Source organism: Nuphar pumila, chromosome 11 (genome assembly GCF_984573655.1).
Source record: "Nuphar pumila chromosome 11, dmNupPumi1.hap1.1, whole genome shotgun sequence".
NCBI classification, from domain to species: Eukaryota; Viridiplantae; Streptophyta; class Magnoliopsida; order Nymphaeales; family Nymphaeaceae; genus Nuphar; species Nuphar pumila.
The window spans coordinates 36,487,574-36,559,662 of record NC_143259.1 but is presented as its reverse complement, the minus strand read 5'-3'; the positions used below and the strand labels follow the sequence as shown (position 1 = coordinate 36,559,662).

Genomic DNA, 72,089 nt, shown 5'->3' with positions numbered 1-72,089 from the left:
ACCCTTTTGTATCAACCAAGAACTTTCAAAATTCATATACTTATATTCAAAGCTTTTATAGATCAGATCTCACCATTGTCAGACCTCCATACACAAGAAGTTGTATCAACTCAACGGTTTACATATGTCACAAGAAATTAAAAGAAGCACAATCAAAATCTGAGTTGAGTGCAAGTCTTCTCCAACCCAGGGAGAATGATGCAGGGGCAAAGTTGGATCCTGATTGATCCAAAAAGAAGAAGAAAGGCATGAAAAAACTGGAAGACTACTAGTTTTATGATGTATTTGGATCCAGTTTAGGTTTATTTGTTTTTGGGTTTTGTTTGAATTTTGGATCTATCCAAGATTCAATGTAGGGCTAGGGTTTGCTTTTTTAAGTATAAATACATTATTTTGAGGGCTTTGTAATTAGATTGGTTGATTAATCATTCTAAACTTGGCTTCTCCTTTCCCTTCTTTCTCTTAACCCTATTCCCTACCCTCTTTTTCGTAGTTGATAGTGTAGATCATAGATCATAGCATAGTTCTTCGTGAATCCGGTAGTTGATTTGCATTAAAATTGTATCAGTGCCAGGTTTGTCCAGTCAAGAATCATGATGACACATGTTTTAGTGAGTGATCTCATGGAATTGGTAGATGCATGTGTTTATCGCCTCAATCAAAATGTGCAGGAGCTACAAGAAAGCTTTGAAGAAAAAAGTTTGATTACTGATTAGAAAATATATGGATTGATGCATATATTCAATACGATGGATCAAAATTTTGCAGCAATGTTGGAGATATTCAGGGAACAATTCAAGTATTTAGAGCGACAAACAAGCGGTTTAGTTCAAGTGTCAGTGAACCTATCCTCTACTCAAACGACTGTAATGGTGGAGGGAGCCAATGATGTGGTCGAGCGACTGATCGGGTCCCTTAGGGATTCTTTAGCCCAAACCAATGAACCCCAACACCATACTACCCTAAACATAGTTGGAAGCAAGGGCGTGGTGGTTTCAAAGGTGTTATCAATGGAACTAGGACCGACCAGAGGAGAAAAGATCATCAAAAAACCGATTTTTGACCATGGAGGTGCATTAGTTCAATACTATCACACGCAACCTATGGGAGCCAGAGCAAGCCCTGGGATCAGCTTGGTCCAACCATCACCAATCGAACAAAGCATGACTGGCATGGCCCAATAACTGGAAGGTTGCCGATGATCGGCGAAACCGTCTACAATTATGTCATTTTTCCACTTCTTTATGAACCAAACTAGCGACCTTGCACCAGCAGAATGCATCTAGGCAATCTCCTACCGGTCGACAAGAGGCGCCCCTGACCCACCACCATGGCAGGAGGTGGGTTGGGCCCTCACGCCCTAGGGTCAGTAGGCTTTCCTTTCGTAAGAACCGGTTCTTGGCATAATCAATTCTCAACTATACCAATTCAGCCAAGAACCAATTTAGGGACCCATGTCCTTTCTTTAACGAGTTTGGACATATTTTAGCTCCAAAAATGGCTGAATCCTGACCAGTTTGGCGCCAATTGGATTTTTAGTATTTGGAGTTGGATTCTAAACCCGTCCTATTACCCCTACCCATCTAAGCAACCCATTTATACCCAAATATCCTTTCAAATTTATCTGGATCCATTGAGAACCTAATTTATAATTCTACACTACCAACCCAGATTTTAAATCTTGTTTCTACATAATTTTGTGGTTTAGGGTAAACCCAAAATAAAATATGAAATGTATGAAAAATATGGCGCATTTTCTGAATTGCTTTAAAATTTTTGCTATTCTCCCCATGTCCAAAATCGCAAATACCCAACTTTATTATGACCTTTTTAACCCTCATATGTGCAGAACTGACAAAGTTCACGCGCTATATTGCTCTACTCCTCGATTAACACAAACTCTCACTTAAGAAGAGTTTCACACATTTTTTCTTATGGACATCATGAAGGTCACATAAAATTATGTGTGAACTTCGTGTTAATCTCAAACTTCAGAACATGTCACATATGTCATGAAGTCTGCACATAATTTTATGTGAACCTCATTTTTCTCTCAAACTTAGGAATATCGCACAAACTTGATAAAGTTCACACATATGTCATAATGTTCGCACATATGTCACAAAGTTTGCATAAAATTATGAGTGAACTTTGTGAGTATAAAAACCAAAATATTGCAACCCAAGGATCTTTTCACATAATTTTTTAGTGTTTTTTGTGGTCCCCAACATGCTTTCCAGTGGCTACTTTTTCGGCAACTATTTTAGCAGGACTTCATCCTCAAGTATTCTGAAATCTTCAACTTTGATTTTTTCTGGTAAGCACATATTTAACGACCAAACCATTTTTTTTTAAATAATTTTTTTCTATCTGTTTCAACGATTCATATGCTTCTATTCTATCCTCTAGTTTTGTTGTTTATATTTTGCAAATTGTGTATAATAAACATGGTATGTTTGATGTTATGTTTGATTTTTTGTTGTTGTTTATTTAATGATTTTGATTTTTTTCTTGTGTCATTGTTGCCCGCCTATTTACCTATATTTCATGTCTTGGTATTGTAGAAAATTCTTAATTTGTTTAATACAATATGCAAACTGAAAAGACTATGTCAGAGGGGTCTACACCCGGATCATCTTCTATTATTGGAGCACAACAGAAAAAGCCAAGGAAAAAAATTATGAACTGGGTGATGATTGGTACTATAAAACAAGGAGTTTGCTTAACACATGGATAGAGAGGGAGCCACATCCAATGCCAAGAGTTTGGGTGTCCGACATTTTATACAGAAAAGGCACCCTTCACAAACTCAAAAAATTGTGCTCAAACACTCAACAAGAAATGCAAAGCAAGTTGACCAAACAATAGCTAGTCATTTCACTGTGGTCCATTCTAAAAAAGAATATGTAGAAAAAGTTGAAGGGTTTGTGGCCACAATCTTGTTTCCCATCCCGGAAGTGTCTAAAGAGCGGAGTGGTGACTCGGTGGTAAAGAAGAGTGGTCCATTAGCTCACTCTGATGTTGTTCCGGACCTAAATGCCCAAATAGATAAGGTTGGAGATGAGGTCAACTGCAGCGTCAGTGGCGAGATGCGGATGAAGGTACCTCACCAAGAGGATGATAAGAAACCTAAGGTTGAGGTTAATGTAGACCATCCTCAGAAAGTGGATGTATCCTAGGGTCCTGTGGCTAGATCAAATGTTGAGGATGATTTTCAGGTTGAGCTGGAGAGTACACTGAACAATCATAGGGGGGATCATCCTTATGAGTCAGAGCATCCGATCTTGAAGGAGAAAGTGCAAACTTTGAAGAAGATGTTGCAGTGGGAAACAAGGTATGGTGCTCCTGAATTGGTATCAATTATTATATATTTATCTTCTAGCTTGATTGAATGTTCAAATATATATATATATATATATATATATATATATATATATATATATATATATATATATATGTGTGTGTGTGTGTGTGTGTGTGTGTGTGTGAGAGAGAGAGAGAGAGAGAGAGAGAGAGAGATGAACTATTATTTTCTTGTCAGTGTCATGTATGTGTGAAACATATTAGGATAACTACTTTGATTCTTGCAATACATGTTAGGATATATGTGTGAAGCATGAACTATTAAAATGAATCATTTGACTGATTCTAATAAAATTAATTATAATTGCAGTATCCGCAACCAAAAGATTCAAAAGATTCATCATCCAACATGCACTAGTTCTACTAACTTCAAGCACACTAGTGGTTTATAAGACTAATGGAGGAAGCAACGGAGTTGCTGCATGGGATATATTTCCAACAATTCTTTGAGGTCACATCATGGAACATCGGTTGACCCCTCTTAGAGGTCGTTGTATAGTTCTGAAATCCGACAACCAAGACATTCTATTTCAAAGATCAACATTTTAACTGTGAGATCGATCACGTGCTTCGTACCGCTTTCGGTGGCAATGCATTACTTGTACACATACTTGTGCCTTCCTAGAGAGTTCTTGTAGCTTTTCTTTTACCTTCAACACCACAACACCTCCATATGTTCTACAACATTATTTCTTTTCTCAAAAAAACATCATCAGCATGAGACAAAAATTTTCAATAAGAGGAATTACAGATTTGTCACGTATGACAAGAATCCATGCATTGAAGCTCTTTGTCATATTAGACCTTAAACATTCATATCTTTTTGTTGGGAAGTGACTGTTAGCCCAATATTTTGGTTTCACGTCAGTGACAACATATTTGTATGCGGCTTCGTCTTGCTCCTAATTTTTTTGAATAAAATAAGTGCATAGTGGTCTCGTGGTTGCTCGAGTTATACTCTACCAAAATGCATTTAGTGGTGAACCAAATTTCTTAGAAAAGTTATTTGTTAAATGCTTCATGCAATATCCAACATAACATGAAGGCCATGTGTTGGAGTGTGATCATCGCAAATTTTTTTCCTCTCTTTGTGGTTTCTCTCTCTCTTCCTTCTCTTTTCCTTTTCTAGCCTCTATTTTCCTTCTTTTTGAAGGGAGAATAATAAAAAGAGAGAAAAAGAAGAGAGAAAAGAAAGAAGAGATAAGAGAGAGGAATTCTTTTGCAGGTTTTCACTTGACCTTAATTTGAAAATATTTAGAAAATTTAACTCACCTCCGTTTTGAAAATTTGCGGGAAAAATGGAGAGACGGGATTCACTCGTCGGTACGAGATTCGACCGTTCCTGGTGCCTTTATCAGGGGTAATCAAACCAAGGATCGAATCTATGCCTTTTGCTTTGCCTAAATATTATCTAAGGATTTATTCTAAATCTAGATGCACAAAGAATCATGCTTGTGCAATGCAAAGATGTATGCTCTTTTTGAAAAGATGTTTTGAAAATTTCCAAGTTATTCTGAAATGAACTTAGTAAGAGGGTGAAGAAATGATTGAATTTAACTTAGAGCTTGAGATAGATCAGAGAAATTCTAAGTCTTTGAAGTAAATCAAAGTTGGGAAAATGAATCTTGATTTTGAGAAAGAATGATTTGAAGCTTTGAAATGAAAGGAAATGAAGTTTCAAAGTCAGAAATGGACTTTGAATTTAATCATGGATTTTAAGAGAAGAAGAAGATGAAATTTTGAAGTGATATTGAATTTGAATCTCAAAATGGATCTGAGAAAATCAAATGGTATTTAAAAATAGAAATGGGTGAGATCTGAAAATGAACTTAGATTTGAAATCTAGATTTTGAAATGGAATTGGATCTAAAAATGGATTTAAGATCTGAGATCTGAGATCCAATGTAGAATTGGGTTCTGGATCCTAAAATGGATTTTGGATCTGAAGTCTGAGATCCAAGGTGAAATTGGATTCTGGTCCCTAAAATGGATTTGGATCTGAAGTCTGAGATCCAAGATGGAAGTTGAGTTCTGGATCCTAAAATGGATTTTGGATCTGAAGTCTAAGATCCAATGTGAAGTTAGATTATGGATTCTAGAATCCTAAATGGAGATCCAAAATCTGGAATCCGAGATATAATTTGGATCTAACTTTGGAGTTTGGAATTCCAGACTTGATTTGAGAATAAATGAATTTCAAAGTCAAATTGGACTTTGATTTTGGAGCTTTGAATTTGGAATTTAGAAAATGAATCAAGAATCTCAAAGTTAGATTGAACTTTGAATTTGATTGGAGTTTTGAAATGAATTTGGAATTTCAAAGTCAAATTTGAATTTTGAAATCTGGTTTGAATTTGAATATAAAATGAATTTGAAATCTCAAAGTTAAATTGAACATTGAGATTGAAAATGAAATAGAATATGAAAAATGAAAGGATGAATCGGATTTGATAAGGATTGAAGATAGATTGAGGAAGATATTAACATTACTTGGAGTTTTTGAAAAAGGAATTTTGAAAATATGATGCAGTTCTATCCTAAATGATGAATGAATTTAAAGAATTGGTTTTTAAAAATCATATTTCATTTTTTACATGAATTGAAATAAGATGGAAAATATAATACATCCTTGATTATGGTCCTTGAATGTATTATATGATGATCTATATTTAAATTCAGGCGAAGAATAAAACATATTTTGTGCTTTTATAGAGTTTAAAATGAAATTAACTCTCAATATACCTTGACTATGGCCATTGGTATATATTTTGAGCCAATTTTAAATTAAACTCTAATAAAAGAAGGAAGTATTTTGAAAATATGATGATTTTTGAAGAGGATCCAGTGTGGATCCAATGTTATTTTATAAAAGATAAAAATCCTAAGTTTTGTTTACATCCTGACTATGGCCATTGATGTAAATCATCAACTTAGGATTAATTTACCTCTTACGAAATGATGCGCGTGCCATTCGTATTGCCATTTGTGAGAATTTGAGAAATAAAGGAAAAATGCATGAAAATAAGCAATTTATGATATTTACAATGCTCATTCATTCTATCTAAAAGCTATAAGTATAAGCATTCTCATTTAACATCTATCTATTACAATCTTTGAACAGAACTTGAATTTGAAATTAACACTCCTAAGTTAAGAGAATACCATTTGCCACCTATTCCCTGCAAAATCTAAGCTAATACAGGATGGAAGATACATAGAGAAAGCAATTTACAAAAAGACACCACGTTGAGCTTAAAAGGCAATTGATGAAATATTCATGCTTGTATTTCATACTAATGAGAAATGTAATGTAGATGACAAATTTCATACTGGAATCCTATATTTAAATGAGTATATACATGTAGTATCTGGAATAATGATGAACCTAAAGTAAGTTTGTTATGACTGACCTGTTTTGGAATACCTTTTAAGTGTAAATGAAATGCTGGAATGATGCCCCTATGCTAACAGAAAATTTTATGCCTAATGGGTGGTATGTATTAGCGGTGCTTATACAAAAATGATGTATATACAACAGGGAGCACACAGATTGCAACTTGAGTGTTGCAACAATGAAAACAGGATTGTGGAAATGCAAGTGATGTGGACATGGGCTGTGAAGAGGTGTAGCTGTGGCAACAGGTGGTTGAGGTTATGTAAAAGAGGCAGCTAACATATGAATGTACAGATGTGAAGCATGCGGGTGGGTGCATTGGTGAAGGTGCAAATTAAGGAGTGGTTTAATACAGTGATATGTAAATGCTGATAATAATATACAGGGAATGACTAGAGATTGAATGCCAGACACCCATATGCCATGATAAGCATATAGTGTATGAATGAGGGGGATGAAATGTAAATATCGACATGGATGCAATATACATACAGGTAATGCTGATGGATGACACGATATTTATAATATGCCAAACATATCCAAAATAGACAGGATCAGAAGGTGACATGGTAAAAAAAAAGGGTTACATATTAGGCATCAAAATTGCAGAGCATATATCAATGACATGATGAAGTGCAGTGAGGTGGGAGAAGGAATGTTATATACAACCGAAAAGCTTCAGCTAAAAAAAAAAAGGTGTTCTAACAGGTGGTTGGGCTACGAGTATTAAACAGTGGGTAGTGAACTGTTGACAGCAGTGGGATGGTGGAATGTGAGTGATAAGTGTTATATATTGGTGATACAGAAAATCACAGCAGAGATGGAATCAGGCATGTAATATATATATTTTCCACTTTTACACGATTATGGAAGTTTGAAACTTAATCAGAATTCTGTCTTCTATATGACAACCTCTTTTAGACCTCTGGAAGGACATTGTTTCCACGAATAAATCAGAGACAAGCTATTACAGCTGGAAGAAAAGTTGGATCCGATAATTATGGAGATGAGCAAAACCTTGCAATATTGGATGTCTTGGGAACAGTTCAGAGTCTCCATCCTGAGGTTCAGGTTCCTATTCAAACGACCGTACTGTAGGGTGCCTGGCTCATTATATTTATGCACAGATTACAACACCTCTAAAGGACATGAATACAATTGTCAAAAGACATTTGCTCCTTAGACTTACTTCTGTTATGGGCTTCAAGAAGGAGATTGTTCTGTCAGCTTCCTCAATGTTGGCTGGTGACTCTGACAACAGCGAATTGATTACAGCAAATCAACTTTGCAACAAACTAACGACTACTAACAGTCACTGCTGCGATTAGAAACATGCTAGAACATGTAGGGATTGATGGCATGTAAATAGTACATTTAGCAGGATAAGGTTAACGCAATTACAACAAATATAGTGAAGATGAAGTATAGTGTTTTTAACAGGTGGTTGTTCTTAGGAACTTGCTTCGACAAGAGACTTAGCAAAAGCCCAATCTTCTATCTAAAGGTTAATTAGAAACAAAATTAGTAGGAGGAGCTGCAGAAGTCCACCTAATCTCTTCCATGCCATTAACACAACATATCACAAAGTTCCAGTGCACCATATTGAACAAAGGCATTATGCAGGAACAACTTTATCAGATTGCTGGCTCTTAACATCCTCTTCAGATTCCGATTCTTTGCAGAGCCATTTACCTCTTGGAACTTTATCCAGCGTTACTTGCATATAATAAGCATGCTCTGCACCATCATTACGACAGTTACAAACCGTGAATGCCTCTTCACAACCATTATTGCCATAATTTTTCCCAATCTCTATAACATCCTCAATCAAATCGGATTCAGAACATTCACTCACAAATGGGGTGTTGCAGTGACTGCGACTTTTCTTTCTTTTCAGATGCACTGAATGAGATATATATCTATTTTAAAAAAAAAAACTGGTTATTGGCAACTAAAGATTCCTATACTTATTGAGATGGTGAGATAATAATATTGTTTCCATCAAATCAATAATAGAAATGCCCATGGATTTTGGAGCTCTGTCCATGTTTAACTTCTGCACAGGGACAGGTCTTTGTTACTGTACCGAGAAACAGGGATATGGGTGCATGTACTAGGGACCACGATGACAATGCTAGATCATATATCAAGCCAATGTGCTGAATAGATGTAAGATGACATGCAAGGATGTATTGATGCAAATAGTCAAATGTAAGCTAGCCAATGAACATAAATAACTATATACCGAGAAGAGGAACAGGGTGAAGTGAAAGAAACATGACAATGCACTTATGATTAAATGAAATTTATATTACCTTGCTTGGGCCTGTCAGTGAAGAAACTGCAGAATGAAGTTAGAAATGGAGGGGAAAGAAGACTCTAATAATTCTTCTATTTCACATCATAACCTAATGATCTCTTGTCTCAAAATTCCAAGGGACACTCATTATTCCTGAATGATAGGCTCATGTATGGTACTGTCAATGGGAAGAAAACAAAGAATGGATCTGATGAATATAGAGAGGATTTAACCTATGGTGATCACCATTGATGCTAATTTCCCGAGGAGTGATATTTACAGCAAATAATTGTAACAAAATTTTTAGAAAAGGATGAGCATACATATGGGCTAAAACAAAGAATAAATAATGGAATCAACAACAATTCAAAAGAATCTACAAAAGTAAACAACAAATGGAAGATCATGAAAGCAACACACGATAAAGAAAGATATGAGACCAGATATGTCATGCGATGTGGCCTCCATGGTAGAACTTGCTGAAATAGAGGCAGTGATGTTATTGCATTATGTAGTATCAAGGCTGCTATTTAAGCAGATCGACACTACGAGCATGCTCTTATGGATAGAAAATGGAGGAAAGGGAAAACAAGATCACGATGGAATAAAACCAGAATGAATAAGGTGGGAATGGGATATGGGGAATGAACATAAGAAAAACCCATAGTAGCGATGTTGTGTCATGCAAATATATATTTATAAACACATCGAACATTAGTACTACGCCCCCAGCTAACAAACCGATATAGCCATTGATTCAAAATTGAATTGGCTGGTGTTTTACTGTAAGGGGTAACCGGATTAGATGATGTGCATATACTATTTTTTATAGATAAATAGCATCAAACGCACGATGGAGGTGGAATACGTAAATAAAATGCAGAATAGGTAACATCACAGATGCTAAAGATGAAGGCAATGAGGAAAATATACATAATCTAAAAGATATCTGACTTATATCAGATTGTGTAAATTGCATGAAATTGCAGAGACAACAAAGGAATGTTGGAATTTGAGAGTTCCATCGATTTTGCACATGAGTGGGTCGATTTTGCTATAAGCAAATCGACCCTACGCGGGTGCTTAAGATAAAAGAAATAGAGAAAAGAACCAGAAGAAAAGAAAAAAAAATAAAAATAACAATAAAAATAAAATGGAAAGGAACGAGAGGTGAGGACAGGCACTTACCTGGTTTATTGATCTTCAGTTCATAATGGAATTACGATGCCTTGTATGTGATTATAATATGATGCTCCTTCTCAATGAAGTTGTGCAGAAGAGGAGTCTTTCCTCCGAGCACCCGGTGAATTCGACTTCTTCAGACAGAAAAAATGAAAGAGAAAAGGAGGGGAGAGGAAAAGGATCGAGAGAAGGTGAAGAGGATGCTGGCGTTAATGGCTTCTTCCCAAGAGATTCCCCCCCCCCCTTCAGAGGCTCGGATGCCTCTTCTTTAAAGAGAATCGCTGGCCCCGTTTGTTGAAGATGGAAGGCTGACAGAAGAATAAACTGTTGAAGATGGAGGGTAGGAGTGAAAGGGAGGAGTGCGCGGGAGATGGCTGTTAAGAAAAATTTCCAAATTTCCCAATAGAGGTTCCCTTTGCAGGCTTTTTCTAAAAAGTGGCTTTTGGTTTTTCAAAAAGAGGTTTTAAGAGAGGTTTTTAGCAAAGTTCAACTTTTTCAAAATTTTAAAACCATTTGTTTTCCTTATATTTTTCCCATTTTGTGATTTTTGTGTCGTTTTTCCAATTTTTGTATTTTTGTAATAGAAAACTAAGATTTTATGAAAACAAAGTTTAAACACTAAATTTTTTTGCATTTTTCTGAGAAATATAAAAAAAAAATGTTTTCCCGAGAATTTCAGGCCATTTTGGGGAAAATTCTTCAGAAGAATGAGTTCGGACCTAAGTTTTGAGAAAATGTTCGAGTTTTGAAACTCGAATCGAGAAATACAACGTGATGGATCCGAACGGATGTTGGAGGGACTGTCCGATCTATTTTAAAAAAAACTATTTTTGGTATCTTCTATAAATTTAATTTTAAAATTTGGACAATGAGACTCAGATTTGGATCCGAAATCAATTTAAACATATAGAATGAATTTAATTTCAGTAAAACTTGAGAAATGAACTGGAATTTAGATTTAAAAGTGGTTCAATTGCTCAGAAAATGATATCAGGGGCAAAAGGGGAATATTTAAAAGATTTTAAAAAATGTGGGGTGTTCACAGATACCCCTCTTTGTTACTAAGCCGGTTGAAAGCCGAGCTTAGTGGCAAAGAAAACACTCCAAATTTTGAAAATGCCCCAGTCAGCAGATCTGAACTGGGTGTGGAAGAATTTATTTGAAAGACATGTTTGTTCAGGTTTAAAACTTTATCCTTGAATGGCTTAGGGGAGACGAAATCCTCGAAAATGATATGACTGAATTATGTAAATGAGGAAATCGTGATGGGACTTTGGGTGAAGATCCCGAAATGATGAAAGATAAGAATTTTGATCAAGTCTCGTGGGTGATACAAGATCAGCCTTGTGGAATGACTCAGGTTTAGCCCTTACCCTGGATGGGACAAAGATATATCAAAATGAATTGAATGAGGAAAGCAATACAAGAGGACCTTGATGGGACATTTTTTGGGAAAACGCCTCGTGAGAGGAAGCTCAAGTAGAAGCCTATTCTGGATGGATATATGAAGCATGGATTCCTTTGATGGGGAAAAACCATGATGGGAATGGAAGAAAACACCTCGTCGAAATGAGGAAAACTCGTTGGAACGAGATTCAGGTTTAACCAAAACCTGAAAAAGGAAGATACCTCGAGGGGCGAGGTTTAAGCTTAACCCTTAACCTGAAGGGGACGACAAAATAAAATCTTCGAGTGAAGAGACCATGATGGGACATTCAAAGTTTGGACGAACAAATCCGAAAGGAGTTTGCGAAAGGAGGAAGATGAAATTCCCTGAAGTTCTTGAAAAGGAATGGTCTTGGGCGTCTCATTGTTGAGACTGAAATAGCTTTTGAGTTTAATGACCTCTCGCAGACAGTACAGGTTTTGACCCTTATCCTGAGTGGGAACAACCGTACAAATTTCTCAAAACCGTGATGGGACAAGAGAGATACTTCAGCTGAATGAGGCAACTCTTCTGGGAATGGGAAATGAGGAAATGTGAGACAAAATGAACGATGAATAAGGTGACAGGAGGCAAATCTTTTGATGGGGTGAAGAATGAATAAGGCGAACCTTTTATCGAGGAGACGAATCTCTTGACAAGGCGAAAGATGGAAGAGGGAAAATCCTTTGGAGAGGAGAGGGTGAAAGTGAAATATGAAGATGGCGATGAAGATGGCAATCCTTTTAGCAAGGAGAAGGTAAAACATGAAGGTATGAAGATGGCAATTATTTTAGCAAGGAGAAGGTAAAATATGAAATATGATGAAGGCAATCCTTTTGGTAAGGAGAAGGCAAAATGTGAAATATGAAGAAGGCAATCCTTTTAGCAAGGAGAAGGCAAGTTTCTCGGTCAAGGCAAAAAAGATGAATAGAGCAATCCTTCTATCAAGGAGAAGGCGAGTCTTTCGATAAAGCGAAAGACGGAGAGGGCAATCCTTTTGACAGGAGAAGGCAAGTCTTTTGATAAAAGTGAAAGATAAAAAAGGCGATCATTTAATCATGGAGAAGGCGAGTCTCTCGACCAAGCGAAAGACGGAGAAGGCGAGTCTCTCGACAAAGCGAAAGATAAGGAAGACAATCCTTTTATCAAGGAGAAGGCAAGTCTCTCGACAAAGCGAAAGACGAGGAAGGCAATCCTTTTATCAAGGAGAAGGCGAGTCTTTCGATAAAGCGAAAGACGAGGAAGACAATCCTTTTATCAAGGAGAAGGCGAGTCTCTCGACAAAGCAAAAGACGAAGAAGGCAATCATTTAATCAAGGAGAAGGCGAGTTTCTCGACAAAGCGAAAGACGAGGAAGGCAATCCTTTTATCAAGGAGAAGGCGAGTCTTTCGATAAAGCGAAAGACGAGGAAGGCAATCCTTTTATCAAGGAGAAGGCGAGTCTCTCGACAAAGCGAAAGACGAAGAAGGCAATCATTTAATCAAGGAGAAGGCGAGTCTCTCGACAAAGCAAAAGACGAGGAAGACAATCCTTTTATCAAGGAGAAGGCGAGTCTTTCGATAAAGCGAAAGACAGAGAGGGCAATCCTTTTATCAAAGAGAAGGCAAGTCTCTCGACAAAGCGAAAGACGGGGAAGGCACCCCTTTCATCAAGGAGAAGGCGAGTCTCTCGACAAAGCGAAAGACGGAGAAGGCAATCCTTTTAGAAAGGAGAAGGCGAGTCTCTCGACAAAGCGAAAGACGGGGAAGGCAATCCTTTCATCAAGGAGAAGGCGAGTCTCTCAACAAAGCGAAAGACGGGGAAGGCAATCCTTTCATCAAGAAGAAGGCGAGTCTCTCGACAAAGCGAAAGACGGGGAAGGCAATCCTTTCATCAAGGAGAAGGCGAGTCTCTTGACAAAGCGAAAGACGGAGAAGGCAACACCAAGATGTATCAAAAACAGATGTCAAGTTCTTATTTCTTTATCAGAAAAGCTGAAATTTTTTGCCAAAATGATAAAATTTATAGTTGTTTCAAGGTAATTGAAGGTAAGCACTTTCGAAAGATGTTCCCTCTTCCACCTAGAGTATTACCCCCAACTAAGTTAACTCTATAGAATCCAGAATCAAAAGTCAAATTTAGTTGTTGGTTTACTTCAAGGATGCTATCAATTTCCTTGATATGAAAGAAGAGGAAATATTCTTAGCTTCATAAAAGAAATTGAATGAAAAGACATTGATAGAAGAATTTCACATAGATAAAGAAGATTCTTTGTAGTTTGGGCAGTTTGATATCCTGTGCATTTTCCCATGATGATCTTTTTGCACTCTTTTGAGTCATAGGGCTTTCTTGGGCTTTTTACATCATCCTTCATTTTGGAGATGTTTTGACTTTTCTCTATTTTTTCGGGGAAGGGTACGTCACAAACTCCTTCATCTTAGAGATGCTTCGATCCTTCATTTTCTCAGGGATTATACGTGATATTGGCTCAAAGGTCTTTAGATGATAGCTGGAATCAAATATCTTTTAGGGTTTGTCGGTAGGTCCATCACATCCGCCTTCATCTCGACGATGATCCGAACTTTCCCTGGAAGGATCTGTCACAAACTCCATCATCTTGGAGATGTTTCGAATCTTCTTTGGCCCCGGGGGTCTACTCACTTAATTCGCCTTCATCTTGACGACAATTGAGAGATCCCTTTTGCGGATATTTGATTTGCAGCTTAGCTGACTTGAGGAGACATGAACTGGGTAGGTTCTTTTCTGACTGCCCAGGATATTTCCATTGTCTTACTGCCAAAGAATAATCTTTAAGAATGTGCCATAGCTATGATAAATATCAGCTCATTTATGGCTCTTCAGCATCATTGAATATTTCCTTTACCGGTCATGTCGAAGATTTTTTCTTCATACTCTTGGTTGACCAACAGAAAATTTGGAGTTCGAGCCTTTCTTCACAGAAGCTTCACCCTTTTGGAAGAAATACTTAAGGAGATTTGAGAAAATTCTTTATATAATTTTGAGATTAACAACTACTTTATGGCAATTTGGCAAGATATTCCTGAAATCCTTGATGACGAAACCTTTGCTTAACATCGAACTTTGACATATCGGTGGGATTCTGGGGAAGAATCCAACATGAGGCTGAATTCTGAAGGTAAATGTGAATTTAAAGTTCTGAAGGTAAGCTTGACATAAAACTGGATTTTGAATGTAAGCCTAACTCGAAAGTTGGTTTTGAAAAACCAACCGAATTAGGACTCAAGTTTTTACAAGGAAAACAAGAAAATTCGAGTCGAAATTCGAGTCTTCAAAGGAAAACTGGAAGGTTCGAGTCGGGGCTCGAATTTCAAAGGAAAACTTGAAAATTCATTTATTGAAGGCAAGAAAACTCGAGATAAAACTCAAATCTTCGAAGGAAAGCAGGAAAGTTCGAGTCAGGGCTCAAATCAAAATTTTGAAGGTTCATTTACTGAAGGCAAGAAAACTTGAGATGAAACCCAAATTTTTGAAGGAAAAGTAGGAAAATTCGAGTCAGGGCTCAAAAAACTTGAAAGTTCATTTATTGAAGGCAAGAAAACTCAAGATAAAACCCAAATTTTCGAAGGAAAGCAGGAAAGTTCGAGTTAGGGCTCGAATCAAAATTTTGAAGGTTTATTTATTGAAGGCAAGAAAACTCGAGATAAAACCCAAATTTTTGAATGAAAAGTAGGAAAAATCGAGTCAGGGCTCGAAAAACTTGAAAGTTCATTTATTGAAGGCAAGAAAACTCGAGATAAAACCCAAATTTTTTGAAGGAAAAGTAGGAAAGTTCGAGTCAGGGCTCGAATCTTGAAGGAAAACTTGGAAAGTTCTTTTAGAAAACTCGAGATAAAACTCAAATTTTCGAAGGGAAGCAAAAAAATTCGAGTCAGGGCTCGAATCAAAACTTGAAGGTTCATTTATTGAAGGCAAGAAAACTCGAGATAAAACCCAAATTTTCGAAGGAAAGCAGGAAAGTTCGAGTCAGGGCTCGAATCTCAAAGGAACACTTGAAAATTCTTTTATTGAAGGCAAGAAAACTTTAAACTTAAATCTTTGAAGGAAAGCTGGAAAGTTTAGGCCAGGGCTCGAATTTCAAAGGAAAACTGGAAAGGTTCAGATTTGTGAAGGAACAGAAGACTTGAGTTAAAACTTAAACCTTCGAAGGAGAGCTGAAAAATTCAAGTCAAGGCTCGAATCTCAAAGGGAAGAGTTGGAAGTTCGAGTCGAAAAACTCGAATCTCAAAGAAGAGTTGATGAGAAGGTATTGATGAAAGATTGACAGAATTTAGGGAAAATTGAGGAAAGATTGCGACCTGAAGGCTTGAAATTAAGATTTGAATGACCCGAAGGTCAACATTGGATTTAGAGCTTTGATTTTTTATGAAGGGTCAGTGCAAAGACTGATCCTGAGAGACTAACTGATCGGTCAGCCAAGCACTAGCACGAGTGCTAGGCTTACCTGTATGAGTACTGGATTTTTCAAAAATGCCCCGGTGTGAGTACTGGGTTTTCTGATGGAGATTTGAAGAAAAAGAGGACACCGACATTCTTTAAGATACTTGAGATTTGAGCAAGAATGGTTGTTGGTGTTTTCAGGATTTTCCCTTATCCTGAAGGGAAAATGAAATAGACATTTGATGAGAATTTAAAAAGGAATGATTCAGGTTTATCCCTTAACCTAAAAGGGAAGAAGAATAAAATTTATAAAAATGGAGAAGAAGAAAGGAAAGAAATTTTGAAAATTTATTTTGGACAAGAATTCTCACAGGTAGCATTGTTGCTCCTATGAGGGGTTTCAGGATTTTTCCTTATCCTGAATGGGAAAAAAGATAGAATTTAAGAAAATTTAATGAAGGGAAATTGATATAAATCTAGAAAATCAATAAAGATTGGCAAAAGTTGTATTTACGAAAGAATCCTCATAGGTAGCATTGTGGCTCCTACGAGGGGTTTCAGGATTATTCCTTATCCTGAATGGGAACACCTCGGACAACGAGGGTCAGGTTTATCCCTTAACCTGAGGGGAGGGGGGGGGAAGAATAAAGGAAATACCTCATGGGAAAGAGGCATCAGGTTTATCCCTTAACCTGAAAGGGTAAAAGAATTGATAAAATTTAATGGAATTTAAGAAAATATTGATAAACTTGATAAAATTAATGTAAATTTGATAAAATATGAATAAAATGAATGAAACAGATAAAGATACCAAAAATTAACCGAAAAATTTATAAGATTTGAGGAAAAAGAGTTTTTCTGATCCTGCCTGCATATGGGATCTTTGAAGGAAAATGTTCATTTAAGGACAAGTGAAAATCATTTTTGGGAAGAAAATCTACCGTAAGAAGAATGATCAGTGCGAGAACTGATCCTTCAAATCAAACATGAGAGATCATCATGAGGGTCAATTTTTGAAGGCAATGGTTTGAAAATCTAATTTTTGAAAAAGAAGATCAATAACAGATTTGATTTCTAAAAATAACAGTTTGAAACTGATAATAAGATCAACATAAGGGTTGATCTTTGAAGATAATGTTTAAAAACCAATATGGGAAGATAAGACCAACACAGGGGTTGATCTTTGAATATAATGATTTAAAACGCATTTTTGGAAGATAAGATCAACGCAAGGGTTGATCTTTGAATATAATGTTTTAAAACCAATCTTGGAAGACAAGACCAACACAGGGGTTGATCTTTGACTATAATGATTTAAAATCAATTTTTGGAAGATGAGACCAATGCCAGGATTGATCTCTGAATATAACGTTTTGAAAAACCACTTTTGGAAAATATGATCAACACAAGATTTGAGACCTATTTTTGGAGGATAAGACCAACACAAGGGTTGATCCTTCAATGCAATGGTTTAAAAAACCTATTTTGGAAAACATGATCAACACGAGGGTCGATTTTTCAATGCAATGGTTCAAAAACCTATTTTGGAAAACATGATCAACACGAGGTTTGATTTTTGACAAAGCTTGGACCGGAGAATATTTGAACTCTTTGGTCATAACGAAGACTTTTTGAAATTTCATGATTTTTGAAAAGCCCTCATAGGTATTATCATTTCTCTCATGAATGATGTCAGGATTGGTCCCGCATTCTGAAAAGAACAGGAATTTAAATGTGGTTTTAATAGAAGCCGATGAAGAGATTCTTGATATATAGATTTTCAAAAGCAAATGCCCCTATGTGGCAGAGGAAGAAAGTATTGTGATATTAGAGATATAAAGAAAAATTGGCATTTCATTGATGAGCAAAACTGATAACAAAGAACTGAAATATTTACAAGTATTTTGACCAAAAGGTCACAAAAGGACTGGGCTGACTGGCCCCCTAGCAGGTGACTGGCAAAAGGGGAGAAAAAGTAGGGGAATTCTGACATCTTTAGTCTTCTGAGTAGCCAGGGAGAGACTTGGTCATGACGGCTATGTCATCTTCCTCTTCGTCTTCAACAAAGAGACTCTTGTCGACGCAATCTTGAACAATATTTTTGAAGACGAAGCAGTGATCGGTGTCATGCCCCACTGCTCGATGGAACTTGCAGAATTGATTTGTGAACCATCCCATGACCGTGGGAAGATCTGCGACTTTTGGGAGTTTAACCAATCCCTTGGCCAGCATGAATTCAAGGGGATTACTCCAACCTTCGCGCTTTATCTTTTCTTTCTGCAGAAAGTTAGACTGAGACGACTTGTTATTCTGCTTGGAAGACTTCTCCTTTTAAGCTGCATCGTGGTTCTGACCATTCTTGTTGTCATTTCTGCTTCTTTTGTTACTGTCATGATCATTGCTAGAGGTATCAGCTGCATGAGTGAACTGCGCTTTCTTCTTCTGGTCTTGGATGCTTTTGGTCAGAGGCATGCCCTCGTAAAGCCCACTTTCTATTCCTGCCTCGAGCCATTCGGCTCGTTCAATCAACTTGATAAAGGATTTTGCCGGAGAAGTGGCAATGAGGCTTCTCAGGGGCTGAGAGAAATTGCTGAGGATTATTTGTAATGCATGCTCCTATGGAATAGGTACTTTCATCCTATTACAAGTGCTTCTCCACCTGTGGATGAATTCTCCTGCTCTTTCAGTCTCATTCTGCTTTAAGTTGTAAAGGTGATTGAGCGTAGGGAAAACCTCAGTATTGAATAGGAAACGCTCTATGAACAAATTGACTACCTTATCGAACTCTCGTAGTTCGATAGGATTGATGTGGTTAGCATACCACCTGGCTGCTACACCCTCTAGACTGCGGGGAAAGCAAATGAATAAAGCCCTATTATCTTTTCTGAAACGACTGCACTCTGCATAAAAGGTGGCTAAGTGGGCTTTAGGGTTGTCAGTTCCATCAAACTTGAGAAATTTACGAGGAAGGTTCTCTATATTATCATCCCCATCTAGACCATCGTAAAAATCTTCGCCGGTGTAGGTCTGCTTGCCCTTACCCTTGGCTTGAATGTCTTTAATTACTCGATTCATCTCCTTCATCTGCTTGCTCATCAGGTCCTCTGCTGGGGTCCCAGACTTAGGCTTGTTGACGGATTCAGGCTCTTCTGCAGCTATCTTTGTAGACTGTCTTGGAGGATTCTGTTTGTAGACAATCTGCTCTTCTTCTTTTGATTCTTTCTCGTCTGACTCAGATTCTTCAGAAGTAGTGTCGGGTTGTACCTTCTTTCTGATGATTCTGACTTGCTTCTTTACAGGCTTCTTCCTCAGCTTGCTTTTAGGAACTACCTCTTTCAGCTTGGCCTCGGCTTGCTCCGACATCATTCTCGCCATCATCTTTTGGAACATATCATACATAGCGGGGTCGATGTCATCCTTCCTGTTCTGACCCTGTCCCCTGATTGATTTAGGAGAGCCCATCTCTTCCGCCTCACTGTCGCTGTGTTGAGGAACTGTTTCCTTTCCAACTCTGGTCTGAACCATTTTTGAATATCAGTGCTCTCTGTAGAGGAAAGTGGAGGTTTTTAGACCCAAGAAACCTTTTGGAGAGGTCTTTTGACAAGAGGAAGGATTTAGGTTGAAATCTAGAAAAATTGTATCCCATTACTAGGGATTGAGTCGTCACAAAATTTATGACAATTGCGTTGTTTACTCTACGAGGGGAGTAACCAACTAAAAATATGAAAAGGAAAATATTATTTTGAAAAGGATATCTTTTGACGGAAAGAGATTTTTATGAAAATATAAACAATAATATAAAATCAGAAGAAAAATAAGAGGAAAAATGGAATTTAAGAATAAATGGTAAAAATTTGAAGAACTTGCAGGCAGGATCAGAAAAAAAAAATTTGAAGAAATTTTTAGAAGAAGAAGAAGAAGAAGATAAAGAAAAATACACTTGGTTTTAAAAACAAAGAGGAAATTTTGAAATATATACCCAGGGTTTTGGAAAATATAAGGAAGATGTCACACTATCACAGATATACAAGCAAGGATGCGCAGATAGCACTCCCTAAAGCTGACTCTATATGCAATATTTGAAATGGCTGATAGGACCTTAATCCTAAGTCTAAGATTTATATCATCTGATTCCAATCAAGGTATGCCGATATACACAAGCCGAAGCTCGAAGTACATGTCATATAAAGATATCTCTTCGGTTCTAAGGTAATGGCTTCCCAACATCCTTGAGCACCTACCGATATACCTCAGACTATGGCTCTTAGGTACGTGGTAGGGGAGCGCGAACCCAAAATAAGTGGTCCAGTTGTGAGGCTCTCTCCCGAACTATGGTTCAGTGAGACAGCCCAGCAACGTGAAGACCGAGACAACATAGGTAGGAATGTTTTCAAAAACATGTTCAACATGCAATAAATCTAGAAGGCTCTAATGCAAGTCCTAAAGAGATAGATTTAAATAAAGAGAAGCATACACTTGCATACATTGTTTTGCATTTAATCCCTAAAATTGAGGAGAGTTGTATTTCAGACCTAAGTCTAATGTGAACATGGAATAATCTCCTCAATATGGTCCTACCAAACCATACTTACATCCTATGTGCAATGATGTCAGCTTAGGACAAAATCTAGGCTCCTAAGGTTTGCATGGAAAATGTAGCTGACATATGTTAGAATAAAGACTTAGATTATATAAAAGCAAAGCAAAGGCACAAATCCAACCGGACGAAGATGAGTCCCATCATGGTCGCCAGACCTGTGATCATCGCAAAAAATTTTCCTCTCTTTGTGGTTTCTCTCTCTCTTCCATCTCTTTTCCTTTTCTAACCTCTATTTTCCTCCTTTTTGAAGGGAGAATAATAAAAAGAGAGAAAAAGAAGAGAGAAAAGAAAGAAGAGAGAAGAGAGAGGAATTTTTTTGCAGGTTTTCACTTGACTTTAATTTGAAAATATTTAAAAAATTTAACTCGCCTCCGTTTTGAAAATTTACGGAAAAAATGGAGAGACGGGATTCGCTCGTCGGTACGAGATTCAACCGTTCCTGGCGCCTTTACCAGGTGTAATCGAACCAAGGATCGAATCTATGTCTTTTGATGCACAAAGAATCATGCTTGTGCAATGCAAAGATGTATGCTCTTTTTGAAAAGATGTTTTGAAAATTTCTAAGTTATTCTGAAATGAACTTAGTAAGAGGATGAAGAAATGATTGAATTTAACTTAGAGCTTGAGATAGATCAGAGAAATTCTAAGTCTTTGAAGTAAATCAAAGTTGGGAAAATGAATCTTGATTTTGAGAAAGAATGATTTGAAGCTTTGAAATGAAAGGAAATGAAGTTTCAAAGTCAGAAATGGACTTTGAATTTAATCATGGATTTTAAGAGAAGAAGAAGATGAAATTTTGAAGTGATATTGAATTTGAATCTCAAAATGGATCTGAGAAAATCAAATGGTATTTAAAAATAGAAATGGATGAGATCTGAAAATGGACTTGGATTTGAAATCTAGATTTTGAAATGGAATTGGATCTAGAAATGGATTTAAGATCTGAGATCCAATATAGAATTGGGTTCTGGATCCTAAAATGGATTTTGGATTTGAAGTCTGAGATCCAAAGTGAAATTGGATTCTGGTCCCTAAAATGGATTTGGATCTGAAGTCTGAGATCCAAGATGGAAGTTGAGTTCTGGATCCTAAAATGGATTTTGGATCTGAAGTCTAAGATCCAATGTGAAGTTAGATTATGGATTCTAGAATCCTAAATGGAGATCCAAAATCTGGAATCCGAGATATAATTTGGATCTAACTTTGGAGTTTGGAATTCCAAACTTGATTTGAGAATAAATGAATTTCAAAGTCAAATTGGACTTTGATTTTGGAGCTTTGAATTTGGAATTTAGAAAATGAATCAAGAATCTCAAAGTTAGATTGAACTTTGAATTTGATTGGAGTTTTGAAATGAATTTGGAATTTCAAAGTCAAATTTGAATTTTGAAATATGGTTTGAATTTGAATATAAAATGAATTTGATATCTCAAAGTTAAATTGAACATTGAGATTGAAAATGAAATAGAATTTGAAAAATGAAAGGATGAATCGGATTTGATAAGGATTGAAGATAGATTGAGGAAGATATTAACATTATTTGGAGTTTTTGAAAAAGGAATTTTGAAAATATGATGCAGTTCTATCCTAAATGATGAATGAATTTAAAGAATTGGTTTTTAAAAATCATATTTCATTTTTTACATGAATTGAAATAAGATGGAAAATATAATACATCCTTGACTATGGTCATTGAATGTATTATATGATGATCTATATTTAAATTCAGGCGAAGAATAAAACATATTTTGTGCTTTTATAGAGTTTAAAATGAAATTAACTCTCAATATACCTTGACTATGGCCATTGGTATATATTTTGAGCCAATTTTAAATTAAACTCTAATAAAAGAAGGAAGTATTTTGAAAATATGATGATTTTTGAAGAGGATCCAGTGTGGATTCAATGTTATTTTATAAAAGATAAAAATCCTAAGTTTTGTTTACATCCTGACTATGGCCATTGATGTAAATCATCAACTTAGGATTAATTTACCTCTTACGAATTGGTGCGCGTGCAATTCGTGTTGCCATTTGTGAGAATTTGAGAAATAAAGAAAAAATGCATGAAAATAAGCAATTTATGATATTTACAATGCTCATTCATTCTATCTAAAAGCTAGAAGTATAAGCATTCTCATTTAACATCTATCTATTACAATCTTTGAACAGAACTTGAATTTGAAATTAACACTCCTAAGTTAAGAGAATACCATTTGCCACCTATTCCCTGCAAAATCTAAGCTAATACAGGATGGAAGATACATAGAGAAAGCAATTTACAAAAAGACACCACGTTGAGCTTAAAAGGCAATTGATGAAATATTCATGCCTGTATTTCATACTAATGAGAAATGTAATGTAGATGACAAATTTCATACTGGAATCCTATATTTAAATGAGTATATACATGTAGTATCTGGAATAATGATGAACCTAAAGTAAGTTTGTTATGACTGACCTGTTTTGGAATACCTTCTAAGTGTAAATGAAATGCTGGAATGATGCCCCTAAGCTAACAGAAAATTTTATGCCTAATGGGTGGTATGTATTAGCGATGCTTATACAGAAATGATGTATATACAACAGGGAGCACACAGATTGCAACTTGAGTGTTGCAACAGTGAAAACAGGAAGGTGGAAATGCAATTGATGTGGACATGGGCTGTGAAGAGGTGTAGCTGTGGCAACAGGTGGTTGAGGTGATGTAAAAGGGGCAGCTAACATATGAATGTACAGATGTGAAGCATGCAGGTGGGTGCATTGGTGAAGGTACAAATTAAGGAGTGGTTTAATACAGTGATATGTAAATGCTGATAATAATATACACGAAATGACTGAAGATTGAATGCCAGACACCCATATGCCATGATAAGCATATAGTGTATGAATGAGGGGGATGAAATGTAAATATCGACATGGATGCAATATACATACAGGTAATGTTGATGGATGACACGATATTTATAATATGCCAACATATCCAAAATGGACAGGATCAGAAGGTGACATGGTAAAAAAAAAGGGTTACATATTAGGCATCAAAATTGCAGAGCATATATCAATGACATGATGAAGTGCAGTGAGGTGGGAGAAGGAATGTTATATACAACCGAAAAGCTTCAACTAAAAAAAAAAGGTGTTCTAACAGGTGGCTGGGCTACGGGTATTAAACAGTGGGTAGTGAACTGTTGACAGCAGTGGGATGGTGGAATGTGAGTGATAAGTGTTATACATTGGTGATACAGAAAATCACAGCAGAGATGGAATCAGGCATATAATATATATATTTTCCACTTTTACACGATTATGGAAGTTCGAAACTTAATCAGAATTTTGTCTTCTATATGACGACCTCTTTTAGACCTCTGGAAGGACATTGTTTCCACGAATAAATCAGAGACAAGCTATTACAGCTGGAAGAAAAGGTGGATCCGATAATTATGGAGATGAGCAAAACCTTGCAATATTGGATGTCTTGGGAACAATTCAGTGTCTCCATCCTGAGGTTCAGGTTCCTATTCAAACGACCATACTGTAGGGTGCCTGGCTCATTATATTTATGCACAGATTACAACACCTCTAAAGGACATGAATACAATTGTCATAAGACATTTGCTCCTTAGACTTACTTCTGTTATGGGCTTCAAGAAGGAGATTGTTCTCTCAGCTTCCTCAATGTTGGCTGGTGACTCTGACAGCAGCGAATTGATTACAGCAAATCAGCTTTGCCACAAACTAACGACTACTAACAGTCACTGCTGCGATTAGAAACATGCTAGAACATGTAGGGATTGATGGCATGTAAATAGTACATTTAGCAGGATAAGGTTAACGCAATTACAACAAATATAGTGAAGAGGAAGTATAGTGTTTTTAACAGGTGGTTGTTCTTAGGAACTTGCTTCGACAAGAGACTTAGCAAAAGCCCAATCTTCTATCTAAAGGTTAATTAGAAACAAAATTAGTAGGAGGAGCTGCAGAAGTCCACCTAATCTCTTCCATGCCTTTAACACAACATATCACAAAGTTCCAGTGCACCACATTGAACGAAGGCATTCTGCAGGAACAGATTTATCAGATTGCTGGCTCTTAACATCCTCTTCAGATTCCGATTCTTTGCAGAGCCATTTACCTCTTGGGACTTTATCCAGCGTTACTTGCACATAATAAGCATGCTCTACAGCATCATTACGACAGTTACAGACCGTGAATGCCTCTTCACAACCATTATTGCCATAAATTTTCCCAATCTCTATAACATTCTCAATCAAATCGGATTCAGAACATTCACTCACAAATGGGGTGTTGCGGTGACTGCAACTTTTCTTTCTTTTCAGATGCACTGATTGAGATATATATCTATTTAAAAAAAAAAAAACTGGTTATTGGCAACTAAAGATTCCTATACTTATTGAGATGGTGAGATAATAATATCGTTTCCATCAAATCAATAATAGAAATACCCATGGATTTTGGAGCTCTGTCCATGTTTAACTTCTGCACAGGGACAGGTCTTTGTTACTGCACCGAGAAACAGGGATATGGGTGCATGTACTAGGGATCACGATGACAATGCTAGATCATATATCAAGCCAATGTGCTGAATAGATGTAAGATGACATGCAAGGATGTATTGATGCAAATAGTCAAATGTAAGCTAGCCAATGAACATAAATAACTATATACCGAGAAGAGGAACAGGGTGAAGTGAAAGAAACATGACAATGCACTTATGATTAAATGAAATTTATATTACCTTGCTTGGGCCTGTCAGTGAAGCAACTGCAGAATGAAGTTAGAAATGGAGGGGAAAGAAGACTCTAGTAATTCTTCTATTTCACAACATAACCTAATGATCTCTTGTCTCAAAATTCCAAGGGACACTCATTATTCCTGAATGATAGGCTCATGTATGAACTCCGCCTGTGTATAACTGTTTAGTTATACATTGCCGGTCCCAAGCCCGGATAAAGGAGGAGGGTTGCAGTAGGCCTGTGACAGCCAGCATAAAAACTTAGTCATACCCTATGAATATGAACCAATATGAGAATTTCGTTGGGGCGTTCCCTACTGAGCGACGCGCTGTACTCTATAGGCCCGGAGGCAGTGATAAATGGGCAAGGGTTGCTAGGTCGTCGCCCGGAAGCGACGCGTCACATCGGCGCCCGGGTGTGGTGTCAAATAGGCAAGGGTTCCCTCACTTTGTTGGACGGGTGGGGGTAAAGAAGTTAGTCCAAGACCATAAAATTAGGTTAGCCACTTGGAACATAGGATCTTTAACTGGTAAGTTGGTAGAGTTAGTAGATGTTATGTGTAGGAGAAAGATTGATATTTTATGTCTACAAGAGACCAAATGGGTAGGTGATAAAGCAAAAGTGATAGAACCTTGGGGATATAAGATTTGGTATACAAGAATAAATAGGAATAGGAATGGAGTAGGGATTGTTATGAGTCGTGAGTTTATAGATAATGTAGTTGAGGTCCGTAGGAAGGGTGATAGGATTTTACTTATTAAATTAGTATTAGGTACAAATATTATTAATATTATTAGTGTTTATGCACCTCAAGTAGGTTTAGATGATTCCATTAAGCGTCAATTTTGGGAAGATTTAGATGGAGTAGTACAACGGATATCTTATGGAGAAAGGCTTTTCATCGGCGGTGACCTTAATGGGCATGTAGGCATTAGTAGGGATGGTTTTGAGAGTATCCATGGAGGCTATGGTATAGGAGAAAAAAACGAAAGTGGAGAAAGGATTTTAGATTTTGGTTTGTCCTATGATATGATCTTAGCAAACACTTGGTTTAGGAAGAGGGAGTCTCACCTAATAACATTTAAAAGTGGTGTTAATATGAGTCAGATAGATTTTTTCGTACTTAGAAAGATAGATAGGGGTTGTTGCATCGATTGTAAGGTTATACCGGGAGAAAGTGTAGCTACACAACATAGAGTCTTAATTTTAGATCTTAGAATTAGTCAATGCCGCAAAAAGGATAGACATAAGATAGATCCTAGAATTAAGTGGTGGGCACTGAAAGGAGCTAAACAAGGAATGTTTGTAGAGCAGGTAGTTAAGGAAGTTGATTGGTGTCTCGAGGAGGATTCATAATCTATGTGGAATAAGATAGCGGGTGGCATGAAAAAGGTGGCTAAGGAGGTATTGGGTGAGTCTTAAGGCGGTTGTGAACACCCCAAATTTTTCAAAATCTTTTAAATATTCCCTTCTTGTCCCTAAATTCATTTTTTGAGCAAATGAATCATTTTTTAAGTCTAAATCTCAGTTCATTTCTCAAGTTTTATTGAAATTAAATTCATTTTATATGTATCAGATCTGGATCCATTGTCCAGATCCAAAATTGAGTCTCATTGTCCAATTTTCAAGAAAATACCAAAAATAGTTTTTAAATAGCTCGGGCAGTCCATCCGACATCCGTTTGGATCTATCATGTTATATTTCTCGATTCGAGCTCTAAAACTCGAATATTTTCTCAAGACTCGGGTCCGAACCCATTATTCTGAATAATTTTCCCCAAAATGGCGTGAAGTTATCGAAAATACACTTTTGTAAATATTTTTTTAGAAAAATACAAAAAAATCAATGTTTAATCTTTGTTTTCCCGTAAAACTTTAGGATTTTCAAAAAATTGCAAAAAATTGGAAAATACAAAGAGAAAAGAAACAAAAAAAAATAGTTTTGAAAACCACTTTTAAAAACCATTCTTTCGCAAAAAAAACCTTTTTGAAAAACACCTTTTGAAAATCAAGTTTTATGAAAACATTTTTTGGTAAAAACCCTTTTTTTTGGTAAAAACCCGAAAATAGAAGGGGCCTTGTTGTAAACCTGTTTTAAGGGTTTTGAAAACCTTTTGCAAAGAAAAGAGGGCGGCGCCTCTTTGGAAGACCCTCCACCTTCTCTCCCTCATTCGATTCTCATCCTCCATGGCCGGACCCTCCATTTCCAACCCCTCATCACCAACAACCCCCATCTTCACCCTTCATCCCCCAACTGCATCCTCCTTCTCCGTCCTTAAAAGGGGATTCAAGAAACCCTAAAAATCCATCGTCTTCACCCCTCCTCTTTCCTGTACATAGCCTTCTCTCCTTCTCCTTCAATACCGCTTCTCACCCCTGCATCATCTACTTCTTCATGAATCACCCATCATCCTTTCTCCTGAGCGAAAACCCTTCCTCATCCTTCTTTCCCTCTGGCGCCTTCCCGCAAGCTGTAGAAGGTTGGTTATCCTTGCAAGGATCTCCAGCAATCGTAACGCTCTGAAAAGCTTCCCTCTGGTTGGACAAAGGAGATCAAAACCTCCAGCATCCATCGGGTCTTCTTTTCTTTAATATTTCATACAAGGATCTTCTTCAGCAACTCTCCCCTCCTTCGTTGCCTGGTTCCTATCTGCCTCAACCGAAGGAGCTCAGCTGATTTCAGCTCTCCTGGATTAAAGTTCAGTAGCAAAGGATATAATCCAATCCTCTGCAAGAAACCACATCATTAACTATAATACAACGATTCCCCTTCAAGCAACTAAGAAATCGACACCCACTACAGGTATGAAATCATATTCCTCCTTTCTTTTTCATTGCCAAAACATTGTTTTCCCCTTTATCTTCAGTACTACTCTGTCTTAATTTTTTTTTTTCTATTTCTACTTCGTTTCTCTTTCATTTAATTATGAGAGCATTAAAGAGGAGATTATCCTGCATATAGCAGGAGCAGACCCTCTATTTGCTACAGTCAAGGGAATGCCTCCTCATTCCTACATTTTTTTTAGACAAATAATCGTCTCCTAATATTTGATTTCTTTTTCTTATCTTGCTTGTTTAATTGGATAGTTCTATCACCCCCTTGTTAATTTTTTTTTTATTTAGTTATATCTCTGTTTTCTTTATGTACAGGATGTTCATAGTTTATGCTGCGTCATTTTTTTGCATCTCCATCTGCGTGGCCCAATTGGATTTCATTCGGCATTTTATCCTCCTTTTGTTGCCTTTATAATCTCTTCAGTTCTAGCCTCGTCCATTTCATTGCATTACTATCGTAATTCACTGCAACCATGTGTGACTGGATCAATGCCACATCCCTTTCCCATTGTGTCTCATTTGGCATTAAGTTGGTAAGTTTTGTGACTTCGGATTCATGTCAGAACCTTCTTCCACCATCTACGCCCATACCCCTGGCTGATGCATGAGCCGCACCCCTTGTGGCATCTGGCGCTATGTGGAAGTCGCCCCTTGCTTTCCCATTCTATATCTCAATTTGGACCACTCTTGCCTCCTGGTCGACCCACATAAATCAATTTGACAGCATAGCAATAAGGGTGAGATCCACCTAGTCCTTCGTTTCTACCTCAAAACCTTCCATCCATCCATAAGCCACCACCCTCGTCGGCGTTACTTCTTTCAATTTTTGCTAAAAATTGCCCCTGTTTGCGGCTTACACAACCAGCACCATCACACTCATTGGCAAGCCAACCTGAAATTGGCATCGATTTTCTATTTACAACAGCGGATCTAATCCACTGAGAAGCTCTGTTGGGTTTGCTGTGGAATTATGCAAACTCTGCATAAACTGCATATTTCAGAATATCTGCATATTGCATTTTGCCCCATTGCATACTATGTCATTGACACATCCGCGCTTAGGCCAGCAATGCATCATTGGGCAATGATCTTAATAGGAGTCGGCCAGAAACTCAGGAAACTGTGAGTTACCTATGGTCTGGGTGCCAATCTCATGAAACCTGGATTTCTAAATTCTGTCTTTTTTTATTATTATTATTTAGAGAAAATTAAGCCAGTTACAGTATTTGGATGATGTCTTTCTTGTTGGTTACAGTTTTATTTATGTGAGAATTCTGGGTGGCTGTATATGCATCTTTTCGTTTCATAAAGAACATCTAGCATGTGAAAATAGCTTATGATAAGATATACTTCTTATCCCTGTTGACAGTCCCAGTAATGTTATATTCTTAGTGCTATTTACTAATATAAAGTTTCCATAAGGCGACCCTTCTGCAGTCATGTAATATGATGATCAGGGCGTAAATCTTGCATCATTCCTTGTCAGCACTAGTAAGTATGAGGGTAGGACTCAGATTGATTGCTTTTCTTGAATCAAAATTGCTTGTGTTCTATAGGCCTGTTGGTTCATACACACCCTATTTATTTTACAATGCTGCCTATGCTTACCATGATATGTGGGGTAATTCACATAAAATCTTCTTAAGTTTGTAAGATTTATCAGATGTATATTCTAAGATTCTTGGAGAACTAATCTACTACGTGAGGTCTGGTATATCATTAGCTAAATGTTATTCTGGTGAAATCTCTAGAAATCTGAGATTTGCGTGGTTATTCAAAGTTTTTTTTTTTTTTAGGGGAATAAGATAACACTTTACTACAAGGCCTCTTCACAACTGTCACGTTAGAATCATGTGCACACTGTGGTACCATCACCTCACAGTATTTTCCCTTCTATTGAAGCCCCTGTTCATAGCATCCTTCTACCATAGTCCTATACGCAGCAGTACCAGTACAGTGCTTCATTTTCCATCTCCCCATATCCTTCTCATTATAGTTTTTCACCTGCCTATTATCATCCCTTGTGTCCCCATACTGCAACATCTACTGCTGCATCCCCTGCGGTATCTATGCATTACTACATACCTCCTTCATATTACAATTGTGCCCTCACAACATGGCCACACCACCCTGCAAAAACCTACAGAGCAGGCCCATCATCATCTTCCACCATCTGCAGCCGCATATCATTAGATATGTTCATGACATATCGATTGATATGCTCACAGCATACCATGCATTTAAGCCTAGTTGCATTCTTCATTTACTCACAACATATCATATATTTAGGTATAGTTGCATTCTTCATTTACTTACAGCCCATCATGTATTTAGGCATAGTTACACTCCCCACTTCTTCACAACACAATTTCCTTTACTAACATTATGTTGTACTTCATTTCACAGCCATCATATATCTACTACACAGTGGCGGTCTTGTTACACTTTGCCAGTTTCCACTATTTCACTCACCTATGCTACATCCATGTGATATATATATATGTATATGTGTAAGTACATATATATATATATATATATATGTACATATATATATATATATATACGTATGTATATATATGTAAATATATCAAATGGCCACATCTTAGATCATCAATGTTATTTCCTTAAGATGTTAAGCACAAAGTAGGTATACGAATGTCTCATAACCTGCATCTTTGAAGTCAATATGATATGTGCCATTTTCCTTTTATTTTCATACTAATCAAGGGTTTTTGCAGGGAATATGTGGGAAGTGTCATAGTCAGGGTATATTGAGAGTTAATTTCATTTTAAATTCTATAAAAGCACCAAATGTATTTCATTCTTTACCTGAATTTAAATATAGATTATTATATAATACATTCAATGACCATAGTCAAGGATGTATTATATCTTCAATCTTATTTTAAATTCATTTAAAGAATGGAATAGCTTTTCAAAATCCAATTTCAAAAATTTAAATTCATTCATCATTTATATATATATGTACATATATATATATATATATATGTAAATATTTTAAATGGCTATCCTTCCACATCTTAGATCATCAATGTTATTTCCTTAAGATATTAAGCACAAGGTAGGTATACGAATGTCTCATAACCTGCATCTTTGAAGTCAATATGATATGTGCCATTTTCCTTTTATTTTCATACTAATCAAGGGTTTTTGCAGGGAATATGTGGGAAGTGTCACTACTGGGAGTTGTAAATTTGATTTTATGAGTTGTAATAGTTAGATCTTAAATGAGAATTTACATTTCTTGCTTTAGATAGAATGAATGAGCATTGTAGATATCATGAGTTACTTGTTCTTCATGCATTTTTTTCTTTATTTCTCAAAATCTCACAATGGTGAAACACGAATGGCACGTGCACCATTTCGTAAGAGGTAAATTAATCCTAAGTTGATGATCCATATCAATGGCCATAGTCAGGGTATGGACAAAACTTAGGATTTTTTTTTACTTTTACGAAATAACACTGGATCCACACTGGATCCGTCTTCCAAAAATCATCATATTTTCAAATATTTTCTTCTTTTATCAGAATTTAACTTAAAATTAATTCAAAATATATACCAATGGCCATAGTCAGGGTATATTGAGAGTTAATTTCATTTTAAATTCTATAAAAGCACCAAATGTATTTCATTCTTTACCTGAATTTAAATATAGATTATTATATAATACATTCAATGACCATAGTCAAGGATGTATTATATCTTCAATCTTATTTTAAATTCATTTCAAAGAATGGAATAGCTTTTGGATCTCAGACTTCGGATCCAATTCTCCTTTAGGACCCAGAATCCAACTCTACTTTGGATCTCAGACTTCAGATCCAAAATCCATGTTAGGATCCAAAATCCAACTCTACATTGGATCTCAGACTTCAGATCCAAATCCATGTTAGGATCCAGAATCCAACTTCACCTTAGATCTCAAATTACAAATCCAAATCCATCTTAGGATCCAGAACCCAATTTTGTCTCGGATCTCAGATCTCAGATCTTAAATTCATCTTTAGATCCAATTCCATTCCCAATTCTAGATTTCAAATCCAATTCCATTTTCAGATCTCATCTGAACTCCCTAAATCCATTTTTTTTCCTAAATACCATTTGATTATCTCAGATCCATCCCAAGCTTCAGAAATCCAAATTCAATTCCATCTCAAGTATTCATTTCCTTTCCTAAATTCAAATTCAAATTTAAAATCGATTTTGACTTTGAAACTTCATTTCCTTTCATTTCAAAGCTCCAAGTCATTTATTCTTCCAAAACTCTGATTTACTTCAAAGGCTTAGAACTCCTCTGATCTATCTCAAGTTCTAAAGTTAGATTCAATAATTTCTTCACTCCTTTACCAAGTTCATCTCAGAATACTTGGAAATTTCTAAATCAATTTTTCTAAAGAGCATACATCATTGCATTGCACAAGCATGACTCTCTGTGCATTTAGATCTTTAGGATAAATTCTTAGATTATATTTAGGCAAAACAAAGGCATAGATTCGATCCTTGATTCGATTACCCCTGGTAAAGGCGCCAGGAACGGTCGAACCTCGTACCGACGAGCGAATCCCGTCTCTCCATTTTCCCGCAATATTTTCAAAAATGGAGGCGAGTTAAATTTCTAAATTCTTTTCAAATAAAGGTCAAGTGAAAACCCGCAAAATAGTTCCTCTTCTCTTTCTTTCTTTCTTTCTTTTCTCTTCTCTCTTTCTTTTCTTTCTTTTATTCCACTCCCTTCAAAAAGGAGGAGAATGGAGGTTGGAAAAGGAAAAGAGAAGGAAGAGAGAGAAACAACGAAAGAGGAAAAATTTTGCGATGATCACAGTTTTGGCGACCGAGATGGGACTCGTCTTCGTCCGGTTGAATCTATGCCTTTGCTTTGCTTTTATATAATCTAAGTCTTTATTCTAACATATGTCAGCTACATTTTCATGCAAACCTTAGGAGCCTAGACTCTGTCCTAAGCTAACATTATTTTCATATAGGATCTAAGTATGGTTTGGTAGGACCATATTGAGGAGATTATCCATGTTCACATTAGACTTAGGTTTTAAATACAACTCTCCTTAATTCTAGGGATTGAATGTAAACAATGTATGCAAGTGTATGCTTCTTTTTATTTAAATCTATCTCTTTAGGACTTGCATTAGAGCCTTCTGATTTTATTGCATATTGATCATATTTTGAAAACATCTCTACCTATATTGTCCCAGTCTTCACGTTGCTGGGCTGTCTCACTGAACCATAGTTCGGGAGAGAGCCTCACAACTGGACCACTTATTTGGGTTCGCGCCCCCCTACCACGTACCTAAGGGCCATAGTCCGAGGTATATCGGTAGGTGCTCAAGGATGTTGGGAAGCCTTTACCTTAGAACCGAAGAGATATCTTTATATGTCACGTACTTCGAGCTTCGGCTTGAGTATATCGGCGTACCTTGATTGGAATCAGATGATATAAATCTTAGAGTTAGGGTTAAGGTCCTATCCGCCATTTCAAATATTGCATATAGAGTCAGCTTTAGGGAGTTGTTTGTACATCTTTTTGCTTGTATATCTATAATTGAATGATATTATACATGTATATACTTTCCTTATATTTTCCAAAACCCTGGGTATATATTATTCAAAATTTCCTCTTTTAAAACCCCAGGTGTATTACCTTTTTCTTTCTGATTTCTTCAAAATCTTTTTGATCCTGCCTGCTAGTTTTCAATTTTTTTTTTTTTAAATCCTTGTCGTCTATTTTCAAAAATTTGTTTTTCTCCATCATGAGAGAAATGATATTGCCTATGAGGATTTTCAAAATCATAAAATTTCTTCTAAAAAGTCTTCAAAAGATTCAAATATTTTGATCTAAATCCCTTTTTAAATAAACTAATATGTTGATTTCCCTTTTCCAAATTAGGTTTTAAAAACCATTTGTCTTCAAAATCATCACCTCATGTTTATTTTCCCTTTCAAAATTGGTTTTAAAACCACTATCTTCGAAATCAAACCTCATGATGATCTCTCATGATGATTCCCATTCTTAAAGAATCAGATCTCGCGCTGATCATTCTTCTTGCAGTGGATTTTCTTTCCAAAAATGATTTTTCATCTATCTTTTAAATAAACCTTTTTTTCTTTTAAAGATCCCATATGCAGGCAGGATCAGAAAAATTCCTTTTTTCTTAAATCTTATAAATTTTCAGTTAAATTTGATATTTATATCAATTTCATTCATTTTATTCATGTTTTTCTCAGGTTTATATCAATTTTATCAAGTTTTATCAAAATTCTCCTCAATTTTATTAAATTTTATCAATTCTTGTACCCTTTCAGGTTAAGGGATAAACCTGATGCCTCTTTCCCATGAGGTATTTCCTTTATTCTGTTCCCGCTCAGGTTAAGGGATAAACCTGACCCTCGTTGTCCGAGGTGTTCTCATTCAGGATAAGGGAAAATCCTGAGACCCCTTGTAGGAGCAACAAACGCTACCTATAAGGATTCTTTTGTAAATACAAGTTTTATTAATCTTTGTTGATTTTCTAGATTTATATCAATTTTTCTTCATTAAATCTCTTTAAATTCTATTCTTTTTCCCATTCAGGATAAGGAAAAATCCTGAGACCCCTTGTAGGAGCAACAAACGCTACCTATAAGGATTCTTTTTGTAAATACAAGTTTTATTAATCTTTGTTGATTTTCTAGATTTATATCAATTTTCCTTCATTAAATCTCTTTAAATTCTATTCTTTTTCCCATTCAGGATAAGGGAAAATCCTGAGACCCCTTGTAGGAGCAACAAACGCTACCTATAAGGATTCTTTTGTAAATATAAGTTTTATTAATCTTTGTTGATTTTCTAGATTTATATCAATTTTCCTTCATTAAATCTCTTTAAATTCCATTCTTTTTCCCATTCAGGATAAGGAAAAATCCTGAGACCCCTCGTAGGAGCAATAATGCTACCTATGAGGATTCTTTTGTAAATACAAGTTTTGTCAATTTTTGTTGATTTTCTAGATTTATATCAATTTCCCTACATTAAATCTCTTTAAATTCTATTCTTTTCCTCATTCAAGATAAGGGATAATCCTGAGATCACTCATAGGGGCAACCATGCTACTTGTGAGAATTCTTTTTACAAAAATAAATCAATTTCCTCAAATATTCTACATTTTTTTCAAAAGTTCTATATCCTTTTGTCTTCCCAAAGTTTATTCTTTTTATATCCCCCGTCACATACCTGGTCCATCTAAATCATAGATCATAAATTCTAAATCTTGTCACATCCCTTCTAAATTCAAATCTCAGATTACCTCTTAATAAAAACTTTCATTTTCCCTTTCAGGTTAAGGGATAAACCTGATGCCTCTTTCCCATGAGGTATTTCCTTTATTCTTATTGTTCCCGCTCAGGTTAAGGGATAAACCTGACCCTCGTTGTCCGAGGTGTTCCCATTCAGGATAAGGGAAAATCCTGAGACCCCTTGTAGGAGCAACAAACGCTACCTATAAGGATTCTTTTGTAAATACAAGTTTTATTAATCTTTGTTGATTTTCTAGATTTATATCAATTTTCCTTCATTAAATCTCTTTAAATTCTATTTTTTTTCTCATTCAGGACAAGGGAAAATCCTGAAACCCCTCGTAGGAGCAATAATGCTACCTACAAGAATTCTTTTGTAAATACAAGTTTTGTCAACCTTTATTGATTTTCTAAATTTATATCAATTTCTCTTCATCTTCTTAAATTCTATTTCTTGTTCCCATTCAGGATAAGGGATAAATCCTGAAACCCCTCGTGGGAGCCACAACGCTACCTATGAGGATTCTTGTGTAAATACAAGTTTTTGTTGATTTTCTAGATTTATATCAATTTTCCTTCATTAAATCTCTTTAAAATTCTATTCTTTTTTCCACTCAGGATAAAGGATAATCCTGAGACCTCTCGTAGGGGCAATGATGTTACCTATGAGAATTCTTTTTGCAAATACAAGTCTCATCAAATTGATTTTCTAAATTTCTTTTCTTAAATTCTATTATTTTCCCTTTCAGGTTAAGGGATAAACCTGAACCTCGACATTCGAGGCATTCTTTCTCAGGACAAGGGATAATCCTGAGAACACTCATAAGAGCAATAATGCTACTCGTGGGAATTCTTTTTACAAAATAAAATTTTCATAAATTTTCTCAAATTTTCTCCATTTTTGTTAATCTTTCATTAAATTCTATCTCCTTCTATCTTCTTAAATTTTATTCCTTCTTTCTCCCGCTCGGGATAAGGGTTTAATCCTGGAAATTGGACCGCATACAGCCAAAAGTGTTGGTCCATCTAAATCCTAAATCATAAATCTTGTCATATCTCTTTTAAATTCAAGTCTCAAGTATATCCTCAAAAATCTCTTTCCCTTTCAGGTTAAGGGATAAAACCTGAATCATTGTCTATTATATCTTAAATTCTCACCAAATGTCTATCAATTTCATCAAATGTCTTTTATTATCAGGCCTTCGGGTTACAATTACATCAAATGTATATCCTTTTTCAAAGCCTTCGGGTTACAATTTCATCAAATGTATATCCTTTTCAAAGCCTTCGGGTTACAATTTCATCAATGTATATCCTTTTCAAAGCCTTCAAGTTACAATTTCATCAATGTATATCCTTTTCAAGTCTTTGGGTTACAATTTCATCAATATATATCCTACTCAAACCTTCGGGTCACAACTCTATCAATGTTAATCATTCTTCAAAAAAATCCTGCTTTCGAGCTGGTCGGGCAAACAAATCCTACTTTCGAGCTGGTACTTCCAAAAATCCTGCTTTCGAGCTGGTCGGTCAAACAAATCCTGCTTTCGAGCTGGTCGGTCAATCAAATCCTGCTTTCGAGGTGGTCGGTCAAACAAATCCTGCTTTCGAGCTGGTCGGTCAAACAAATCCTGCTTTCGAGCTGGTCGGGCAATCAAATCCTGCTTTCGAGCTGGTCGGGCAACCAAAATCCTGCTTTCGAGCTGGTCGGTCAATCAAATCCTGCTTTCGAGCTGGTCGGTCAAACAAATCCTGCTTTCGAGCTGGTCGGGCAATCAAATCCTGCTTTCGAGCTGGTCGGGCAACCAAAATCCTGCTTTCGAGCTGGTACTTCCATCAAAATCCTACTTTCGAGCTGGTCGGGAAACCAAAATCCTGCTTTCGAGCTGGTGCTTTCAAAAAATTCTGCTTTCGAGCTGGTCGGTCAATCAAAATCCTGCTTTCGAGCTGGTTGGGCAAACAAATCCTGCTTTCGAGCTGGTACTTCCAAAAAATCCTGCTTTCGAGCTGGTCGGTCAAACAAATCCTGCTTTCGAGCTGGTCGGGCAAACAAATCCTGCTTTCGAGCTGGTGCTTCCAAAAAAAAAATCCTGCTTTCGAGCTGGTCGGTCAAAACAAAAACCTAAATATTTCTTGCCAAGTTTCAACTTAAGGTCGCATCAAAATCTATATTGAGTGATTATTTCACAAAGGATGCTCGAAAACCTTGCCAATTTGATAAAAATACTTGTTGATTCCAATATTCTTACTGCACAAAAGAATTACCTCGAATTACCTCTAGTATTTTCTTCATAAAAAGTAAAACTCTTTGCGAAAAAGAGGTAAAATTCAAATCTTTTTCCTGTTGATCAACCAAAAGGATGAAAGAAATATCCTTGGTATGATTAGTGAAATAAATATTCAATGATGTTGAAAAGCCAGAAACGAATTGATATTGATCATGGCTATGACACATGTTTAAAGACGGCTATCTGGCAATCAGGCAACGGAAATATCCCGAGCGATAAAAAAAGAATCCACTCAATCCATATCTCCTTATCCATTTTTTGAGCTGCAATCAAATATCGGCAAAAGGGATCTCTCAATTGTCGTCAAGATGAAGGCGAATTAAGCGAGTAGACCCCCGGGGCCAAAGAAGATTTGAAACATCTCCAAGATGACGGAGTTTGTGACGGACCTACCGACAAACCCTAAAAGATATTTGATTTCTGCTATCATCTAAAGACCTTTTGAGCCAACATCATCAATAGAATCCCTGAGATATAAGAAGGATCGGAACATCTCCAAGATGAAGGAGTTTGTGACGTACCCTTCCCCTGAAAAAGAGAGAAAAGTCAGGAACATCCAAACGAAGGATGATGTAAAATGCCCGAAAAGCCCAATGACTCAAAAAGAGTGCAAAAAGATCATCATGAGAAAACACTCAGATATCAAATTGCCTAAATTGCCAGAAGTCATCCTTTCTTATGCAAAATATCTGTTATCAATACCTTTTCACTACTTACTTTTATGAAATTGAGAATATTTCTTCTCTTCTCATATAAAGGAAATGGATAACTTCCTTGAAGAAAATCATCAGCGCTAGAGTTCTGAATTTGACTCTTAAAAACCAAGGAGTTGACCTCGTTGGAGGAAATACTCTAGGTAAAAGAGGGAATATCTTTGCACACATGTACACATTTTCAAGCGCTGAAATCAACTATAAATTTATCTTATTGGCAAAATTTTCTAGATATTCTGAGGATGAAATAATTAGTCAATATTCATTTTTTTTTATGCAACCTAGCATTGTTCATATCTTCTAGAAGAGTTACCCCATTCAGTTGAAGTATCTCTCCTGTCCCAGCACGGTTTCAAGAATTCCGTATGGTTGTCCCTGCGAGAGGTCATTAAATTCAAAAGCTGATTTAGTCTCAACAATGAGACGTCCAAGTTCATCCCTTTTTCAAAGCTTTAGGGAACCCCATTTCCTTCCTCCTTTCGCAAACCCCTTTCGGATTTGTTCGTCCAAACTCCGAAGGTCCCATCATGGTCTCTTCGCTCGAGGATTCCGTATGATCATCCCCTTCAGGTTAAGGGTTAAGCCTGAACCTCGTACAGCGAGGTACTTTCCTTTTCCAGGTTTGGGTTAAATCTGAGTCTCATTCCAACGAGTTTCCCTCATTTCGACGAGGTGTCTTCCTCCAGTCCCATCATGGTTCTTCCCATCGAGGAATTCTTGCTTTGTATATCCATCCGGAATAAAATCCTACTTGAGCTTCATCTCATAAGGCATTTTCCAAAAATGTCCCATCAAGGTCCTCACTTATTCCATTCCCCATTCAGGTTATGTTTTTGATATATCTTCGTCCCATCCAGGTTAAGGGCAAAACCTGAGTCATTTCAAAAGATTGATCTTGTCTCGCCCACGAGACTTGATCTAAATTCTTACCTTTCATCATTCTGGGATCCTTACCCAAAGCCCCATCACGATTTCCTCATCTCTATCATTCAGTCATATCATGGTCGAGGATTTCGCTCCTCCAAGCCATTCAGGATAAGGTATTAAGCCTGAAACCATGTCTTTCAAATCAAATTTTTCCACACCCAGTTCAGATCTGCTGACTGGGGCATTTTTCAAAATTTGGAGTGTTTTCTTTGCCACTAAGCTCGGCTTTCAACCGGCTTAGTAGCAAAGAGGGGCATCTGTGAACACCCCAAATTTTTCAAAATCTTTTAAATATTCCCTTCTTGCCCCTAAATTCATTTTTTGAGCAAATGAATCATTTTTTAAGTCTAAATCTCAGTTCATTTCTCAAGTTTTATTGAAATTAAATTCATTTTATATGTATAAATTGATTTCAGATCTGGATCCATTATCCAGATCCAAAATTGAGTCTCATTGTCCAATTTTCAAGAAAATACCAAAAATAGTTTTTAAATAGCTCGGGCAGTCCATCCGACATCCGTTTGGATCTATCATGTTATATTTCTCGATTCGAGCTCCAAAACTCGAATATTTTCTCAAGACTCGGGTCTGAACCCATTATTCTGAATAATTTTCCCCAAAATGGCCTGAAGTTATCGGAAATACACTTTTGTAAATATTTTTTTAGAAAAATACAAAAAAATCAATGTTTAATCTTTGTTTTCCCGTAAAACTTTAGGATTTTCAAAAAATTGCAAAAAATTGGAAAATACAAAGAGAAAAGAAACAAGTCTACAAGTTCATGATGTCCAAGTCAAATGGAGATTGAATGAAGTTGAGCAGTTCAGTAGGGGATCATTTTTGTTTCAGCCAATTGAATTATCCAAGATTAGTACCAGCCTTTGAACTATGCTTCATCCCATGATGACTTCAATTTTCTCTTTCTATAGAGAACAATTTATCTCTTTCATTGGTGTTAATGCCCTAGAATGCAAGAACTGGTCTCTCTGCAGCATAATGTAAAATATTGCAAACACTAATTTTGTTCACAAAAATGAGATCACTAATGCCACCCAAGCTGAAATCAAGTTTGATTTCAATGATAAATACAAGTTTGGATGTAACACCCCAAGATTTTTAACCCAAAAAATTTGAGAATTTTTTTTTATCAGCAGAAATATTTTTCAACATCTTGGATAAAAAACTTTGGCCGAGTTATGGATCAGTCAATCACACTAGTACTAAATTTTTATAAAGAGGAACATATCAAACCAAACTTTCATTGTCGCATCTAGATTATTGTTCAACAGGAAAATAAACAATACTAAAGTTCATAAAAACAAAGTAACATAAGTTTCAAAAATCCAGTCTCCAGGAAAGAAAATGGTTTGGCTTTCTGACTTCGCCACAATTTTCTGTTATCACCTCGGTAAATCACTCCACACCTGTAATTGTGTAGGGGGTCAATAACCACACCCCGTAGGAATACAATGACAAAGTACATGTGTATAGAAGTAAACATATATGAAACATCATTTTTTACTCATAAATTAATATCATTGCATTGATAAATCACAGAACCACTGAAAAACTAAATTCAACACCTATTCATGATCATGCGTAACATGCATGACTTACCAATGCAGTAAATCATCAATTTATGACATGAGTGGCTTATAATTCTTTCATTTATGTGATCTTTCTTAAATGATGCATGCTATGCTTTAATAAAATGTGCAATACACTTTTGTTCCTCTTGTTAACAATCCCTGTGAGTAATACACAGACAATATCCTGATCGGAGACACGATCAAGGGATACATTCAAACAATTTATGTCTTATTACATTGGCCTTGCATATCCTTTCCGGTCCTGGGTGAGCGACAAAATTTATCGAGAGAGAAATCCCAACACCCTCAACCTAATATATCAGTCTTTTCTTCAGCTAAAGCCTTATTCACTGAAATTTATTATGTTTTAAGAATAAGTTCCACTCTAAATGACCTGGTCTTGGGAATGTATAACCGCACAGAGAATCTCCGCTCTAGTCAGATTACCTGGTCTTAAACGATGCACTTTTTCACAGAGATTTACCGCTTCAGCCAGATTACCTGGTCTTAGACGATAAACTTTCTCACAAAGATTTACCGCCCTAGCGGGTTACCTGGTCTTAGATAATGCACCTCCTCACAAAGATTTACTGCCCTAGCAGGTTAGTCTTGGATAATGCACCTCTTCATAGAGATTTACCGGCCTAACCGGATCCCCGATCTTGATCATGCACACCCTTACAGATATTTCCTTCAGAATTGTTTCTTAATAGATCTATTGTCATACATGCCACTTTATTATGCCCTAAACATAACTAAACAACATTTGTGCATAAGTTTCAACATCAAGAATTAGCATCACATTCAGTTGCATACGTCTTGAACACATATTGTGTATTTTTCACTATCATATGAGTCACAATTTCAATATCATGCCCAAAATGTCTCGGAACCATGCATTAGCTCATACTTTCTTTACATTTGTCAATTAACATGCATGTATCTCACATTCTTATCATGATGCATTTAACACTATAAACAATTCACATCTATCATGCATTGATCACATATTAGGCTATCACGCAATATGCATCACAAGTTAACTTTTCTTATTTAAACAACTACACCATTCCATAAGGCGCAGTATTCATGTCATATTCATCAAATAATATTTATGATATGTCTTGACAATCCATACCGGTTATGATAAAAAATGCATATCATATACAAGAAGCTAATTTGTAACGTAATCATTAATCTTCACTTAATGAGAATTTGCAGCCTTAAAACACATGAGTAAGACAAATGTTACCAATTTTCATTATAAATAGTGATTAGTTTCTGAGCCAAATTAGCCCACTCGATTAACACATCATATAGAGTTTAAATTACCGATTTTATCATATCATTTTTCATAAACATATACTTTAAAATCGCAGATTTTAAAGCTTGACACCATACACAGATATCATTTTTCACGAAAAATCCAATTTTAATCGTAGGTCACTATGTAGTTCATAAAATGCCTATAGCGTTATATATATATATATATATATATATATATATATATATATATTGAATTAAATCACTGATTGAGAAGGAATAATTGAAACCAAATTTTAGTTTACTAGAACTCAGATTTTACCCGTCGGTCACGAGTTTCATCATATGTGACTTTTTTTTCTTTTTTTTCTTCTTTATAAGCCTGATTTAAAAAAAAACAATTATGTTAAAAATAACGATGTGTTACACATTTTCTGTATGATCAAACCAACACACCAGCTGGAGTGTTTCAAGAAAACGTTGTTCTTACAAAATGTATATCGCCAATTCAGTTACTGGAAAAAAATCATCTTACACTCTCAATGAAAAATGATTTAAGAAAATTCGGTTTCTCTTTTTTTTTTTGCATTCACATAGACACCCGGAAAACATGAAAAATCTCTTTAATCAGACAGCCTATGCTTACACGCATAAACCGAATCTAATTGCATGCATATTCCACTGAATAATGATATCACATGTCATTCTAAGAAAATTACCAACTAAACTTTTTATTCCAAGCAAGCAATAACACGTGCTGATAAAAATAAAAATCTCAACAACTTACCACATGGGAAAATTAGCAAACACCAATTAAATGTTTTATCTCAAATAATAGCATGGCAGTTCAAAATGAAAATTCCAAAAATTCACAATAGGGAAGAAATTGACAAATATGAATTAAATTTTTACGTCAAACAATAATATGTCTGATCGAAATGAAAATTTCAGAAGTTAACAACATGGAAAAATTGACATTTCAGGGAGCCCAAATCCATACGCACATACTATGTCAAAGTACCTACCTCAAACGAGAAACTTTGAATCGATGTAGCGTCGGTTGGACTATAGTAGTCGGTTGTGAATTCCGCTAACTACTGGTAGACACTACTACCCAATTGAAGCAAAGTAGAGAGAGAGAGAGAGAGAGAGAGAGAGAGAGGAAGTATGGAGAATGAGAATTCACGTGTCTTGAGGGAGGGGATGAGAGTTCCAAGATGATTTAAGTGATAGATGATCATGGTATAACTCTTTGGGGGTTTCATATTCCAAGAGTCATCTACCTATAATAGTGGGGAGGGAGTTCACGTACAGGAGACTTAATGAGAGAGAGAGGAGTGGGTGGGGGTTAAAGAAATCAAAAGTGTTCTTATCTTTTTTATTTTCTAACTTTGAAATAACTAATCTAACTCCCCCATTCACGTGAATGGGAAAGTGGGTTCAACCCACCATTTTCACTTAAGTGTAACCCCTACTCATAAAGAGAAAATAAAAACGTGTTTCTAATTGCTTCATTTTATTTAATATTTTTTTCTTTGGTTCAAGTGGGGTCCACTTGAGAGGACGCCCCCTCTTTAACCTCTTAATTCTTCCACATACTTTATTAGTTAATATATATTTCCCCAAGTATATACTATGTAAAATTTTCTTACATTAATAAATTTTATATCAAATACTACTGTTATTTTTTTTATATCAATAAATTCTAGATCCATGTTGAACCAAGTCTTATGTGCATCGATCCACACTCATATCTAAAGCCATTTTGGAATTTGGATCTTGAGATTCGGATCCAATTTGGATCCTCTCCAAATCCAGATCCACTTACCAAAATTCTACTTTATTGAAATCTTGGATTTGTCTATAAACTAGATCCAGGATCCGCTTCCCATAGATAGTGGACTTCGGATATTTTCAGTATTGAACCAAGATCCAAATTCCCATAGTTTTAATTCGCGAAATTAAATTTTTTTGTTTTTTCGATTTAAATTCCTTACAAACCTTTATATTAACTTTTCAATAATTGTTTTTAAAAACACCGGTTTGTTTCCTTAAAATTTTCTCAGAAATTTGCAGGTCTTACATTGGATCTATCTACCTTTCGATTCTATCAGTGCACTGTTGGAAGAACTAACTCCAGATTCTGCATAAATCTCATTTTTGCTCTGGATAACCTAGTGACAAGAACAGCACAAGTAAAAATGAGCATGCACATGCAAACATGCTTGCACGCCAATGCACACACAACAATAACAGGTACTGCTGCTGCTACTGCTACTACTATGAACTCCAGGAGCAAAAAAAAATGGAGGAATTGATTGGAGTTGTAATTAATGACAAGGTTAATGTTTTTCTTTTTTTCTGATGCCCAAACAGCGAAGTACTATTATGAGAAAATTTACGACAAAGAAAAATAAACAACAAAAGTTACAATGGAACATTGATCTCTGCTGGTGGTAGTAGGGAATGAGAACATGCAAACATACAAGGCTGGTATGAACCACTATTACAATGGCAATGTAAACATTCTCTGGAAACTCTGTACATGCATAAATATCAGAAATTAATTTCTATAATTTGAAGCTCCATCAGTCCAGGCAACCAGAAACCAAAAGTACCAAAAATATTGTCTCCAACACAGAGAGAGGTATAAACTATAAAGGCCATACTAAGAAGAATAAAGATGAGGGATATCTTTTACCTGGCCCTGGAGATGCATAAACAAGTTAAAGTTTTAAGGCTGTGAAAGTGTTAGTTAAGAGAAAGCATATAATTTGACAATAATTTAACAAAGACAAAATTTCTGGTAATTTTGGCCTAAATTTGCTTGGAACCAAATTTCTGGCATGATAAGATGGGTGCTAAGTGCCATCTAAGCAATTAACGAAAACTCCAGTTTTTGAAAAGGCACATGGTTGACAATAACTAGGGCCTGTTTGGCATTTTGAAAATTAGATTTTAATAATTACATTTTCACAAATAAATATTGAAAGTTAATTTCTGGTTAGTGGTTTGACAAATAAAAGTGTTTGGATGACAAAAATCAGTTTTGCAACTTTATAGTTAAAGATGCTTTCTTTCAACTTATCATAATCTTCAAAAAATACCACCACAGTCGTCATCTCTCTCTCTCTCTCTCTCTCTCTCTCTCTCTCTCTCTCTCTCTCTCCATAACAACCAACAATGCCACACCACTATCATCATCTTCCTTTTACATGTTCGTCTTTGTTCACCACCACTATCACTAGGGCTGGTAAATGAACCAAAGAAGCTTGCAAGTCGGCTTGGTTTGGCTCATCACGAGCTCATTCTTGATCAGCTCATACAGCTGGGGAGCCAAGCCACAAGCAGCTTGTTTAGCTTAAACGAGTCAAGCCTGAACACAGGGTGTTCAGCTCGGCGGAGCTCGAGTAGATAAAAAAAAATACATTTTTTGTGTGATATATATTTTAAGTGTAAGATAAAAGAGAAGAAAGCAAATATATATATATATAAAGAGAAGGATCCATGAAAAATATACATGTAAAATATGATTTATTAAGTTTAATATATAAAAAAAATATATTTTAAGTGTAATATATAGAAAACAGATACATACTCCATGTATAAATAACATGGAAATTATTTACATGAACCAGCTTGTGTTCACCGCGCCTCATTCAAGGATGATCAGACTTGAGCCCAGCTCGGCTAAACACAAACATGAGCCGAGTCACGAGCTTGGTCCCCTGGCAAACAAGCCAAACTCGAACATGCCCTGTTTGGTTCGTTCAGCTCATTTACCAGCCCTAACTATCACCAATGCCATCATCATCTTCTTCTTCTTAATATTTCTTTTTCATCAGCCACCACCATATTCATTACCACTCACTACCATCACCATCAAAATACCATCATGAGCACCACTAATATATCACCATTACAAACATGATCATCATCAATGCATCACAAATGTCACAGCATGATCATTACCCTCATCATCTCACCAACACCACTATGATAATTATCATATTCACCACCATTGTCACTAATAGTAGGAGTAATACAGCAGTATTGGAACTTTGCTCACTTTTTTCGAGCGATATATGGCTGAAAAACGTTAAAAAATGCATGCACAAGCCTGCATTTTCTGATCATATTTTCAGGGTTGTCTTCGTGCTTCAAGTGACAATACCCCAACCCTTTCCAGCTGTTTCCTGGCCAAAAATGTGACGGGAAATGGTGATTTTTGAGGCTTCACAACATTGTTTGGAAAAAAAAATCTATTTCTGACACTCTTTTGATTGCAAAAACAGCATTTAAAAATACTATTTTGGAAAGTATCATATGACAAACACTCCATCAACATCTTCAAAATGGAATTAGGGTGCTAAGAACAATGTTCTGGGCAACATCTACACCCCTAATTTTTTGAGAAATTGGTCACCCAGAAGATACTAAAAGCACAATATTAATTGTTTGATGAAGGATTAATTTTCAAAGTGTAAATCAACAGCGGATTACATCATGACAAAGCTTAAAAGAAGAGTTCTGGATTGGGAAGAACCAAAAGAAGTTGAAGAGCTATGAAACACATACATCTTGAGAGGTCAACCTAGCAGGTTAAAGTAAGTCGTTTTTTGTGGAACCTTGATAAAACTCCTATACTGTCTTGAAAAGAATTTTGGAACCTATCATCCACAAGGGCAATTATTTTCCATGGTTAGATTCTTACTATAAGCCAATCATAACAATCCCAAAGTATGAGAGACCACAACCAGACCCATGCCCTTTCCTATGAAATGGATGACTTAGTTTTTCGAGTTTATGTTATTTTCCTTATTATCCAAGAAGTTCCTTGAATGGCCGGTTAGAATAGAATGGTATCCTTCTTATGCTGAAAATTGTTGTGCTATTTCTAGACAGGTGGATGAGAAATGGGGGAAGAAATAATACTTGATTTAATGTGTGGCTGCTCATGGCATGGTGGACCTCATGGAAAAAGAAGTAATGGGGTCTTCAAAGATTCTTCAAATATTGCCTGGTTGTACAAATGCTAATCCAAAATGGGAATCTATTTTCTCATTGATAAAATGGCTGGGCCAGACCTTAGCTGGACAAATCCCGTTGCCTAAGGCTCACTTTTCCTTTCTTAATTATTTTATCCTCTTGATTTTGTGTGCTTTTGCATTGTGCTCATGCTTTGCTTCTAAATGAAACTTTTTACTCTCCCATCTTTTATAATAAATATTTTTTTTCTTTATCTAAAAAATGTCTAAGTATATCAAACCTCAACATTGTTGACTTATCCAGCAGAACCACAGAACCATAAATAAAACAGCCATTGAACCATCCATATACATGAAAAGAGATATCTTCCAATGCAATGGGTTCCAGGACTTCACCTGAAGTTTTACACAGACCTTCATTTGCCATAAAGGAATCCTTACAATTTGACTTCAACTCGCAAATTCAAATCAGGTGACCTTGAATCATATTAGGGTACTAACTATCCAATGTGAATAATAACACAGTGACACATCAATAGTCGAAACTAGAACACATGCACCAGGCCAACTGTATTTGTAGGCAAAGCACACATATGCCCATACATTGACTGTGACAACCAAAGCACAAGAATTCAAAAAAGGCAACAGAATGGAATTACATTATAGATATGTGCACAGTCATACACATGGCAGCAGCAACAACAAAAATAATGACTGATAATAATTCTTCACAGGTCAGTCCAAAATGTCAAAATTGAAACACAACGTGAAATGAAAAAGCAAAGGTTACTTTGACAATTCATCTCAAAAAATAAGCCAAAACAAAGAAGATACAAAAAAGATTTTTATGTGAATGGTCAACATACCACGCTTCATTTTTTATAAAGCAACTTCTTCAAAAGCCTTCTGTAAAGCTCGTACCGCCGCATGGTAAGTTTTTACAGATGTTGCCCCATCCTCAGCATACTTGATGGCTCGACGACAAAGGTCATTAAATCTCCAAGTATGTGATTTTTTACGATCATCTTGAACTTCATGTTCTTTTCCATCATTTAAATCCCTGGCTTTGGCATTTCTTGTAAACCGTTTTAAAATATAATGTGGTGGGAGCGTCCCAACACCTCTATTCATGAACACGATCAGTACATGTCTACAAACAATCCCTGAAAATTCAAACCTCTGACAGCTGCAGTTGACTATCATGTTAAAAGTATTGAACCTGACAATGTATTCTCTTGAATTAGGCTCATAGTCTCTAACTATATAAGTGACAGTTGCTCCATCATCCTCTCTGGCTTCAGTCTTGAAACCAAAACAAGGATCCAATTCATCTTGAAACTTTTCAAGCATTTCCCTTGTATAAACTCCAGCTGCTTCTTTCTCCAAAGGCCATTTTGTCTTAAGAATAGGTTGTGTGTAGTTTGTTTCTAAATCTGCTTGTATTTCCTTCTCATACCAGATATCCAATGCCTTTGCATATGATAAAACAAAGTCATACAGAGTAGTCTGTGCATGAACAAACCCATTAAAAAATGCATCGATACTCTCACCTCGTTGGGTTGTAGATAGACCTGAAAAAAATGAATTCCTCAAGAAAACGGGTGCCCATCTGTGACGAATTTTAAATAATGACTGAAGCCACTTCTCTTCCTCTTCATTTAAACTGTATTTATGGCTCATTAGTCCCCAACATTCTTCAAACTCATCAGTTGACACTGTCTCATAGATGCATCTGGTGAAGTCATTACTGAAACTTCTATTTGACTGAACTACACTTTTTAGCTTTATTGGAACCTCTCTTTGTAATTGTCCTAAGCAGTAACGATGGCAAGTGCTTGGAAACACCCTTGCAACAGCTGCATCTATGGCTTGATCTTGGTTAGTGATTATGGATATTGGAGGTTTTCCAGACATTGCTTGAAGCCATGTAGTAAACAGCCAAATATATGTCGAGTCACTATCATCTAAGACTGCAGCACAACCAAAAAACACAGTCTGATTATGATGATTAACTCCAGCAAATGGTGCAAATGGCATATTATATATGTTTGTCCTATAAGTTGCATCAAATGTTACTACATCACCAAAGTAGTCATAGGCCATCCTTGACCTAGAATCAACCCAGAAGAAACTAGTGATGTGTTCATCATCGTTGACTTGTACAGCATAAAAGAATGCAGGGTTTTCAGCTTGCATGCGAGTAAAATAGTCAAGCACTGCCCGAGCCTCTCCTCTTAAAAGCTTCCTTTGTTGGACTGCATCCACATAGTTTCCACAACCTTGCTCAATGAAACCAAGATTTCCACCACCTCCTTCTTCTCTGTAAAAGGACATGGTCAAATTGGTGGATGGCCTTGTTCCTATGCAAGAATCAATCACACGTTCCATGGGATTGGATGACTTCCTATGCGAGCGAAGAAACTGGACCCTACTCGGGCTCTCCAAAACATGGTTGTGTTCTTTTACAAATATCGTAACGAACCATTTTCCAGTACTTCTTTTCCTTATTGCCATCTTTGCCAAGCAACCTAGCCTTGTAACGGTCCGAATCCGCTGCAACTTAATCTGCTCACTGTCCTTCCTCCGATGCCGGTATCCCTCTTTAGCACAATGAAAGTAACGGCCATTAATCATATCTCTGTTGGATCTAGAGCGGGATAAAGAACCTATACGAACGCTAAACCCCATACGCCTTGCGTACACATTGTAGTATTCACGTGCAGCTTCATCAGTATCGAACTCCATACCAACATATGGATCCACAAATTCACACCCATAGGATTCGATCAAGTCCATTTTCGTCTCATCATCCCCACCCACAATAACATCCCTTCCACCAGAGTTCTTCTCTTGGCCATCCTCATCATCTATGCCATTATCTCTTTCACCAGAGCTTTCGTTGCTTTTATCATTCACACCAGCAGAAGGGGAGATGTCCGCTTCCGGTACATAGTCGGTCGTATAGAACTCCATGCTCACACTTCATTCAATTCAGACTATACAACAACATAAATAGCAATTCATTTAGAAGAATCCAACCAACCTGAATGTTAATTTTGTTACAAATAGAAAGCTTACAGATAGAATCAAAGACATGAAATTTGAACTTTGAGAACATTAAACTGTCACCAAGCTAAAGAAAAACAGGGCAAGAACGGATCCAACAATGACAACTAAGTAAAACTTCAATAACAAATACTCGAAGCTAGGAACTGATCAAATTCTAAGGAACCGAATTCAAACAAACAGCCAACCAAAATTCTTGGCAAAAATCACGCGGTTCTTACGTGGTGTCCGGCTCGGTACCATGCTGGATCACAATACAAAACAGGAAGCCTGAAGAAACGAACTTGAGCAAAAGCACCATCAGTTACCGTATGGTGCTCAATCCAGCAAAACGCTCCATCAGAAAAAAAAACACAGATGAGGCCGTTGAATATCAGCCCGCGCACACGGACTACGAGCGCCCGATGGCCTCTGTGTGTTCCAGCACGGGTCATGAACTAGAAAAAAAATCACATAGAGAAATCGAATCATCCAACCAGAAAACTAACAAAATCATTCAGGTGGAGAAAAGGGGTTAGCGTAAAACAACAAAAACTCCATACCCATCTAAAACTTTCCCAGAAATGTGCAGTGACAGATGAAGTTTCCGGTGATCCAGTACGAATAATTGTGAAATTTTAGTTTTACAAAGCAGGGAAAAAAAAGCAAAATTCATGAAATTGAAAAGAGGGTTTATGGCGCTGGACCGGTCCTCTACCAATCGACGATTACCAGAAAACACAAAAAACTGAGGTCTCCATTAAAACCCTTTACGATAGGAAAAGGGGGAAATAGGCCCCAAAAAGCAGTATTTAACCGCAATTTTTTCGCCCATTTCTTCCTTTTGTAGAGAGAGAGATTCTTACGTGATGGATCGCCGGAGAAGAAGCTATGCCGCCGAACGCTCCTGGTTCGGACGGTCGGAGGACTCGCCGGAGAGGTGGAGGAGATGTTGGACTGTCCCTCCGAGGGAGGGTTTGATCTAATGCTGGACTCAGCATCGACGATGATGCTGGCGCACCGATCACCGTCCATCTTAGGTATCGTACGGTCCTTACGAGGTGAGCCAATGACCCTGCACGCTTGCCGAATTCATTTTATGGTTCCGTGCCGTGCGTGGTCCTTTACTCCTGTGCTCTGTTTCCAGCACCAAAGTGCCCCGTTGGTAACTTGGTTGTATTCTGTGATGGTGGTTCAGCATGAGATAGGAGCCAAATCGGATCGGATCTGGTTGGACTTCCAACTGGACCCAGATTAAATAATAAGATCCCTTACTACCTTTCCTATCAGGCAAAGATATAAACCATCCTTCGATCATAACATTGACATTAACCCATTAGGTTCCAGCTCTAGCGATTTCTTTCTCTCGTTTTTTAATTTTTTCCCTCACTTTTTTTTCTGGGAAGGAAAATAAGTTTTTGGTGGATTTCTGGAGCGCTCTATCAGGCTCGTCGTTTCTATCGGTCATCTTTTTCGCTATATTTGACATACGTGGATCTCTTTATCTCATTTCCAATTATCTCGTATTTTCTTTCATTTTACACCATCTCCCAACCCTCAGAAAACCGTTTTTAGTACCTTTTTTTTTACTCGGAGAAACCGCGCTGGCTCAGCCTGCCGTACTTACAATCTCTGTTCATGTCAGCGTAAAACTCCGACGGGGCTTACCCCTCAACCCCAAAGAGTCTTCAAGCTTCGGCTTACGCGAGGGTGACACCCATGGGATTTGAACCTAGAATGCCCGTCAAACAGTCCAGGACCCATCCCACTACACCAAACCCCTAGGGTCCCCGGTTTTAATATCTGATTGCAAATTATCTAGAAGTTTCCTCTTCTCTAATATGTGATTTGAGATTATCTGAATTTTTTCTCCCATTCTTCCCTCCATTATGTACTGGTTGGGGTCTTGCCAAACCCCAGCTTGATTATTCAAAAAAAAATATATTTGTACATGCACTTCATCATGCCTATGGTAAGAGAGAGTCATTCTTAATCTTTTGCTTCTTTCCCAAACCGCTGCAGAGGGTTTTCATTTCATTTTTTTTTTTCATAACAGAGCCGAGGGAATTAAGGCTCTCTCCTAAAATAAAAAATTACAAAAAGATCGAACCATACAATTAGATCGCCCAATAAGGATAGCGAATTCAGAAGTTGACAAACAGATACACAGGTATTACAATATGAGACAGAGAAACCAGAACGACAAGAACTCATCTGAGGATAGCAAGAGTCGACCATTTTTTGTCCTGCAGCAATCTGCTTGAGCCACACCCTCCAACTCTTATTATTGGTTGCAATTGATATGGAATCCTGAGAGGTGTCAAGCATCCCAAGAACTTGTTCGAGCTCCACAATTTGACGCAGAGCGGACACGCAATATTGTTGACCCTACCGATTTGGTCCCCAAAGTGGATCTTTTTACGAATGTAGAACCTAATCATGGTGAATATTAGGGGTGGCAATTTCTGACACGACCCGCCAACCCGCCTCTTAGGCGGGTTCGGGTTGGGCTTAAGCCAACCCGTTTAATAAACGGGTCGACCCGTGTAACCCGTTTATTAAACAGGTCGGGTTCGGGTTTGGGGTATGCCAACCCGCCAACCCGGCTGACCCATTTAGTAAACGGGTTAGGCGGGTGGGTCAACCCGTCTGCCCGACCCGCCAACCCGACCCGCCAACCCGTCTGCCCGACCCGTCAACCCGTCAACCCGACCCGCCAACCTGCCTACCTGCCAACCCGATCCGTCAACCCGCCAACCCGACCCGCCAACCTGACCCGCTTACCCGACCCAACCCATTTATTAAATGGGTTGGCGGGTCGTGTCGGGTTACCCGTTTATTAAACGGGTCGGGTTCGTGTTTGCCACAGTTGACCCGTTTAATAAACGGGTCAGGTTCGGGTTGAGGTATGCTGACCCGCCAACCCGACCCGATTGCCACCCCTAGTGAATATCATGGGTATAAGTTCAGTAGATCGACAAAGGGGCAAAGGAAGCCAACATTTAGTCTTTCACCTAGCTAATTAGACTCGGACTTGGCATGGTTAAACGGGTTGATGCATAGCGTCCATCATGTGATCCGAATCTTTGTATGTTCTCTAGATCTAGATCTAGATCTATCATAGAGAGGCTCTATTTATTTGTTGTTTTCAAAGATGGCAGTAGTTTAGAGATTGAGAAAAAACACTATTTGATGCTTTCTTTATTATTCTTCGTGATTTCATTCAATGGATCGTAGTTTCTTTAGTTTTAGTATCGATCTATGGGGTTCAACAATGATAATCCTGATCACAGTATTAGATTTTGGTATCAGAGCTTTGGTTGCTTCTTCGATCATTCACCCTCTTGCGTAGATCAAGGAAAGATCCATGAAAGAGCATCAAGCACGCTTGGAGCACCTCCAGGCCGATTGACAAGAAACACATAAGGCTCTTAATGAGATAAAGGGTCTCCTCGAGCGCATGCAAGGAGGCTTCTCTCGAATGATTATACAGTTGTGAGGTACAAATCGATTGATGGAGAAAAGATTCATTGAGTTAGATAAAATAATCATAAATATTCAAAACCAGCCGACGAATCAAATAATGGTGGAACCAAGTGAAGAAAAAAGCAGAGATCTTGTCTGAGGTAAGCCCCAAACAGAATTGATTGGCAGTTTGCTTAGGGTTGAGGTGGCCTTGAAGGAACCACCGATCCACCCAACGAAAACTCGAGCGTGGTATGGGCTGATTTGAGCCAAAAGAGAATCTCTAACCTGAACGGAACAGTCGATGATGCAATCGCATCCCACGCAGACCCTGTTAGAGAAGCCATCAAGAGGGCTATGGAATTCATAGTATTTGTTTTGTCATGGACCAACCACCAGTTGGCCCAACTATTTTCCTAAGGTACCGCCACTGTCAACAGCATGTCGCCCGCTGTAGTTTGTTAAGACATGCTCTGGCTGTAGAAAACCAGGTGGGAACGATCGGTGGTGGAGGTCAAACCACCATTGGTTTCCCCTTTTATCATGAGGGTGACATGATAGTTAGACAGTCGATCATCGACCATCCGTCGATGGGCCACCGCCTGCTGGCCAGTGATGGCCGGTGGAAAGCATGGCCATCAATTGTTGTTACAGTCCTAGATCTAGCAAAATCACCAAGATTTGAGCTCAAGGATCTAGATGCCACCTCAGCAATAAAAAAAACTTCTGAGGTCAAGGTGGGGCCCAAGAGAGTGATGTGAAAACTGGTGTGTCCTCTTCATATGTGAAAAAATGCATAAACACATGACCTTTAAAGAAAGAGGAGCCTGAAACGTGTCTAATTCAGTGCCAGGATGAGTCAATAAATGGGGCTCACAAGGGGGGCGACAACTCAAAGGAAGAGGGTGGGACGTGCCCACCTCTTTAGAGCCCTCTCCTTCCTTTCACAAAGATGAGGTTACATGGAATCCACCTACATTGGTTTTTTATTTTTTTAAGATTTAGGCTTACGAAGAGTCCTACTCATGATGGAATTTTAGTCTCCTAATCTATTTTAGTTCCAGTTGCCTAGTAGGATGTCATTTTTTGGCAACTAAAAGGTGTTTTGGGTTTATGAGATAGTTTTTTTTTATTTAATAATTATGGACTATATCTCAGACCTCTCTCGTATATAAATAGTTGTCTAGGAACCCCCCTTATACATTGAATATTATTGTGGTTTTCTCATAACTCTCTCTCTAGACGTCTTTTTCTCCCTCTCTTATGACTCTCTCTTCTCTTTCTCCTTTTCTGAACCTCTCTTGATCACTTGAGGTTCAGACCCCCAAGGGTTGGTTATTCAACCATCCTCATGATCTCGAGCTCACACAATACCCTGAATTATGCATTTTTGCTTCTTCAAGGAGCCAAGTGGTATATCTGCATTGCAGATCATGTGTTCGAGTTTCAGAATGTGAAAAACTCCCTCCTAATTACTACAGACCTCTAAGGTACCCCTACAACCGCTCTATAGCCTTATAACAAGTTTTACTAATTTTCTAGAAATTGAAATTCAAAACCACATCCTGTTGGGTACCTGAAATACCTGATTTTTTTAAACTTGGTAATTCCTTACCGTCAACACCCATTCCCTCTATTTAGAATATATATCATACCCCTACACACATTCTTATGTGATCCTAAAATCTCTAAACAAGGTCCTTTTAGTTCTAGACTGAAACCCTTACCCGAATGCTTACCGAACCTAAATCGCACCTGCTTGATTAGTTATTTGATTATGTTTTTTATTGTTTTGCGCTAGTTGCAGCCACGAAAAATCTCAGACCTCTTTCCCACCATGTCCAGCAGTGTTCAACACCCCTGACATGTGTATCATAGGTTCTATGATCTAAAAATCACAGGTTTGATCCTCATGAGTTCGTTGAGCTCAAATTATAATATGCATTTGTTGTGAACCCTGATCTACCTTTTGATCCCTCGTTCGATCCTTCTACATTGGAGTTTCTGAAGGATTTAATAGATTGGTATCAAAGTGAATTTATGCAAATAGAGTAGCTACAAGCATGCAAAACATGCCCCGATGATTATCGAATAAACACAAGCTAAACTTTTCAGCAACATCAAGCATGAAGCAACACAACCACTTTGAGCATATTGAGTGATGGATTGCAGACCTCATGGATCATGTTGATGCCCTTCCGCTCAACACACTGAGGCAACTAGGCAACTAGGGCTTCACTTTTGTCGGTGGATGTATGGAGGACATGAACATATCAATTCTCAAGGAGCCACCGCATGACTTCGTGTGGGGCATGGGTAAGAAACCTTGGTTTGAAGTCCCTTATTTTGCTAGTAAGAACGTGAGTGAGTGAATTTTAAAATTCAAGAACTTTTTCACATGTCACAATGTGCCCCCATAACACGTATTGCCGAAGTTGTCACTTACCTTGAGGGTAACACCCTTTGATGGTATAAGTGATTAGACATCGTATATAGGAAGCCCTCTTGGGCTGATTTTGTTGATCAAATAATAGAGAGATTCGAGCCTACAATTTTAGTTAATCATTATATGGAGCTTAAAAATCCTAAAATACGGGGCAACTTGGATGAGTACTAAGCAAAATTTGAGAATTTTTACATGCTTTTGCCTCAAGTCGATGAAGAGACCTTGCTTGGGTCATACGTTGATGGGATGCGTGAGGACCTTCGTATCAAGGTCCTAGCTGCAGCTGTGAGGAGTCCGGAGGCGGCCTATAGGGTGGCCAAGCTTCATGACGAGAAGCAAAAGAGACTTCAAGCCATGTGGAGGTTGAATAAGCCTAGCGATGCTCGCGGTCATTGCTTAGGTGGCCAAACCAAGCCCGATTCATAAAAGGGGGTGACATTAGTCCCTAAGGTAGAACCCATCTCATGTGCTCATGGTGAGGAGTGCATTGAGAAGGGCTTATGCTAAAACTGTAATGATAAGTGGTTTAAGGGTTGCACGTGCAAGCGCTGCCACATCTTCTAAGTAATAGAATCAAACTTTTGTGGAACCCCTTTATTTTTATAAAACAAAAACAAGTTTTTCTACTTCAAAAAATAATTTTGAATGTGGATCTAAAAACTGAATCCAAATTTAAGAAGATGCAGGGTACGTTGTCTAAGGTAAAGAGTCTTTCTTCTTCTTATGATGAGGGATTAGCTTAACTAGAAGCTCTCGATCATTGTATATGGAGCTGTGGTATTGTGGCAATTCGTACCTTTTGTGAATCCTATATAAAAAAAGTGAGTTTGATGGTGAGAACCACCGAAACTCTAAACCCACATGAAATGAACAATATACAATATGTTAGATTATCACCATCTCCTATGACAACCCCATCTCAAGTAAAAGGAAAGAAAGTCACTATTGATCAAGATCATGATGAAGTTTTGCAACGAATAGAAGCTTTGGAGCTACATCAACACCCTTTTTGTGCAAATGTAACTCAACAACTTTCATCAATTCAAAATGATATTGCTGAACTCAAAGAGATGATCAAGCAACACTTCTCTTGAACTTTGTTTACAGTTATTGCAGCCTTTCTTTTAATGAACTTTGATAATTTTTGGGTTGCAATATTTTGGACTTGAATTTTGCATTTTGCTTATGCTATGACTGCACTTACTCATTTTGATTATGACAAAGGGGGAGAAAAAAAATTGCATGTGAAAGCATTGAAAATTGCAATACATGAAGTAATGATGGAAATGCAAAACAATCAATATGTGATATATATATATATATATATATATATATATATATATATATATATATATATATATATATATATATATATATATATATATATATATATATATGCGTTGATTGTGCTAACTTATGTTTTACAGCATATTGATAAGGGGAGTAAAATCTCCATCTATGCATCTAAATGCTCCATCTTTGACTAGTTTGTCATAAAAAAGGAGAAGATTGTTATGACAATGAAGCCGTTCATGATACTTCAAGTACAAGGTTTTGATGATGAACAAGTGAATCAACTGTATTTCAGCTAAGCCAATGAAGAAAGATGACAAGAATTAAAGAATTCGATGAAGAATCCTTGAAGACTAGTGTGCAAATGTAAATTTCATTAAATGTCTTACATTCTTGTAAGAGCCTTACTTAGAGTGCATATTTCAATTGCATTTCACCTAAAAAGTCTTTAGAAAAACTTTTCTAAAAGAACCCTTGATGAAAATCATTTTAGAAAACTCTTTACTTAATCTTTCATGTTTATTAGTCAACCAACATACTCACCAGTCGACTAACTTTTTTGTGCCAAATTTTTCTAAGCTAAAACATCAACTTTCTGAATTAGTCGACTAATAGATTCTTAGTCGACCAGACAAAATGTTTTTTTCTAAAAAAATTAGCAGCAGTCGACTAAAGGTTTTCTTAGTTGACCGGACAGAATGTGTGTTTTCTGAAAAATTTAGCAGGAGTTGAGTGAAGGTTTTCCTAGTCGACCGGACAGAATGTGTGTTTTTAGAAAAAATTAGCAGAAGTCAACTAAAAGGTTTTTCAGTCTACTGATGATATTATCAATTGACTAACTTTTCTTTAGCCGACTAAGTTTCAAACTTCATATTTTAAAATGGCTATGTTAAACCCAGTAGTCGACTCACGATAACTGTCAGTCTGCTAATATTTGATTTCAGTCGACTAACTATTGTTTTAATCAACTAATTTTGCCATTTTTCCTAAAACTTTTAAAAAGCGTGTCTTTTCATTTTTCAAACGAATTGATCATTCAAAAGTGACTGTTTTAACACCCTTTCATACCCTCAACATATGGAATCTTTCAACTATAAATAAGAGTGCATTCCATACTCATAAAAACATCAAATCCAATTGAATTACATTGAATTACAAAGATTGAATTCTTTGCTTTTTACTCTTATTCATTCAAGTATTCATTTTCTCACTCACTTGATATTTTTACTCCAATTTTTCACTCAAATTCCTTTGAGAGACAGTGAATTCGTGAGTTGAGTATTTCAACAACCTCAAAAGCCAAGTGCATTCCATTTGCATTCATAAGAAGAGCTCGTAGGTTGATTGTAAGTTTGTTTACTTATGTTTTTCTGTAAAAGAAAATGACTCCTTGGTTTAAAGGAGTTGTTTGCTTTGAGAAAGGTTGTTACTGAAAGTGAGATCGGATTTGATCTGTATACTCTTGTGGTTATACAAGGTTGATAGTGGAAATCTCAAGCGAGTTTTGCTTGGGGACTGGATGTAGGTCTAGAAGACCGAACCAGGATAAATTCTTATGTTCTTTGTGTGATTGCTTTACGAATCTTAAAATCCTTCAAAATTTCAAAGATGTTATTTAAAAGCACTATTCACCCCCCCCCCCCTTAGTGCTCGTTGCCTCAATCCTACAACACTTTTATTTGGTATCAGAGCAGGTTTGCTATATTTTAATCTTATCATCATCTAGCATGGCAACAATATCAACTCAGCATAAAGAAAGATGCTCCTTTGTTCGTCCTCCTTTCTTCGACGGAACAAACTATGGATATTAGAAAGTAAGAATGATAATATTCCTACAATTCATGGATCTCAAAATTTGGAGAGTTGTTTCAAAAAAGTACCAAACACCATCAACTGATTTCAGCCTATGGACTGATGAAGAAAAGAAGACTGCTCCACTCAATGCTAAAGCTATGAATGTGTTGTATTGTGTCGTTGACAAGGTAGAGTTCAATCACATCTCTCAATGTCTCACAGCAAATGAAATTTGGCATACTCTTCTCGTTACTCATAAAGGTACGTCAAAGGTAAATGAATCTAAGATTGCTTCTTTAGTTCATAAATTTGAATTATTTAAAATGAAGTAAAATGAGTTTATATCGGACATGGTAACAAGAATAACCAATATTACTAACACTCTAAAATCTCTTGGAAAAAAATATTCACAAGTGGATTTAGTTAGAAAAATCTTAAGGTGTTTAACTCCTGAATGGGATAGAAAGGCCACAGCAATAGAGGAAGCAAATGATTTAAATACCCTTTCTCTTGAAGATTTGGTTGGTAACTTAATGACATATGAAGTCCAACTTCATGATAGACAAGAAGAAGAACCCAAGAAGAAATCTCTTGCTTTCAAGGTCATTTCTGACTCTGAAGATTCAGAATAAGATGAAGATATTGCCCTCATCATAAGGCAATTCAAAAGATTTATCAAAAAAGGAAGATTTCAAAGGAAGGTAAAGAAAACTGATTCTTCCAATTCTAATGAAGTCAAGTGCTTTAACTGCAAAAAAGGCAGGACACATCAAGAAAGATTGTCCTCTTCTCAAAATCAAGCTCAAGGACCAATTCAAGAAAAAAAAGACATTTCACGCAAGTTGGGATGATAATGATTCCTCCTCTGACGAAGAATCAAATGAAAAAGTCTCCAATATGTGCTTTGTAGCACATGAAGTCTCGGTAAGTCAATTTGAGTATGATGATTTATTAGAAGCATCTAATGATTTATATGCTAAATTTAAGAATCTAAGTTCTACAAACAAATAATTAAAAACTGAAAATTCAACTCTTGACTCTCAAAACAAAGTTTTATTTCAAGAGATAGAAGATCTCAAGAAGGAAAACTCTTGTCAAGCATCTGAGATAAAAGAAATTGAAATTAAAACCAATATCTTACAAGAAGAAATATCAAGTCTGAAAGAAAAATCAAATGATCTTCTTTCTATAGTGACCAAGTTCACTAATGGCCAAAAACATCTAGAAAGACTTCTTGGATCTCAAAGATGCTCGGTTAACAAAACCGGATTGAGATATAGCTTCTTTGATACTCAAAATAGACCAAACTATGTGGTGAAGAATCAAAGACAAAATTCTCAATTATTGATTCAAAGAACTCAATTTTCTAGTCATAATAGAAATGCATCTAATCATGGTACTTATAAAGCTTATAAGCCTAGACACGATGCTAAATCTTTTTATAGAAAGAATATTTATTCTCAAAGAAAACCAATATCCAAATGAATATGGGTTCCTAAGACTAACTCTCATGGACCCAAAAATAGAAAGGGGTCAAATGCTTTGTCTTCAAATTTTGTTGTAGGTACACAAAATAAGGAGCAAATAGATCTTGGACAGTAGTTGTTCCAAACATATGACTAGAAGGCTGGAGTTATTTTCCACCCTTCAAAGTAAGAATGGAGGAACTGTCACCTTTGGTGACAATAACAAATGAAAAATAATCAGTATTGCTAACATTGGTAATCCAAAATTTTCCTTGATAGAAAATATTATTTTAGTAGATGGTTTAATGCATAAATTATTATCCATTAGTCAATTATGTGATAAAGGTTTTCTTGTTTCTTTTGAACATGATTTATGCTTACTTTTTTATTTTCATTCTAAAAAGATCATTTTTAAAGGTAAAAAAAGGAATAATGTATATGAACTTTATCGAGATGAGTTACCCACTTTTAATAAAAAATGTCTTATTGCTTTAAATTAAATTCAATGGTTATGGCATAAGAGACTTGGACATGTTAACTTTAAATTAATTTCTAAGTTATCCAAGAATGATCTTATTATAAGCCTACCTAGAATACCATATAAGAAGGACCACTTATGTGATGCTTGCCAAATGGGTAAACAAATCAAGAGTTCTTTCAAAGCAAAAGCTATAATTTCAACAAAGCGTCCTCTTGAACTTTTACATTTAGATCTATTTGGATCATCTAGAATTCAAAGTTTGAATGGTAGTAAGTATGCTTTTGTTATAGTAGATGATTATTCTCGATTTACTTGGGTAATTTTTTTAAAAAGCAAAAATGATATTTTTTCTAAATTTTCTAAACTTTGTAGAAGAATTACAAATGAAAAATCTACATCTATTATTACAATTCGTAGTGATCATGGTGGTGAATTTGAAAATGAATCTTTTCTAAAGTTTTGTGATTTACATGGTATATCTCACAACTTTGCTTTTCCTAGAGCGGCTCCACAAAATAGAGTTATTGAAAGAAAGAATATAACTTTGCAAGAATGTGCTAGAACCATGCTTCAAGATAAAAATTTACCAAAATACTTTTGGGCTGAAGCAATAAATACAACATGTTATGTTTTAAACAGTATTCTTATTCGACCAATCTTACATAAAATATGTTTTGAATTGTATTATGATCGTATACCAAAGATCTCATATTTTAAAAAATTTTGTAGTAAATGCTTTTTGTTAAATACCAAAGATAATCTTGATAAGTTTGATTCAAAATCAGACGAAGCAATATTTCTTGGATATTCTTCTAGAAGCAAAGCTTATCGTGTTTTTAATAAAAGAACATCTTGCATTGAAGAATCTTTATATGTTGCATTTGATGAGAATTGTGAGAAGATTATACCTCTAAGCGAAGGAGAAGAAGTCATACTTCAAGAAGAACCTTTGATAGAGAGCACTTCTCAAGAAAATATTTCTCTTCCACCAGTTTGGAAAGAAGTTCCCAATTATCCACATGAGCAGATTATTGGAGAAATAAAGAGTGGTGTCCAAACTAGAAGGCAATTGCAATATATTGCAAATATTGCTTTCATATCTAAAATAGAACCAAAGAATATCAATGCGGCTTGTGATGATGAATTTTGGCTTTTAGCCATGTCTAAAGAACTTAACCAATTTACTAAGAATGATGTATGAGATCTAGTTGATAGATCAAAAGATTATCCAGTACTTGAAACAAGATGAGTCTTCTGAAATAAGCTGAACAAAAATGACAAAGTCATTCGAAACAAAGCAAGACTAGTAGCACAAGACTATAATAAAGAAGAAGGCATATATTTTGATAAAACCTATGCACCAGTGGATCAATTAGAGTCAATTCGAATGATGCTTTTTTTTGCTAGTTATATGAATTTTAAGTTATATCAAATTGATGTTAAGAGTGCATTATTAAATGAAAACATCAATGAAGAAGTTTATGTAGAGCAACCTCCAGGCTTTAAAAATGAGAAATATTCAGAAAAAGTCTACAAATTAAAAAGAGCTTTGTACGGACTCAAACAAGCACAAAGAGCGTGGTATGAAAGACTAAAAAAATTTCTAGAACAATCTAGTTTTTTCATTGGTCGGGTAGACTCCACTTTATTTATTAAAAATCTTAATTCAGACATTTTTATTATGCAAATTTATGTTGATGACATAATATTTGGTTCTACTAATGATTTTCTTTGCAAAGAATTTGCTAAAGCTATGCAGGAAGAGTTTGAAATAAGCTTGATGGGCGAATTGAACTACTTCATTGGACTTCAAATAAAGCAAACTGAAGAAGGAATCTTCATCAACCAAGCTAAGTATACAAAAGAACTTCTTAAGAGATTTGTCATGGACTCATCGAAATCAAGAAGAAATCCTATGAGCACAACTACTTCTCTTGACAAAGATGAAAATGGTAAAAATGTAGATACTAAACTCTACAGAGGTATGATCAGATCTCTATTATACTTACCTTGTAAGCCCCACTGTTTTTGTAAGCCCCACTATTTTTCTGAAGAATTTTAAATGAAATATTTCTATTTGTTGCGAAATTCTTGTTTCGGCATGAGCATTGTTCGTGAATTTGGCAATCATCGCTTTCTAAGGTTCTGAATCGCGTAGATTCCTTCTACGAGGCGATTCGGGGTAAACCGCGATGAATCGAACCCCAATATTTGTAGATTGAATTTATATCACATTCACATGGGTTCGCTCCAGATTTGGAGTTTAAACGAGAGCAATATCTTGTTATTTCGTGGATTTTGGCGAAATACGGGTATATCGATAATTATGAGTCATACCGAGGCCCAATTTCGCCGTAATTGGGAAATTAAATATACTTTATGAAAGCTTAAATCTTAATTCACATAAATTAATTTAAAATTTTGATTTTTAAATTAGTTTAGATTAGTCCTTTTTAATTACTCAGTAAATTGAGTTTTTTTTTCAAAAAAAAGAAGTAAATCGCAAATTAGTAAAAACCTAGAAGAGGGTTTTTGAAAACATTTTTACAAGGGGTAGGTTTTGGTATTTAGAAAGGTTTGGCATTGGCCCCACCTCAACCCATGTCCTTTTTAAGGTTTACGAAAAACAATTTACAAAAAACCTCCTTTCAAAAAGTAGATTTTGTAAAGTTGGCAAAATGCAAACTTAAAGGCCTTAAAAAGGCATTTTTTTATCAGCCCACGTTTTGGGGAGTAGGCTGGGCGCCCCTTAGGGGGTAGTCCCTACAATTTAAAAAAAAAAAAAAAGAATATAAAAAAAGGTAGAAAAGGAGGGGCGATTTTTTTTGTGGTTTGACCTTGACCTTGAGGGGTCAAGGCCAACCACTCCCCTTAGATTAAGGGGAGTGGTTGGGAGGTACCATGTACCTTAGACCCCCCCCCCCCCCCCCCTAGGGCCTTTTAGAGTAGGGTGGGGCGTGGGAGGGGGAGACCACACATCTCCCCTCCTTCACTCCCCACCACCCATCTCTTCTCCCCCCTTTTTAAGCAAGGGAAGGGAAGAGAGAGAGGGTCGACACCCTCTCTCTCCTTCCACTCTTCTCCAGCTTCTTCTTCCTCTTCTACTCTCCCTCCTTCCCCCTTGGTGCTGCTGCTCAGCTGGGCCAACCTAGCACGAGGTGAGTTTCTCCTTCCTTTTTCATTTTAAGCTTTTGTTTCAAAAAATTTTGGTATGTTCCATGATCATTTTTTTTCTCGTAGTGATAGAACGCCCCCCCCTTTGGGGCTGGTGCTGGGCTTAGCCTTTGCACGGCCAGCCCAGGTCGTTTTGATGACCTTGCCGAGCCCACAGCTGGTGGGCTGGGCCATTGCAGGCCCTGGGATGAGCCCCAGACTGACCCAAAGTTGGTCAGTCCGACTCTTCCTTTTGGATGGGCTGGCTGCAGCTTGTGCTGCAGCCCACGGTTGGCTTGGGTGGTCTGGGCCACCCTGGACCCAGACCTACCCGAGGTGGACCCACTCAGGGGTGAGCCCACCATGAGTGAACACCACCCTCCCCTCCCCTTTTCCTTGGTTAGCCCAAACGCACCACCCGGGTGCCTTAGCACTCGGGGGGGGGGGGGGGGGGGGGTTGGTTTAGGGTTTGACCTGCAGGGTCAAGGGCTATAGCTCTGGTTCGAGCCACCATTTGACTCGAACCAGTGGCCTGTATGGGCCTCTTTTTTTCTTGGTTTTGCCCCTGGCCGCTGCCTAATGGCAAGCAGGAGGCCTGGTGCGCGTGGCACCCGGGCCACCTCCTTGGCGCACCCACTTAGTAGGCGCGCCAGGTAGGTGCGGCCTGGCTCAGCCCATGGCTGGGTTGAGCCAGATGCTACAAACCTAGGGTCTGTAGTAGGTGGATGAACCGCCGCCCCCTTGACTTGGTTGGCTGCTGTGCAACCTAGGGCCGGGTGCTTAGTGCACCCGGGCTTGGTGCTGGGAGCGCCACTCGGTGGCCCCTTATGGGCCTGGTCTGGACTCACGGCTGGGTCAGACCAGGCGTAGCCTGCCCCCAGCAACCTCAGTTGCCGGGGTAGTAGGGCTGGGTCTGGACCCTCAGTGGTCTGGACCCTCAGTGGTCCAGACCACCGCCTTGGTGTGGCGTCACCTAACTCGGGTGGGCACCCCACCATTCCTCCTTGGCGCCCCTTGTGGGCTGGCGTGCACCCGCTGGGTGCCTTGGTCAGGACCCACTCATGGGTCAGACCAAGGGTGCCTGTGGGGCACTGATCTAGTGCCCCTGCCCCTTTTTGTTGACTGGGCCTGGACCAATAGGGTCCAGGCCAGAGCCTTAGGCTTGCCCCACTCAACCGGGTGGTTGGGTTAGCCGCACCCCTCTGGGTGTGGGCTTAGGCCCAACACCCTGGTCCGAACCCATGGCTGGGTTCAGGCCAGGGTTTTTTTCGGGACCCAGCTGGGTCTGGTCAGGTGCGGGCCAGACCTCGCTTGGGGTCTTGTTTTGGTCCGATGGGCCCTGGGCTAAGCCTAGCACCCTTGAGGGCGCTCTAGGCTTAGTCGGGTGGTGGCACACCCGGGTTGGCACGTGCGGGCTGAGGCCAGTATGGCTGTCAGCCCCACTTGGCCAGTTGCTAGGAGGGGACCAAGGGTGGCAGGGCCCCCGTGGCCTAGCCACTTGTTCAGCCCCTCCGGATTCTAGGTTCCCCCTTGGCGCCAAAGTGGCACCGGGTGCTAAGGCACCCGGTAACCTTGTCACCATTTGGGCAGCCCCTTGATGTGCTCCGAACCCCTTGCAGGTATCAACAAGGTTGGCGCGACCCCAGGGAGTTCCACGGGAACTCATCCGTGGCAACGTTGGCCCTTTTGTGCCGTTGGGTGATGTTTTAAACATTAGAAGCGAGGTTTAGTCGCTTGCTAGCAACATGCGTTGCTGCTTCAGTCCTCGGTTGCTCGTACCCCGCATCCCCGTAGGGGTGGCCGTGCAGTTGAGCTTGCAAGCGGTGTCATAACACACGCTCGCGTGGGTTGTCCGGTTCTACGGACCTTTCAGGTTTCGGTTGCGTTCGTGCCCCAGTCGTGCGGACCGCGCATCTGGATATGCCAATGTTATTCCCATTAGCATGGGATTAGGTTGAATTCTATCCCTTAACACTCGTGAGTGTCGGACTCGCGAGGATCCCTGGCGGATGGCTTCGCTACGCGAGATTTTGCCGCGTTATGATAATTGTACGCGTTTTTTGACGAATTTACACCTGTGTGGGTTGTCCTGTTTCGTGAGTGCAATTGGCACGTCCGGACACGTCTGTCACAAGCTCACTTGTCGAGCGTCTTCCTGTTTGGATTCCTCTCGTATATCGACAGATATACACTGCACCAGAGGTGTGCTTTACACTCGACATGGCATACACTTGGAAAGGAACTGGAATTATCGTAGGGTGTGACACTTTTGACCTATTGAGGTCTTGAGACTCAGTTGGAGTCTACGGGCAATGGCCCGGGTTGGTGAGAATATGCTCACAAGTTCGTGTCGCCCTAGGCATAAATAAAATGATATATTATCGTCGTCACAGGCGATGTGCTCGTGGTGGCCATGTGAGGCTGAGCACGTGAATGGGCAGGCCAAGTCCTCGTTTGCGTACCCCGCGGGGACCACGAGGCGCGACTACCTCGAGAGGAGGTACGACCGAAAGTTTGAGCCTAAATAAGATAAACCTGTCGCGTCCCATTCACAATTTGGTCACACAGGGAGAGGGTGAATGGTACAGCCCCGAGTGACGTGTCGTTACTATGACTTGTTCTTTAGAGGAGCCGATGTGCCCTCTGACCTCCAGTCACTCGGAGTTAGGGAGGTCAAGGTGCCCTCTGCAGGGACCTTTACTACTGCAGTAGTACGGATTGCAATCCTTTACCCCTGCGAAAGGTTTCTCCTGGCTGCATGTCGCCCGCAGGTGGTTTTCTCGTTCTGTAGCATCCCCGGTTACCACATTAGAAAATGAATAACAGACGTCGGGTGCATGACTCACAGAACTCGAGGGTTTTCCTTCGCGTACCCGAAGGAGGTAAAAAGATGAACCTAAAGACTAACCAAACAGAATGATTTACTGTAGTTGTTACTCTAGAGCAATACACACTTTGGTTCAGTTGCTACTCTCTGTTGGTTGGTTCCTACTCTGTTACTTTAGCTGCTACTTTCTGTCGTTCAGTTTCTGCTTTGTTACTTTAGTACCTGCACTGTTACTTACTTATAGTTTTACTGTTTTGTGGCACGTGCACCTACCTAACACACACTTGTACTTTTGTTTTAAATGCTTTTAACTATTCCATTATGATAGTTGTAGTCTGGTATTTAGCATACTTGTGTCATGCTGCCTATTTTCTATTTTTCCTTTAAAATGAAAATGTATGAATGGTTTGTCTCACCAGCTCGCAAGAGTACTGACCCCATTTTATGGGGATACAGGTGACGAGTAGACGCAGAGCGATGCGACGACGCACAGCAGGATCCTTGAGACCCACACTTTGCAACAGATTCTGGCTTCTTCTGGTTTTGGGGTTTGAGAGGTTGTACCTCTCCTTTTTGTGAGACTGTCCCTTTTTGTACCTAGTCTCATTTTTGTATCATTGTAACTATTGTGGAAATGAAGAATATTTTACTTGTCTACTGTGGTTTGGTTTTCTCACTGTGGCTCGCTCAGACTCGCGGCCTTTGCTTTACCCCCGTTTCCCTCCTTTACTTCCGCTAGTTGTTTTTCACTCTGTTTATCCTTCAAAAAAAAATTTTTTTGCTCAAAAACCAAGGGCTTTCACAAGGTTGGGGTTTGGGGCATCACAGAGATTGGTATCAGAGCTGCAGTTTATAAGTGTGGTCCAAGACTTCTGCGTGTATCGTCCATCGCACTGTAAGTATGTTCTGAATGATTGCTTTCATTTGCTTCTTAATGATTTTTGTTGTATTTAGTTATGCATGCTTGATTAGTTGCATAACTTGTTAAATGACTACTGATTCAAGAAATGAGCGAATGCTGGGAGCTCTTATCGACTTGATTCGAGGCACAAAGGCCCTCGATCAAGCGGTTCAACAGATTGTGCGGAGTGCCCGGATACTTGCACATCCGGCACCTCCTTGTGGGAGATGTGATCAGTATCACGTAGGACAGATTTGTCCTCGTGCCTTGAGCATATGCCCCTACTGTGGCTTTAGGGGGCATATTGAGATCGAGTGTCAGCGTAAGTTGGGCGACGAACTCATAATGGGTAACGCTGAGACCGAAGAGAATGAGGCTTCTGAGGGCGGTCAGGCACAGTCAGCAGTTGACCCATCAGGTGATGCACAGGTTGCACCGGGTTCTCCCGAGTACACGCCAGCTTCCTACTCTTGATCAGTTTCTCCGGAATACACACCTTCTTCTCCTCCTCGTACGATGCAGAGACGATACGGGAATCGGAACACCTACCGCAACTACTACACTCGTAGGCAGCGGTGATTATGGTTGTTCATATGTGAACATGTGTGGTTGGAACACTGAGTCAGTGTTCATTTTGTAGCCTTGCTTTGTTTTGGCTTTTGTTGCGGAGGTTTATGTATTGTAACCCTGTAGTAGAGGGTAGTATTTGGCTTGTACTGAAGATCTGTATGCATCTGCTTTTTAAGTAATGAAATTATGTTTCGACTTGTCTCATCGCTTATACGTGTCTTCTTTTGTTAAGATGGTTTGGCGTGAGCGTTGCAATCGTATCATGGACACCGTGAGCAACCTGGCTGAGGTTGTAGGCAGGTAGGCCGAGGTCATGCGTGCTATGGGAGAGAACATGCGGACCTCTCAGGAACGAGAGACTCCGGTTCCTACTCCCTCTCCAGTTCCAGCGACAGCCGTGCCCTATAAGCAGTTCATGGCTATGAACCCTCCCTCCTTCGATGGGAAGTCTACGCCTGAGGCGGCCGAGGACTGGATACAAGAGATCGAGCGGATCTTTCGAGTGTTGCAGGTCAGTGACGACCGAAAGGTGGATTTCGGCACGTATCGGCTCCGAAAGGATGCCGAGAGGTAGTGGGCGACCACCTTGGATGTCAAGTTTTGAGGCAGAGCAGTTACATGGGAGCAGTTAGTAGAAGTATTCTAAGCGGCCTATTTTCTGACCCACGAGCGTAACCAAAAGATGCAGGAGTTCCTTGACCTTCAGCAGGGGAACTCTACCTTGGCAGACTACATCACGAAGTTCAGAAGCCTGGAGCGCTTCTGCCCTCATTTCTATGTGACCGAGAAGGAACGAGCGATGAAGTTCGCTCGTGGATTGAAGTTAGCCCTACGCCTGAGAGTGTTCACGCATGCTCCCTCGACTATAGAGGAAGCCCTGGAGACGGCTACACTTCTGGAGCATGAATGGATCGAGTCCCAGAAGACCCCGCAGTCCAAAGGAAACCAGCAGCAAGGCCAAAAGAGTTGGCCTAAGAAGCGTCCATTTCAGCAGAATTCGGGTGGAAGGAAGTCCGCCCCGCCAGCAAAGAGTAATCACAACAACAACCGGCAGCGACAGAATCGCCAGCCCCAGCAGCAGCAGCAAAGACAGATGGTGGCCGCATCGGGTTGCCCAAAATGTTGGATGGATCATCTGGGCCGACCATGTCCACGGGACCTCAGAGGATGCATCTACTGTGGCAAGATGGGCCACTACATCAAGGATTGTCGGAAGAAGCAGTCCGACGATCTAAGGAGGAACACGCCAGGAACATCGCAGCCAGCGCCTTAGCGACTTCCTCAGCAGCAGCAGCCGCCGCAGCAGCAGACGTACCCGCCGCAGCAATCTTCCCAGCAGAAGACGGGTAACCAGAGGACGGTGGCAGGGCGTGCCTACGCAGCCACTATCAAGCAAGTGACCAAGGGCGAGTTGGTCCAAGGTACTATTCCAGTCGCTGGTCATGCAGCTTTTACCTTGTTTGACTGTGGTGCTTCGCATTCTTTCATAGCTTCGAGATTTGCTAGTTCTTTGCCTATGCCTGCTGTATTGTTGAATTATCCTTTAGAAGTTCGTACACCGACTGGTGATCAGTCTTTATGTACTTTGTACATTCCGAGCGTAGATGTGTCTGTGGCAAGTCAGAACTTGCCAGCTGACTTGATCCTGCTAGATATGACGGAGTTTGATGTCATTCTAGGCATGGATTGGTTATTTGAGTATCATGCTCAAGTTCTGTGCAGAGAAGGCAAGGTGGTGTTGTACCCTCCTGATCGTCCGGTTTTGGAGATCAGCCTTGCTCGACCTATTCGAGACAGTCGTATGATTTAGTCGTTTAAAGTTCAGAAATATCTGCGGAATGGGGGTACTGCTTTCTTGGTCAGTATCGCCCCAGTTGAATCGGTGTTAACCCCTATCGATGATCTTGAAGTAGTTCAGGAGTTCCCCGATGTGTTTCCATAGGAACTGCCTGGATTACCTCCGAAGCGTGAGATTGAGTTGTTACCTGGAATGACTCCGATCTCAAAAGCACCGTATCGTATGGCTCCGGCAGAACTCGAAGAACTGAAGCGTCAGTTGGGAGAGTTGATGGAGCAAGGGTTTATCAGACACAGTGCAACGCCATGGGGTGCACCTGTTCTGTTCGTGAAGAAGAAAGACGGATCCCTGAGGTTGTGCATTGACTACAGAATGCTCAACCAAGCGACGATTAAGAATAAGTATCCATTGCCGAGAATAGAAGATCTCTTTGATCAGTTGCAGAGAGCGAAGATATTCTCGAAGATCGACCTCAGATCGGGTTATCATCAACTCCAGATCAGAGAAGAAGATGTCTCGAAGACGGCTTTTCGAACTAGGTACGGGTTGTACGAGTTCGTGGTGATGCCTTTTGGGCTCACAAATGCACCAGCAGCATTCATGGATTTGATGAATTGCATTTTCCGTCCATTTGTGGATACATTTGTGATCGTATTTATCGATGATAACTTGATCTACTCAGAGACCCCTGAGCAGCACCGAGAGCATCTGTGTATTGTGTTGGGAGTACTTCGGGAGAACAGATTGTTCGCCAAGTTCTCCAAGTGCGAGTTTTGGCTTCGATGGGTTATGTTTTTGGGTCATGTGATATCCAGTGATGGTGTGTCAGTTGATCCAGCAAAGGTCGAAGCAGTGTTGGACTAGAAGCAGCCTCAGTCTGTCACCGACATTCGCAGTTTTCTCGGGTTAGCTGGTTACTACCGGCGTTTTATTCAGGACTTCTTTAGGATTGCACTTCCTTTGACGAAGCTTCTGCGTAAGGGAGTCAAGTTTGAATGGACTGACTCTTGAGAAGAGAGTTTCCAGATCCTAAAGACGAAGCTGACTACCTCTCCGGTGTTAGCTTTACCTTCTGGTAGAGGCGATTTTGTAGTATATACAGACGCCTTGGGTACAAGATTGGGATGCGTGCTCATGGAGCACGGTCGTGCTATTGCGTATGCTTCGCTGCAGCTGAAGATTCACGAGAGGAATTACCCGACTCATGACTTGGAGTTGGCGGCTGTGGTCTTCGCCTTGAAGTCCTAGCGACACTATCTGTACAGAGATACGTTCGAGGTCTTTTCTGACCATAAGAGTCTCAAGTATTTATTTTCTCAGAAGGAATTGAATATGAGACATCGTCGTTGGCTCGAGTTTATCAAGGACTATGAGTTTACGTTATCTTACCACCCTGGTAAGGCGAACGTCATTGCAGATGCGCTTAGTCGCAAATCGAGCAATGTTCTAGCTAGTCTTGTGTGGAGCCAGAAGTTGGTCGAAGATTTCGTGGCTTGGAAGCCATTCGCGATCGGAGGCGGA

The 72,089-nt window shown here is 38.2% G+C and overlaps 1 pseudogene across 1 annotated transcript; it reads right to left on the bottom strand.

Moving 5' to 3' along the window:
• Positions 1-27,818: 27,818 nt before the first annotated feature.
• LOC149822262 (protein FAR1-RELATED SEQUENCE 5 pseudogene) lies at positions 27,819-51,276 on the bottom strand (annotated as a pseudogene). Its single transcript, XR_016425788.1, has 5 exons — positions 51,241-51,276; positions 50,617-50,832; positions 48,272-50,325; positions 28,021-28,146; positions 27,819-27,953 (listed from the first exon to the last, which is right to left on the bottom strand). The product of XR_016425788.1 is annotated as a protein FAR1-RELATED SEQUENCE 5 pseudogene (transcript).
• Positions 51,277-72,089: the final 20,813 nt, after the last annotated feature.